A 70,061-nucleotide genomic window follows, 5' to 3' on the forward strand; every position below is an offset into this window, starting at 1 on the left:
TTTTTAGTAGAGATGGGGTTTTACCATGTTGGCCAGGCTGGTCTTGAACTCCTGACCTCAAGTGATGCCCCCGCCTCAGCCTCCTGAAGTGCTGGGATTACAGGCGTGAGCCACCGCACCTGGTGGTGGTGCCTATGTTTATCTTTCAATACTATATAGTATAGATGGGATTTTGTTGTTGTCGTTGTTGTTGCTGTGAATGGTATCTCAGTTTATATTATATTTTCTACTTGGTAATATCTGATGTAGAGGAATGCTAGTTATTTTCAAATATTTTAAAAGATTGCAACTGTGCTTATTTTTTTTAAATGACGTTCTGTTGAGTTTTCTATGCATATGATCACAGCTGTCACCTGAACATAATGACAGCTTTGTCTCTTCTTTTCAAATCTTCAATCTTCTTCGTTTCTTATTGTCTTACTTCAGTGTCCACATTGACTAGGGGTGGGGATATTGTCCATCCTTGCCTCACCTGTAACTTTCAAGGCTTTGTGCCTTCATCAAGCATGGCATTTTTTATTGAGGTATAAGTTCCATGCAGTGAAATTCATAGATCTTCAGTAAACCCTGTACTCAGTTTTGGTGGACACAGAGCATCTCCTTTACCTCAGAAAGTCCCCAGCACTCCTTTACAGTTAATCTTTTACCCTCCAGAAGCAACCACCACCCTCATTTCTATCATTATTACGTTAGTTTTGCCTTTCTAGAGTTTCATGTAAATGGAATTATAGCAGAATGTACTTTGATGTGCCTGGTTGTTTTCCATCAGCATAGTATTTTTGAGACCCATCCCTGTTGTTACTTGCATCAGCAGTTTGTTCCTTTTCATTGCTTAGTAGTATTTCATTGTATGAATACACCACTGTTTGTTCCTTCTCCTTTGGATGAGCATCTGGATTGTTTCCACTTCAGGACTATTATGAATAAAGCTGCTATGAACATTATTATACAAAGCTTTTTTGTGGACATATGCTCTTATCTCTCTAGGAATGGAAATGTTGGTTCATAGTGTAGATGAATATTTAACTTTTTTTCTTTCTTTCTTTTTGTTTTTTTTTTTGAGATGGACTCTTGCAATGTCACCAGGCTGGAGAGCAGTGGTGCAGTCTTGGCTTGCTGCAAACTCCGCCTCCAGGGTTCAAACAATTCTCCTGCCTCAGGTTCCCAAGTAGCTGGAATTACAGGCACATGCCACCATGCCCAGCTAATTTTCATGTTTTTAGTACAGAAGGGGTTTCACCATATTGGCCAGGTTGGTCTCAGACTCCTGACCCCAGGTGATCCGCCTGCCTCGGCCTTCCAAAGCGCTGGGATTACAGGCATGAGCCACCACAGCCTGGCCAACTTTTTAAGAAACCATTAGTTTTGATGTAGTGTGGGCAAGGCCTCAAATTGGGGCTTAGCCCAGGAGGGTTTGAGGCTTCGTCCAGGAAAGAATTCAAGGGCGAGCTGGTGGTATTCGCAACTTTTATTGAAGCAGCAATGCATAGCAGCAGCAGAGGTACTGCTTCTTGCAGATCAGGGCTACCCCACAGGCAGTGTGCCCAGAGTAGCAGCTCAGAGGCAGTTCTGCAGTCATATTTAGACCCACTTTTAATTACATGCAAATTAAGGGGCAGAGTATGCAGAAATTTCTAGAAAAAGGGTGGTAACTTCTGGGTTGTTGGGTAGTTGTCATGGCAATGGTAAGCTGACACAGCACACTGGTGGGCATGTCTTATGGAAAGCTGCTTCCATTCTCTTTTAGCTACTCCTCAATTTGGTCTGGTGTCTGAGCCCTGCCTTCGGAGTTGAGTCCCACCTCCTACCTCAGTTTTCCAAAGCAATTATTTCATCTCACACTCCTACCAGCAATGTATGAGAGTTCTAATTGCTCTACATCTTCTCCAGCATTTAGTGTTATAAATCTTTTTCATTTTAACCATTCTATCAAGTATGTAGTGGTGCCTAATTGTTGTTTTATTTGCATTTCCTTGATGAATAATGATTTTGAGCACTTTTTTCATCTACCTATTGGCCATTTGTATATCTTCTTTTATAAAATGTCTGAGTTTTTTGCCCATTTAAAAATTGTGGTTTTATTTTTAATTATTGAGTTGCAAGAATTCTTTATATTTTATGGATGCAAGAATCTTCATTAGATATATGTGTTGTGAGTATTTTCTCTTGGCAGCTTTCCTGTTTATTTTCTTGATGGTGGTTTCTGATGAAGAGAAGTTTTTAATTTTGATGGAGTCTAACTTATTAATCTTTTCTTTTATGATTTATGCTTTCTGGATCCTCCTTAAGAAAACTTTGCTTACTCTGAGATCACAAAGATATTCTTCCAGCAGTTCTAGTAGCTTCATTATTATCTTAGCTCTTATGTTTAGGTCTGTGATCCATCAAGTTGGGTTTTGTGTATAGTGTGAGACAATGGTTGATGTCCTTTATTTCCTATATGGACATTCAATTCTTTAAGCACCATTGGTTGAGGATATTTTCCTTTCCCCATTGAATTGTTTTGATACTTTTATTAAAAATCATTTGATTTTATGTGTATAAGTCTGTTTCTGGGACTCTCTATTTGATTCCAGTAGTTTATTTGACTATCCTTTCACTAATAGCCCATTATCTTTGTTGCAGTTTTATTTGTCTGAAAATATCTTCATTTTGCCCTCATATTTTGAAGGGCATTTTTGCTAGATATAGAATATTTGCAAGTTTTTTCTTTGAGCATCTTAAAGATGTCATTCAATATCCTTCCAGCTTCTAAAGTTTTTGATGCAAAATCATCATATCTTACTTTCTCTCCTTTGAAAGTCATGAGTCTTTATTCTCTAGTTGCTTTTAACATTTGCCTTTTAGCTTTGGTGTTTGGCTTTTTGACAAGGAAGTGCTTAGGTGTGGTTTTTCTTTGTAATTATCTTGCTTGGGTTTGACCCAGCATCTTGAATCTGTACATTGATGTCTTCGATCTGTTTGGGAGTGTTCTTGATCATTAGCTCTTCCACTTTTGCTGCTGTCTTATTCTTTCTCTCCTCTGTTTGGGACTCCATTTACATATAAATTCAAACTTTTGATTGTTTCTTGTATGTCTGATGTGCTCTGTTATTTCCATCCTTTTTTTCTCTGCGGGCTTCAGTTTGCATAATTTATATTCAAGTGTGAACTTTTGAGTTCACTAATCCTGTCTGATGTTAAATCCATCCAAAGAATTTTTATTTTCAGATACTGTATTTTGCAGTTCCAGAAAGTCCATTTGCTATATTTATAGATTACAATTCTCTGTCAAAGTTTTCTTTTTAACTATTTTGTTGCATTTTCCATTATCATCTTTAAACATATCTGTAATAGTTATTTAAAATGTTTTGTCTGCCCTACAATATCTGAGTCATCTGTGGGTCTTCATCTATTATCTTTTCATCTCCTGAGAAAGTGAGGTTATATTTTTCTGCCTTTTCACACAACTTATAAATTTTTTTTTTTTTTTTTTTGAGACAGAGTCTCGCTCTGTTGCCCAGGCTGGAGTGCAGTGACACGATCTCAGCTCACTGCAACCTCCGCCTCCTGGGTTCAAGCGATTCTCCTGCCTCAGCCTCCCAAGTAGCTAGGGGTTACAGGCACATGCCACCATGCCTGGCTAATTTTTTGTATTTTTGGTTGAGACGGGGTTTCACTGTGTTAGCCAGGATGGTCTCGATCTCCTGACCTGATGATCTACCCACCTCGGCCTCCCAAAGTGCTGGGATTACAGGCATAAGCCACTGTGCCCAGCGCGTTTTACCCTTTTCTTATTAGGCAGGTAAGGTAAGAGACCAATTACAACAATATGATCAGAAAATAAACTAGATTGAGGTTGAATTGTAGTTCTGCTAGACTCAGTCTCTGGTTTGATGGAGAGCTTGTCAAGTCTCTACCTCCTCAGACATATCACACGATGGGAAATTCATTTATGCCTCTTAGAGGTTTGAGCTTGGCTCTTTAGCTTCCCACTTAACACGGCTTCAATTTTGGCAAATAGGAGAGTGGGACCAGCTGTGCGTTTGACACAAGTCCCCCTTCCTCTACAGATTGTTGTCTCCTAATTACTGTGAGGGTGGAAAGTTTCACTTTGTTATTCTGTGTCCCTCCCATAGCCTCCCATGCCCCTCAGGCACTTGGCAAATGTTCCATGGGAAAAGCTGGCCATGCTTCAAGGGCTCTGTTCAATCTGAGACCCTACATCTTTAATTATGAGAAATAATTGGACATTGTGTCTTAAAATATTTTTCTGGTTATTTCTTTTTCTGAGACTCCTGTTAAATGGATGTAGGCCCTTATACTTTTGTCATCCATATAACTTTTTTTTTTTGAGACAGAGTCGTGCTCTGTCACCCAGGCTGGACTGCAGTGGTACAGTCTCAGCTCACTGCAGCCTCTGCCTCCCAGGTTCAAGTTCCCCTGAGTAGCTGGGACTACAGGTGCATGCCACCATGCCCAGCTAGTTTTTATATTTTTAGTAGAGATGGGGTTTTACCATGTTGGCCAGGCTGGTCTTGAACTCCTGACCTCAGGTGATCCACCCGCCTCAGCCTCCCAAAGTGCTGGGATTACAGGTGTGAGCCACCACAACACCTGGCCCACTTTTCTTTATATTTTCTATTTTTAGACCTTTTCCGTTTTTTGTTTTGTTTTGTTTTGTTTTGTTTTATTTTTGAGATGGAGTCTTGCTCTGTTGCCAGGCTGGAGTGTAGTGGCACAATCTTGGCTCACTTCAAACTCCGTTTCCCGGGTTCAAGTGATTCCCCTGCCTCCGCAGACTACCAAGTAGCTGGGACTACAGGCGCGTGCCACCACGCCTGGCTAATTTTTGTATTTTTAATAGATGGGGTTTCACCATGTTGGCCAGGATGGTCTCGATCTCCTGATCTCGTGATCCACCCGCCTCGGCCTCCCAAAGTGCTGGGATTACAGGCATGAGTCACTGCACCTGGCCCTGATATTTTTGATTTTGGTGATTGTCTTCTGCCTGATCTTCCAACTCTCTAATTTATTTTTTGGCCGAATACATTCTGCTATTTACTCCATCTACTGAGTTATTTGTTGCAACGGTTATTAAATGTTGTCATTGCCAACATTTCTACTTATTTTTAAATCATTGCTTATCTTGCTTGATATTTACAGTGTCCTCCCTTATGTCTTGGAGGATGTATATTGTCCTTATTGTAAATCCCTCTTCTGCCTAGTCTGTTCATATGACATTTTTTTATTTTTTTATTTTTTTGAGACTCAGTCTTGCTTTGTCACCCAGGCTGGAGTGCAGTAGTGCTATCTCGGCTCACTGCAAGCTCCGCCTCCCAGGTTCATGCCATTCTCCTGCCTCAGCCTCCCAAGTAGCTGGGACTACAGGTGCCCGCCACCACGCCCGACTAATTTTTTGTATTTTTTGAGTAGAGACGGGGTTTCACCGTGTTAGCCAGGATGGTCTCAATCTCCTGACCTCATGATCCGCCTGCCTTGGCCTCCCAAAGTGCTGGAATTACAGGCATGAACCACCACGCCCAGCCCATACTACCCCTTTTGCTAGTCATTCATTTGGTGGTTGTTTTGGCTCTGAGCTCATCTTCCCTTAGAAGTGTCAGCTATCTTGGTGAATAATGTATACTCTGTGGGAAGGAGTGAGGTTAAAGACGGGGCTCCGGCTTTGGCTCCTCTAGGCAAAGGTATGAGAGGAGTGCCTCAGGGTGCAGAGCCTCTAGCAGCTATTCCCCATTTGCCACCTGTCCATAGACAAGCCAGAGTGAAGTGCCTCGCCTTCCAGAGAACCTCTGCCCTAGTCACTGCTCTTTTCCAAGAGCTGCCTCGCTCTGCTTTGTCTTTTATCCCAACGAAGGGTACAAGAGGAAGGAGAGGCTGCTCCATGGCTCCTGGCCAGCCTTCATCTATTGAATCTGTTTTCCACCAGCCAGTTCAGCTGGCCCCAGAATTGCCTTGAGGTTGGTTACCTTGCAATTTTCGGCTGGTGCTGTGTTGATGTTTTCTGCCCACAGAGGTGAAAGGGCAGGCTACCCTCCACCCGGAGAAGTATGGGGGACAGAAAAGCAACAAGAAAGCCCTCTCCCAGATTTATATCGACCCATGACCTCTGGCTGTCACCACTCTAGGCTGCAGTGCTCAGCCGACTGGGACCCACCCATCTACCTTTTGTTTCTCAGAGTCAGATTCTGGATACATCATCCCTCTCTCCCTTATACAGTGTCTCTAGGGCCGAGTCTCGGGGAGGGAATCTGCAGTCCACTCCATCCAGCACCAAGATAAAAATCTGAAGCCCCATCTACTTTCCGTCTTCTAAAAATTCTCCAATATTTCTGGTTTGCTAATGGTTCTTCATTTTGTTTTCTAGCCCTGTTATGTTTTGATTGTTTTTAAAAACTATTTGTTTCTTTTCTGCCATTTTCAAATGTGAGAGCATGTTCTGAGACCCTCCCTTTTCTTCTTAAGAAGAATCTCCTTGGCCGGGCGTGGTTGCTCACGCCTGTAATCCCAGCACTTTGGGAGGCCAAGATGGGTGGATCACCTGAGGTCAGGAGTTTGAGACCAGCCTGGCCAACATGGTGAAACCCCGTCTCTACTAAAAATACAAAAAATTAGGTGGGCATGGTGGCGGGCAACTGTAATCCCAGCTACTCGGGAGGCTGAGGCAGGAAAATCTCTTGAACCTGGGAGGCAGAGGTTGCAGTGAGCCGAGATCGTGCCATTGCACTCCAGCCTGGGCAACAAGAGAAAAACTCTGTCTCAAAAAAAAAAAAAAAAAAAAAAAGAAGAGGAAGAAGAAGAAGAATCTCCTACTTAGTAGAGGCTGCGATTCTTGTGCAACTTTGTAACTTTCATTCATCCCATTCACTCTTTCCTGTTTTCTTGTCTGTAAAAAGGGAATAGAGGAGTAGGTGATGTTTGAGGGCCTTTCACCCTCCCCGTGCTGTGGCTCCAAGGATCAGGCCCAGCTGTTGTTTGCTCATTTTCTGCTGTACATTCTGCATTAGTTCAGAAACGCGAGTGGTGGCACCGCTTTCTTTCTAATTTCATTCTGGTCATTGGTATTCAGAGAGCAAAATGTAGAGCTGAAAAATGAAGATTGTTTCTTCTTAGAAAAACAAAAAGCACAAACCATCTACAGAAACCTGTTCCTATAATGAACAACTGAGGCAGGTGAACAGAGGATTGTCCTGAGAAATGTGAATGAACCTGCCTCCACGGAATGGGTTATCTAGAGTGGGGGATGGTGCGAGGGTTTTTTATTCCGTCCCAAAGCAAAAGCAGACTTTTAATCATTTTTATCTTGCACTCTGGCCTCTTTCAAATCCCCCGAAGCCCCCCAAAGTTGCCAATGAGTAACGTGAGACTGTAACTCTCTAGGAAATAGGGATATCTCTGCCTCTGATGCCAGAAACAAGGCAATAGACAGAATGACCTCCAAGAACCTTGCCTATCAAATACAGCATCCAGTCATGTCTGTTTGTAGAGGCAGAAACCATTCATGCTTCTGGGAAGAGCTAAAAACCATTTTGAGAAAGGTTGGAGGAGTTGAAAGGAACACTGGGATGCTGGCTTCCTCTTCACCTTCCACCACGATTGTAAGTTTCTTGAGGCCTCCTCAGAAGCTGAGCAGATGCCAGCTTCATGCTTCCTGTATAGCCTGCTGAACGCTGAACCAATTAAACCTCTTTTCTTGATAAATTACCCAGTCTCAGATATTTCTTTATAGCAATTTGAGAGCAGCCCAATATGCCATCCATGATTTTAGGTACTATAAAGCCATAGACTATTGGGCAAGGACTTCAGCTCGACCCTCATAAACAGATAGGGAAATAGCCTGAAAGAGCTCAGAGACTTCCCTGATATCACCATAGTGAGTCAGTAGCTGAACTAGGAGTAGAACCCAAGGCCTCTCACTGCTGTGTAGGAGTCTGATACCTGTACCTGGATGCCTCAAGTAAGTTCCTGAAGCTTCTAAGCCCCCCACTGCTTTTGAAGGAAACGCTAGGTCAGGCATAAAATAAGGGCTAATTAAATGTGCAGTACTGTGGCAGATGCTGTCGATCCCCATTGTGGTTGAAGGACCTAGCCCTCCAGGTGCTAGGAGGATGCAGGAAGACGGCTCTCGGCTGTAAATCCTCTTTGGGAATTGCCTCTGCTGAAGAAAGCAACCTGGATCAAAATAACTTCCCCCTTTCCAGAAGATCCACATCCAATGACTGATTTGTGCTTGAGTATTAAAGGCCAGCTCTGTCCTGACACAGGACAACTCGAAAGAGGTTGTTCCAGCTTCAGAGTGCCCTATGCGGTTGGCCAAGGTCTTTGCTGAGTCTGTACTGTGGCCTAACTTCTCCCCTGCCCAATTCTATTTTTCTTCCTTTTCTTCCCCAGGTGTTGAGCCGCAGAGCACTCCCTATTCTAATCTCAGAGTCTGCTTCCTGAAGAACCCATCCTGCCACACTTGGATTGAATTACAGTCATGAGGAAGCCTGAACTTGGGAAGGAGCCAGGGTCTGGTGGCTTCAGTCGTGGTGGGGGAGCAGCTGAAGAGAGATGGGTCATAGACCCTGGACCTGGAGGCCTGGATTCCTGCCTCTCCATGGCAGCTCACCTGCCCAATTATGATTTTGCCTGCAACCCTCTAAGCAGAGCCGGGAGAGGCTGTGTGATTATTGCTGTTCCAATCACTGCTTAAAATCAATGCTATGTGTCCCAGAAGATCAACCTCCCCCATTTCTTAGAGCCATTCCCCTAAATCTTCACCCCTCTTCTCGGGCTCTGCTCACTCTCACCTCCCTCACTCTCAGTAGATGATCTTGCCTCGTACTGTCCTTTACAGAAAAAACGAAAATGAAGCCATTGGGAAGCTTTCGTCAGTTTCACATCTCATATCCTTGTTACCCTATCCTCACCTCCTCCCATCCAGCCCAAGGAAGGGTGGTCCTCCCTAGGCTCTGGGCCCTGCCCCTTTCTGCTTCCTTAGAGATCTCTGCATGTCAATTATCATACCCCTTCTCCCTCATGCGACTTACCTGTTTCCTCTCTCCTGGTACCTTCCCATGGGTACATAAATATGTTTAGGTCTCTCATATCTGGAAAAAAGCACCAACCACAGATAGAAGAAAATATTTGCAAATTATATGTTTGACAAAGGACTTGTATCCAAAAATATACAAAGAAGTCTTAAAACTCAACAAGAAAACAAACAACCTTATTAAAAAATGGGCCAAAGACCTTAACAAACACCTCACCAAGGAAGACATTTAGGTGGCAAGTAAGCATATGAAAATATGTTCCACATCAAATGTCACTGGAGAATACAAATTAAAACAATAAGACGTGACTACACACCTATTGAAATGGCCAAAATCCAGAACACTAACAACACTAAAAGCTGGTGAAGATGCAGAGGCACAGGAACTCTCATTCATTGATGGTGGGAATGCAAAATGGTACAGCCTCTTTAAAAGACTGTTTTTGGCAGTTTCTTACAAAACTAAACATACCTTTACCGTAGAATCCAACTTCCTTTGTTAAATACCGAGGAGAAATCACGCTTCTCGGTATTTAACAAAGGAAGTTGAAAAGTTACACCCAAACAAAAAACTCTGCACATGAATGTTTATAGCAACTTCATTCACAATTGCCAAGGACATCCTCTTGTCCTTCAGTAGGCGAACAGATAAATAAACTGTGATACATCCAGACCACAGAATATTATTCAGTGCTAAAAAGGAATGAGCTAGCAAACCATGGAAGGATTCGAGGAGACTTTAAATGCCTATCACTAAGTGAAAGAAGTTAATCAGAAAAGCCTAGATACTGTATGATTCTAGCTATGTGACATTCTGGAAAAGGCAAAACTACGAAACAGTAAAAAGGTCAGTGGTTTTCAGGAGTTGAGGGGAAGAGAGGAATGAATAAGTAGAACACAGGATGTTTAGGGCAGTGAAACTACCCTATATGATACTATAATGGTGGAAACATGTCATTATATATTTGTCAAAACCCACAATTTGTATAAAACCGAGAATGAACCTTCACGTAAACTACAGACTTTGGGTGATGATGATGTGTCAAGGTAGGTTCATTGATGGTCACAAACGTACCCCACAAATTGATTATTGGGGGAGGCTGTACCTGTGTGGGACCGGGGGGTATAGGGGAAATCTCTGTATCTTCTGCTCAATTTTGCTGTGAACTAAAACTGCTCTAACAAATGAAATCTATTTTTTAAAACAACACCACACTACTGGTCTTTTCATTTAGCCACACTCATGCCACAAGCAGTTATTAAGCAATATTCTAGGTGCAGGAATACAGCAGTGGACAACAAAGTCATGACTCAAATTCTATGGAGGGAGATAGACAATAAATGCATAACCAAGTAATATATAATATTGTCAGAGGGTAAATAAGTGCTAAGGAAAAAAAAATCAAGCAGAGTGAAGAAGTTGGGGATGACCAAGGCTGGGGATAGTGGGCACCACTTTATATAGGGTGGTCAGGCCTTCCTGGAAAGGTAACACTTGAACAGAGACCTGGAGAAAGTAGGGAGTGAACTCTATGGACATCTGGGGAAAGAGTGTCCCAGTGAGAAGGAAGGGCAAGAGCAAAGGCCCAAAGGCAAGTATGACTGGTGTATTTAAGGAGCAGTAAAGGAAGCGAACGCAGAGTAGAGGAAGCAAGTGGGGGAGAGATGAGATCAGAAGGAAAGCACAGAGCCAGATCATGTAGGATCATACAGAACAACTGAAGGACTTAACTTTTACTCTAGAGAATTCTGAGCAGAGGAATGACTTGATTTGCTTGCATTTAAAGAGGTCACTGTAGCTGCTGTGTAGAAAGTAAACTATAGAGAGAAGTGGAAGGAAAGAGACTAATCAGAAAGCCACTGCAATACAGGTAAATGAGGGTGGCTTGGATTAGGGTGGTAGCAGTGGAGACCAGAAAGATGGTTCTGCTTCTGGATATATTTCGAAGGTAGGAGCCAGTAGGACTGTTGGTGTGGGTTTTGCAAGAAACAGAAAAATCAGCTAGGTGTTGTGGCTCATGCCTGTAATGCCAGCACTTTGGGAGGCCAAGGCGGGTGGATCACCTGAGGTCAGGAGTTCAAGACCAGCCTGGCCAACCTGGTGAAACCCCATCTCTACTAAAATACGAAAAATTAGCTGGGCCTGGTGGCAGGCGCCTGTAGCCCCAGGTACTCAGGAGGCTGAGGCATGAGAATCCCTTGAGCCCTGGAGGTGGAGGTTGCAGTGAGCTGAGATTGCTCCACTGCACTCCAGTTTGGGCTACAGAGTGAGACCCCCATCTCGAAAAGAAAAAAAGAAACAGAAAAATCAAGGTTGACCGCAAGGTTTTTGGCCTGAGCCAAAAGAAGAATGAAGTTGCCATCGCCTGAGATGGGGCAGACTGCAGGATAAATGGTTTGTTGTTTGTTTTAGTGGCAGTGGGTAGGCAGGAGAATGAAAATCATGAGTTTGATTCAAGACAAGTTAGTGAAGATGTTGAGTAGGCAGTCGGGTATACAGAATTAAAAGATACAGTCCAAGCTGGAAGCTTGAATTAGAGCGTTCTCAGCACACAGATAGTATTAAAGCCGTCAGACTGGATGAGATGACCGAGGGAATGGGTGTAGACCCAGAAGAAAAGAGTGTGAGTACTAAGTCCTGGAGTTCCTGTACATTAAGGGGTTGGGGAGAGGAGAAGGATCCAGCATAAGAGACTAGAAGGAACAACCAGCAAGGTGAGAGGAAAAGCAACAACTTTCTGTTCTAGAGGCAGAAAGTGTTTCAAGAAAGGTGGTGAATGATTTGGAGACAGTGAAAAGATTGATGATGCAGGAGAGGAGAATTGCTGGCGTGACATCCTTGAGTAGGCAAGTTGCGCAAAAGGAGGGCTGACCTGAACTGTAGGACAAGGAGGGAAGGCAGAAGGTGTGGCCCAGGTACTCTTTTCTCTGCTCCCAGATCTGCTCTTCTCAAGGTGGCCTTCCCCTTCTGCCCCCTGCACTTGACCCATTTCCTGGTGCCAGACCTAGCAAGCAGCACTACCAGGGTAATTAGATCGATGTCTTCCCGAGCGTGTGTTGTCTTAGAGAAGGTCAGACCTGGGCAGGTCCCTGACGTCTTTCACTTATTGAGTTCTTCCCATCCTTCAAGGTCAGCTATAAGCCCAGCTCCTCTGCGAACCCTTCCCTGACCTCCACAGCCTCAGTCCACACAGCTTTCCCCTCTCCTTCCCTCCCATTTCCTCCTTCAAGCTGGGCATTGAGGAGCATCCTTGGAGACCTAGGACAGGTGAGGACAGGAGCCCATTTCAGCTGCATTTCCACTTATCACCAGGAGGGGGCTCAGAGTAGCAAGTGCCTATGTCAACCATGATGGAAAGAACTTGAAAAGGAGTAGGGAAGTTGGAGACTATTAGTTCCTTTCTGGCTTTGCAGGCCGCTTGTCCATGGTGCTAGCCTGCTTCATTAGTCCTGTCTGCTGCAGGGCCGAGGAGGAAATTCTGATGCTCTCAGTGAGAAATGGTGGCTCAGGGCTGCAGAGGAGCTTTAGGAGGACTCTGAGAGGAAAAGGCCCAGAACGGTTAAGCTACCTCCTCCAGCCACATGGTTAGTTCGTGGCAGGGATGAGAGGTGAGCCCTGGTGTCCTGGTTTTCAGCCTGCTGTACTGTCAATGCCCCTTCCCGCCAGCCAGGGTCAAGGCATTCACTCCAGAGTTCAAGCCCTCATTCAGCTATAGCATCCCAGGTGGGAGTGGGGGAGCATGAGTGAGGAGCCTGGAGGAGAATGAGCCAGAGTTCCTGCCCTAAGGGAGCCCTCAAAGTGCCTGGGGAGATACGACACGTGGCTCGGGCCAAGTGGAGAACACTGTGGGCAGCACACATCAGAACAGACCAAGGTTGGAGCTGGCACCTGCTCCTTGGAGGAGGCTTAGGGAAGTAAGTGGATTGGTCCAGTTTGAGAGGACAACCTCTGATAGACTCCCTCCTCCTAAGCTGGGAGGAACTGGACTGTGTGAATATTTATGGAGGGGTGGAGGGTGATGGAGACGGGCCACATTTTGACAGCAATGCTGACCCTAAAGAATAATGAAGGGCTGGTCAAGGAACTACTAGGGTAAGGGGAGAAACTCTGGCTGGAGTGACTCCTCAGAAGCCACACATCTGGCTGCACATCTCCCTGAGTGCACGACGTCAGTGCTGCTGCTCAAGTTCCTGTTTGGAAACCCAGAGCCCATCCCTGTTTGCCTGTGAAGGTGCCAGGTTCCTGCAGAAGTCCGCTTATAAAGGATTTCGTTTGAAGTTATGTTTGTGATGGTCTAATCATGAGAACTGAGGAAGGAAGAGAAGCCACATATGTCATTTTGCTGTTTAAAATGTTGTTTTAAAACAAGTCCTGTTTTAAGAAAACAGATGCAAGGTTGTATTCATGAGCAACTGCTAACCACAATAATGGAATAAGCAGTTAAGCTAATAAGATATAATACCCCATACTTCATGCAGTAACCTTGGGTGAGGTAGGCCAGTGGGCAGGAAGCCTCATGTCTGGTGGCAGAAGCAGGGTGGGAAAGAAACTGCAAGAGAACTGAGCCTTGGTCACTGACTGAGGATGCTGCAACTCACACATCCTGCTTCGTGGCCTGGCTTGTCTCGAACTGGGTTCTTCCCTAGCACCAGTAACCCAAGTGGAGACCTAGCAGCAGCCAAGACATGGTCCCAAGTAGGGTCACTTTCACTGCAAAATGCCTATCTCCAGGAGAGAGGGGGAGTGGACTGAGAGAAGCCAGCGAGAGAAAAAGGGCAGGGATTTGCACTCAGTTGTCCTGCCTCAGGGATTAGGGTTGACATGAAGAACTGCAGGTTAAGAGTGCTCCATTAAGGAAGACTGGATAAACTTTTCTCACCATTGGGGCAGTTAAACCTTCCCTTGAGTCCATTTGGTAAGGTGCCCTGAAGATGCCTAGGCATAATGTCACAAGCCCAGCTGAAAACAAATACCACAAAGAGACCCCGTGACTTGAAAACAGCAATATTTGCACTTAAGATTCAGCACCTGGCTTACTCCTGTAGTCCCAGCTACTAGGGAGGCCGAGGAAGGAGGATTTCTTGTGCCCAGGGGTGAATTCAAGGCTGCAGTGAGCTACAATTGCACTACGGCACTCTAGCCTGAGTGACAGAACAAGATCCCGTCTCTTAAAAAAAAAAAAATAAAAAAGGATTAAACTCCTGGATTGAAATTCGGATTTCTGGATTCCATGTGGTTTATCCACCATCTTTCTTAAGAGGGCCATCACCACTGGCTTGTGAGGTTGGGCCCCTTGTTCTCCAAGCCAAGGGCACTCGATCTTATTCATCTAGCAGGAACCCTTAGTTGTTCTGGTCAGTGCCTGCTTCTCTGAGCCTGTCTTGGGGCAAGCCTAGGAGCAGGGCCAGGACAAGCATGAGGTACCTGCACCTATGATGCAAAACTGAAGGAGGTGCTCACTTTCAGGTCAGCACAAGGGTGGAGCCTGTTCAATTATTTGCATGTGAGAGCTATTAGAAGAAAACAACTCCCAATGAGATAGAGGAGTTCCCCTGGTAGCATGGTGCTGTTTTTAGTTTGTTCTGCTGTTTTGTTGTTTTGTTTTTTAAACTCTGTCCAACCCTCCTATGTGGAGGACCTCCCACCTTCCTTCCGACTCACCAGCAGCAGGACACAAACTCTGAAATGGCTTCCTGGTATTGGGAGTGTTGTCAGCCAAGGTTATAGTAAAGAAATTGGAAAGAGAAAGGGGATTGAATGGTTCAGTTTCACCGGGGATGGGGAGGAAGACAGATAATGGAAAGGGTGAACAGGGAAGAAGAACAGAGGCTGGTGAGTCAGATAGAAGCGGCTAGTTAGAAAAGACTGCTTAGAAGCTCTTTCGTTATGTTGTTGTGTGTGTATTAGGGCCTTAGGGTTGCGGAGTGTTCCCAGGTGATCCTCCCTGGAGGACCCGTTCCTCTTTCATTAGGCTGCTCCTGTTATTTTGCTTGCCAGATGCTTCCAGCTGGCAGTAGTTGGTTCTAGACATTTGAAGCCTATTCCAAGACTCAACTCCCAGGACTAAGAAACTAGGAAGCCGGAACCTGCAGTGGTTGCCATGCACCATATTCAGTTTTACACCGGATTCAGTCATTTGAGAGAAATGTGGTTGCCTTAAGTCTAGGCTGGATGGATTGGTTCCTGATGGCACCCTATGAGTCCTAAGTGAGTGGGCAGAGTGGAGTGCGGGTGGGTGGCTTTTGCCAAGACATCAAGGATTTGAGACCTAAAAATGCAAACAACTTGGGAAGTAATATGCACCAACCAGCCTGAGGGAAGGGAGGCCAGTGCCAAGATGTTGGCTTAGTGTCACAGGGATCCTCGATAAAATCCCTAATCCCCACTTGGGCCTTAAATCCCTGACACTGCCAAGAATTGATTTTTGTTTCTTATGGAAGCAGTCAAAATGAATACATTTTCAGTATCATTCTTAGGAGAGGCATCTCAATGTTTCTGGGCTGCTTTCTATGAGATAGACTGCTTAGCTGCTCTAAAAAGACAGAAATATCTCCCTAGCTTACACTGTACAGTTTGCTTTATCTAAGTGTATTTAAATAGATGAGAGAGACACTTTCCCTTTTGCATGTCAAAGGAGGCAAAAGGAAGTTGTCTCCTAATTTCAGGCATAATTTCTGCCCTGAGGAAAGTTATAATGTTCTGTCGTATGGATACACCACATTTTGCCTATCCATTCATCTGGAGATGTAAACACTTGGGTTGCTTCCACATTTTGCCTATTGTGAGTAGTGCCACTAAGAATATGAGTGTACAAATATCTCTTTGAGACCCTGCTTTCAATTCTTTGGGGGTATGCCCATAAGTGGAATTGCTGAATCATATAGTAGTTCTATTTTTATTTTTATTTTTATTTTTTGAGACACAGTCTCACTCTGTCACCCATGCTGAAGTGCAGTGGCATGATCTCAGTTCACTGCAACCTCCGCCTCCTGGATTCAAGTGATTCTTCTACCTCAGCCTCCTGAGTAGCTGGGACTACAGGCAAGCGCCACCAGGCCTGGCTAATTTTTGTATTATTATTTGTTTTTTAGTAGAGATGGGGTTTCACCATATTGGCCAGGCTGGTCTTGAACTCCTGACCTCAGATGATCCACCCACCTTGGCCTCCCAGAGTGTTGGGATTACAGGTGTGAGCCACCTTGCCTGGCCTATTTTTAATTTTTTGAGGAACTACCAGACAGCTTTCCATAGCTCAAGGCTGCTCCTTTAACAAGCTTTCCTCAAAGCCTCAATCGGTGAGTTTCATTTCCATCTCATTTGCCACACTGGGTCACGTGACTGCCTCTAGCTGCAAGGGTGTCTGAGAACCCATGTATTTTCAACCAGGCATAGAACTTCTTAGAACAAATGATACACTCTGTTGGTAAGGAAGAAGAAGAGAATTAATTTTAGTAGACAACTAGCAGCCTAAGGGCAAATGAGAACACTGGAGGGCTTCAGGTAGGCAAGAGACATTGTGGGAGGATTTGTGCTTTAGAAGGCTCTCTCTGGCAGCTATGGACTGAAGAGTCATAGTCAGCAGAATTAGTTAAGAGGCTTCAACAACAATCCAGTGAGGGGTGATGGGGGCTCAGATGAGGATGGTGTGGCAGTAGGGTATTCAGGAAAGGGATGGATTCCTAACATATTCTGGGGCACCCCTTCATGCCTGCCTGGATATTGGCAGTGGGAAGTGGGGAGAAGTAGGAAGGAAGGAGGGATGAGTCCAGGTTTTGAGCATAGTCCTTCCTGTATATCTAGAAGGGGAAACAGGTTTTGGGGACAGGTGATAATTCAATTTTGCACGTGTTGAATTTGAGGAACCTATAGGATGGTAGGTAGATAAAAAGTGGGATAAGGCTTGTCCCAGTCTGGGTCTTTTGGGATTGGTTTGTGACCTCCTTGGGGAACTTGAAGCAAAACTGGAGATAGCACATTCTGAGTCATCTACTACTGTGCTGGCCCAGGAAGCAGGTTGTGGGGAGGTAGCGGGTGGGAGGGATAGAGGTTAGAGGCGTAAGGCTGCTGTCCAGAAAGAATGCATGAAGACAACCTTCCATCCTGAGTTTTTCTGGTTCTGACGGGAATCTCTGTGTAGCATCTCCATTCCTGAGTTCTCAGGGACAATCAGGCAAACATTCTCTAAACCAAGGAGACCCCTGCATGAATGGGATGGTCATTCTAGCTATCTGTGGCCAGATCCAAGTGTCTGAGTCTCAGATGAGCTGGTGCTACACACGTGCTATCTGTGCCCTGCCCAAGCTGTTTCCCCTTCCCAGGGGATCAAAGCCCTCTCAATCTGCTGCTTCCAGGGATGAGAGCCAATACACATTTCCTTCCCTCCTGACCTCTGCTCTTGAATGATTATTTTAAAATCTCCCCCCATAGACACACTATAAACTGCTCTGTGATGTTCCTTCACTGTCCACCATGGCTGAGTCATGCCAGATTATAAATCCCCTAGGACAGGACCAGCGTCACCACCGCAGGGCACAAGGCACAGGACTGACTCTTTGTAAAGGGAAGGAAAGTAAGTTTCTCTAGATCTGTTCAATGCCACCTCCAGGGTCCTGCAGCAGGGCTCCTAGCTCCCTCAGCCCAAGGACACCTCTCCATGTGATGCTTCTTCCCCAGGTTGCTGGGCCAAGTGGAGGCTACTCATCCTGAGACCTGTAAGGCCAGACCCAGGCTGGATGAGGCTGGACAGGGCCTGGCAGGGCAGTGGGGAGCAGCGTGGATTGGTCCAGAGTTCCTGGAGGTCGTCAGGGACAAGACAGCTGGGCCTCTCTGCTGTCATCCCTAGGAGCAGTCGGCAATTACACAGACACAGCTGCTGTGTGATTCAAAAACACATATGCACGTAGACTCAGATACAGAGTTGCTTGAATGTGTTCACAAATATACACACCCGGCCGGGTGCGGTGGCTCACACTTGTAATCCCAGCCCTTTGGGAGGCCAAGGTGGGTGGATCACAAGGTCAAGAGATCGAGACCATCCTGGCCAAAATGGTGGTGTGCACCTGTAATCCCAGCTACTCAGGAGGCTGAGGCAGGAGAATTGCTTGAACTCAGGAGGCGGAGGTTGCAGTGAGCCGAGATCGAGCCACTGCACTCCAGAGCCAGACTCTGTCTCAAAAAAAAAAGACAAAAAACTCCCACGAATACACACACCCATGCACCACCACCCCTACCCATACACCATACGCACACTTACATTCAGAGGACAAATCCTGGTTCCTCCCTTCATAGCTATGTGTCCCCAAGTTACTTAATCTCTTTGTATCTTAATTTCCCTATTTCCGATCTGTAAAAATGAGAATAATGGTGTTCACCTCAATGAGTTGTTTTGAAGATTAAATGAGATAAAATGGTAAAGAGCTTACAACAGTGGCAACACATGCAGAGAGACGCACATGTTTTCATACTCATTTCCCAAGCCTTGCCCAGTACTGCCACTGGCACTGGTGGTGAGCCTGGCAGCAGTACAAGGTTGGAGTCCCTTCATCCCTTTGAGCCTTGGTTTTCTCATCTGTGAAATGGGAATAATAATATCTACCCGGCGGGGCTGTTCGGAGGAACTAAAGAGGCCCAGCATGGAAAGCTCCTAACCTAACTCTGGCCCACAAAAGTCTCCCTACGTTTTAGCTGTCACTGTCCCTATGAGGAAGAACAGATCTAAGAACAGGTGCAGGGATGAGCTGCACCACAGCAAAATCTGGACAGGCCCGACCCCCATCTCCTCCCAGGCTGGAGCGGGGCCCTGTAAGGACAGAGCCCAAGGCCACTAGGTGTCAGGCCTGTTGGAGCCAAGTCCGGGCAGCAGTCTGAGGTGGGGCTGGGGGCAGGGCTGGTCGGATGGCCGTGGGTGGAAGGAAAAGAGGAAAATCAGCTCAGTGGAAATTGTCCTGCGGTTGGCTCAGGCGCCCACGACACTGTATTTATAGAGAGCTCCTTGCAGCTCTTAATTCCTCGCAGTCGAGTTAACCCTTTCTGGGCTGTGGTGCCAGCATGGTGTGGAGGAAGAACCCAGGACTGGGGTCGGACAGCAGGATTCCAGCCCTGTTCCGTCGCCAGTCGATGACCAGTCAGTCACCTGTCCCCTCTCGCAGAAAGGAAGATTCGGCTCTTGGAAGTGTGGGAACGGGGTGGGGGATGGGCAGCGCCCCGCTCCGGGAGCCGAGGGTTTTCCCCGCCAGGGTCAGGCCTGGGGGCGGGGCGGGGGCGGGGGCGGGGGCGCGGGCCCGGCAGTGTGCTCTGCCCGGCGGGCTGGCTCAGGCCTCCGTCCTTAGCCGCCGCCGCGGGGCCAATCCGGCCTCAGGGACGCACGGGAGCCGCCTTTCCGGGCCCCAGGCGGATTCTCTGGCCCGGCCCACCCCGCCCCTCGGACTCCCCGGGCCTCCCCCGGCCCCCATTCGGGCCGGGCCTCGCTGCGGCGGCGACTGAGCCAGGCTGGGCCGCGTCCCCGAGTCCCAGAGTCGGCGCGGCGCGGTGAGTGCTGGCGTGGCGCGGGCGGCGCGGGGTGGGGCGGCCTTTGTCTGCTGCGGGCCGGGCCCGGATCCCGCGGAGGTCCGCACGTTCCCGCGCAGGGCTGCAGGAGCTGAGCAGGGGCGCATTCTCTCCGGGCTCCTGCTCCCCTGCCCTCCCCTGGATCCGAGCGGCCCCCAGCGCACAGGAGCCCCGGGAACCGCGGGCGCCCCTCCTGCCCTGGGCTGTGGGGTCCACGGAGAGCTGGGGGCTCCCGGATCTTAGCCCGCCCCCCTTTCCTCGGGTTGAGAGGGGCCCGGGCGCCGTCGGACCTGCAGACCCCGGAAGCTGCGGACCGGGCCGGGTGGGTGAATGCGCTTTTGCATTGCAGGCCCCGGGTCTGGAGCGGGCATGGGGGCAGATCTGTCCGGTGTTGAAGCTTAACGAAGCCACCGGCCGGCGCTGGGAGGTTAGCGGGGTCTCGGGTCCTGCAGAGGAAAACGCCCAGCTCCGGGAGAGGAGCGGCGGGGAGGGAGGACGAGTGGTTAGGCGTGTCCACTCTGCGGGGCCCAGCAGGGCGAAGGTGTGGGCGACTGGTGCACTTCACAGGCAGCCGTGAGCAGCATGAGGGGCCAGATTCCGGGAAGGACAGGTAGAGACGGCTGGCAGGGGCCACGGGGTGAATAGGTGTTGGGGGTGGGGAGGGAATTGGGATGGGCAGTTTGGGCTTGGGAAGCCTCAGGGAGGTGGGGGGTGAGGTGGGATGGAGAGGAGATTCGGGAGAAGGTGGAGGGAGGTGGGGACCCCGAGTGGGGGCACACTAGAAGGGAGGGGATTGAATTCCAGCGCCCAGGGCCCTCCCTGCGACCGTTTAGCTAGCGAATTGGCGGGTTTGGCAGCCTAAGGCAGGGGATTTATTTCTAAGCCAAACCTGCTCTAATGAGAAAAGCGTGATAGATGACTCAGATATGGAATCTATCACTGAGGGAAAACATTAAGCAAATAGTAAAGCAAAAAAGATTTGTGTGTGTGTGTGTGTGTGTGTGTGTGTGTGTGTGGCGGGTGGGGGGTGGTGTTATTTGTCTTAATTTAGGAAAACGATTTGCCTTCAAATTGGATGTGGATAATTGTAAATGAGTCTGATCTCTTCATTAAAGCCCGGGGTCCTTTTCTTATAAGCATGTCTTCAGCAGTTAGTTTCTATATTAGAAAGTAATGAAGCTGCTTTGTCTTTAAGAGAGTTCTTTATTCAGTGCGGCCTCCTCTGATTCCCTCTGGCCTCCCAGAAGTCCCTAGGAAATCTGATGCTGTGCAGCCTTCCTTGTAGTGTGGGGGCCTGCAAATAGGTGGGACAGTTTGAGGCAGAGGGGAATTGAAGTCCAAACTTGAAGTCTAAACCTGTCCGATGGGTTGAGCTGATCTGAGTGCAGGGCGGGGTGGAGGGCTATGGGGCTGTAGGGTATGAAGTGGCTCATTTCAAGGGAGTATTTTGGGTGAATGCATTTTCCTGATATCTGGAGTTCTTGAGCTTAAGCACTAACACTTAGGGTAACTGTCGACCGTGGAAATTTACATACATCACCGTCAGCTTACTGGAGTATCCTGATGTGAGTGAAATTTTCCTTCATGACTTTGGGTCAGCCCTGTGGCCCTCGGTGTTTGTACTGAGGGGTTGTATGGCAAGGGGACGCTGGCGGGAGAGAGCTTCATTCCTGCGTTAAGTGGCCTCAGCGATGCAGTCTGGGTCCCATGACTGACCTTTGGAGTTCTTCCATGTCCTCATGGCGTTACTGGTGGTTTCTCCTGCCTGCAGTAAGCTTTCCAGCTTACTCTAGGCTCCTGTGCTGTGAGACATGAGCTTGTCAGAGGTGAGGAGCCTGTGTTAATGCAAGTCTCAGGTGAGAAGGGGTGTTGGAATCTGAGGACCCTGTTTTCCTTCCTGTCCCCTCTTCAGCTCTGTCCAGGCACCACCCGATGGAAGGTCGGCTGAATGTCTCATATTCAGATACCCGACAGCTGGGTTGGGTGCTTTAATATTTATGGAAAGGACAGTTATAGAAGTATGGTCCCTTCAAAGTAGTCCTCTGGAGTGTCTGTGTCCTTATTAGGTTGACTTCTGAACCTTCCTGTGGGAATTCCTCTATCCTTAAACTTTGGCCTTCTCTGGAGGGGTAAATCTTTGTTCTTTGGAGTAGGATTTGAGTTTGACAAGGAGCTGGACAATGCTGTTTGGAGTCAGAGATGCATCGTGATAAGAGAGCTGTGAGTTGGAATTCCACAGCACCCGAAGAGACTCCTAGAAAGTGTTGTAGGACAAGTGGCTGGATGGTACTTGGTTGCACATATGGGGTTTGGGGTCTGTGCAGAAAAATGACCAAATCCGAGCAGCCTCTGAGATTATGACCACATGGGGGCTGTTAAGCTGTGGATCTGAGTCATAGGGTCAGGGAAAGAGGAAAAATGGCAAGGAGGATGACGTTACTGCCCATGAGCTTATCCTCTGAGTGGGTGGCGACTTCTCATTGTCCTTTTCCCACATCCCCAGGGCAGGAGTGGTAGGGAAGTCCACCAGCAAAAGGGGGAGGGCACACCCAGGGCCTAGGGGAGAGGGAGAAGGGTGAGGACTGGTCCACGTGATTTTTGAGAAATTGCCTTTGGTCTTGTTGGCTCAGAATGGACCCTACACCTGGAAGGGGGCCACGTGTACAGTTATACAACCCTTGCCTGCCACCCCCAGTTCTACCGCCCTTGCAGTGTGCCAGATAGGAGCATTGGGTTTTCAGGTTTGGGAGTGGGTAGGGTTGTGCTGGAGGCTAAATAGACATTATCTCATGTAATCCTCATAGTAATCCTATGAGGTAGGGTATCATTAACACCATTGTACAGTTGGGGAAACTGAGGCCCAGAAAGGGTAAGTCACATGCCCAAAGACACATAGCCGGTAAAGAGTGGAGCTGGGCTGTTGTCTGCTTCCAGAACTGGCTTTTTCTGCTGCTCTGGAGGTAGGCACAGGTTTTACCCCTCTTTCTGGAGCCCGGCAAGATGCGCCAAGGGTCTCCGTAGTAAGTCAGGGAAGACTCATCTGGGGAACCAGAGAAAGGGCAGGCCTGACCTGGGTGACCCCGCAACCAGTGGCCTTCACAGCATAGTCAGGGCCTTTGCTGAGAGTTCTTCTCTCCCAGAGCCCTGGCCTTCATCATTCTGGGGCTTCCAGGAGTCCCTCCTCCACCCTCCAGTTCTGACCAGTGCTCCCAGCCAGCTGCCCCCTTTCTCCCTTTCTTTCTCTTTGTGGTCCAGAGAAAGAATGCCTGCTCCACACACCTTACGCCATTGGGAATTTGACCTTCGCTAGGCATAGGGAGCTTAATCTGCAGGAAGTGGAGTGAGAAGCATTTCTTGCTGGGAGCCTTGGAGCAGGGAGAGATACTGTCTCTGGGAGGCAGGGGTCCCAGGTTACCCTAGAGGCAATGCAGGCTCCTAGGAACTGGGGCTCCCTTGTGGGAGACATTGGAATGTATCCTTGTGGGAATGCTCTGTGCTAGGGGATATGGCAGCAGGAGGGTGGAAGCCTATGGTACTTGGAACTGTGACCGAGCATCTGTGAAGAGGAAGGGGCCCAGGCCCACTAGAATTGAGTCAGAGCCAGAGGTGGAGTCGAGTTGTGCATTTGCTACTTTGGAGCTGGGGCAGTGATAGGGCTCTAGGTGAAAAGTGGGGACACAGAAGGAGTAATGGTCCCAGAGACCCAGATGTGTGGCCTGACAGAGGAGGTCTTGGCCAGGGAGAGTGGGGGAGGGGCAAAGTGTTCGCTCAGTGCAGAGGCCCCATTTAGGAGGCCTTGTCCCCATGCTTGCGGCAATAATAACAGCAATAATAATAATTATTACTGCAGTTTTGGTACTGGGCACTTTCCTAAGTCCTCTCTCTCTGTTGTCTTATTTTATTCTCACAGCAGCCCTGTGGGGTAGGGATTGTTACCCCCATTTTAGAGATTTGGAATTGGGTCTCAAATAGGTTAAGTCATTTAAACTTGGTCATGTGTTCAGCAAGGCATCGGTGTCAGGATTTAAACCCAAGGCTGCCTGCTTCTGAGCTCATGCTGTACCCTGGGCAGGCAAGGCAGCCTGATGATTCCATTCAACAAGTGAGGAAGAGAGATAGGAGCATCAGCTGGCTCCTAGTCGCCTCTGCTGGTGGCTGATAATTGAGTGTGGGCCTTTGGGCAGCCGGCCGCCACTCTCTGGGTTCAGATTTCCATCTGTACAATGGGCCTGGAGCTAGGCACTGGACCAGGTGTACCATAAGAGGCCTTTTAGCTCTGAGGACTGGTGGAGACTGCTACACTCCCAGAGGGGTCTGGTGCTTAGATGGAGAGGGGTCGGCAGAGTTGTTCCGCTAAGCTGAGCCTCTTTCAGGGTAGAAACCAAAGGAATTTGGAGGCAAGGAGGCATTTAGGCAGATCACATCTGGAGAAAATGCACCCTTCCTTGAGTGCAGTCTGGAAAGGCTTCTGGAAAGGATAGGATTTCCAGATATGTTTAGGTGGGCACCTAGCAGGACTCAGCAGATATTGAGTGAATGCAGATGTGTGTGCCCTGGGCCTGCCAGTGTCTGACCCGAGATCTGCCCTCTGATGTGGTCTTGTGTGCTCTTATCCCTTTCCTTCCTCTCCCTATTCTCCTTGTTGCCATCCCTTCTTTTGGCTGGACCTTCTCTGGGCCCAATGTAGCTTTCACTTTTTTCAGGGCTCTGTGCCTCCAGTGTGTGTGTGTGTGTGTGTGTGTGTGTGTGTGTTTGTGTGTGTGTACACATTTCCACATGCATGTATGGGTCAGTTTTGCAGCCCCTGCACATACCTCTAGTTCCAGGGAGACCTTAGCCCTGCTTTGCTGACCAGCCCTGATGACATACTACTGTCCTGACTCACACAGAAATCACTTGGAGAGGAAGAACTGATTCCTGCTCTTGGGTGGGATCACGGGACTGGGGAATGGTGCCCAGTGGACAGCCTTGAACACAAAAGGCCCAAACTGACTCAGATTATCAGGAAAAAGGAAGGCAAACAGGGAGGCTATTCCCAGGGAACTCTAGGGACCCTCCCATCTCTTTTCTGAGGCTGCTGCCCATTTATAGAGCACCTAGTATTAACTAGGTCAGTTTTGATAATTTTACTCTTTGAGTCCTATAATCATCCTATGAGGGTAAGGTTTATAATCCCCATTTTACAAATGAGCAAACTGAGGCTCAGAGAGGATATTTTCATAAAGTTTCATTACTAGGAAGTGACAGAGTCTGGATTTGAACCTGTCTCTCCAACTCCAAAGTCATCTTCTTAAACACTAGTGCTAACTTCTTCCATGAAGCTTCTTGTGATTACACCAGCCCAACATGCGATATGGTCACAGCATGGGATGGTGGTCAGGACCCTTTGATGGTTGAGGAGATGAAGACCCAGAAAGGCAAGGGGTTTGCCCTAGGGAACCTGGCAAGTGAGTGACAGAGCCTGGTCTAAAGTCCAGGATATCTCTGTTGCTGTTTTCCTTTTTTCGTTAATTGCAAAAGAATTTACAGGTTCATAGTTAAAAACAGAGAAGTGTATCAAGTAGAAACAGTAGCAAACTCTCACCCTTATTCCCACACTTCAGAGTTGCATTCACTCTCAGGCATCCAGATCCTTTCCCCATATACAAACATCCATCCATCCATGTATCTATCCATCTCTCTATCTAAACCCACATGCATTCATTCATTCACTCATTGAATCGTGCATTGAGAACCCATTATGTGCCAAGCCATTGCTAGAATTAAGGATGCAATAGTTAAATAAAGCAGATGTGGTTCCTTCTCAGGGAGGTTCCCATATATCATGAAGAAAACAGACTGGGTGCAATGAATAACAGGGTCCTTCTTAGAGTGGCATATCTCTTACCTGGCTTTTCTGTTAAGGTGACCCTCAGAATATGGAGGTGTTACCTTTTATCTTAGTCCATGTTTTACAGCTATAACAGAATACTACAGCCTGGGTAATATATAAAGAAAAAACTTTATTTGGCTTGTAGTTCTGGAGACTGGGAAGTCCAAGGGCATGGTGCTGGCATCTGGCGAGGGTCTTCTTGCTGCATTATCCTATTGTGGAAGGGCATGTGAGTGTGCAGGACAGACAGTATGGGGGCAGCACTTACTCTTTTATCAGGAACCCACTTTTCCTGTGATAACAGCATTATCTCTTCACTTCTTACAGGCCCCACCTCTTAGTACTGTTACAGTGGCAATTAAATGTCAACATGAGTCTTAAAGCACCCATGTCATCTAGGAAGAAGAAACTGTATTTGCAGCAACCCTGTGAGGCAGGAAAGGGAGCCCTATGTTGTAGGAACTGGAAGCAGCCCACTGTGGTGAGGGGCAAGTAGGAAGAGGTGAGGCTGGGCAGGTGGGCAGGGCCAGGGAAGATGGGGCTCTGTAGGCTATGGAAGAGCTGCGATCTTATCACAAGGAAAGTGAACAGCGCTATGATTAACTATTGAAGGCAGTGATATAATATAATTTATGCTTTTATATTAATAGCAATTATTCTGGCTGTTGTATAGAGTATAGACTGGAGAACAGAATTGGGTGGGGGAACTAGAGAAGGTGAACAGACTGGTGAAGAGGCTTTTATAGTTATCCAGGCAAGAGATGATGGTGACTTAGAAGACCAGGAAGAGAAGCAGGGGTAGAGAGAAATGGAGATAGTGAAGATATAGCAGACATATTTGAGGAGTCCTTCAGTTACAGATAATAGAAAACTAGCTCAAGCATATTTAAGAAAAAAAAAAGACTGGTTCAAGTACCTAGGCGGTCTATATGTGCAGCTTGCTTCAGGGATAGGGGCTTAAATGATGGTTTTAGGGCTCTGTATCCTTCTAGCTTCCATCTCTGCCTCTGTTTATTTGTTTGGATCAATTCTTTAGATTGTTGGTAGCAGACAGATTTATTGCTAACAGTCCCAGACCATATCCTTCTTAGTAATCTCAGCAAGAAAGGGTCTTTTTTGATGGCTGCAGCAGCAACAAGGCTCTGGGGAAGTCTCTGATTGGGTGTGGCTTGGCTTAAAGCTCATTCTGGAACTAATCACTGAGTGGGGGCAGGGCAGGGTTTCTCCATGAGCCAGGTCTTGTAACATGCCCAGGCCCTAGGCTGGGAGGACAGCTCCACCAGTACAGCATGGACTGGGCTCCCTGCAGGAGTGTGGAGCCTTGCTACCAGAAGGGGCCAGCACAGACCAAGAGAAGGGCACTGTAGAATAAAGGACATGGAGCAAAATAACTGTGTTAAGACTAGCTACCAAAGACAGAGACAATCTGCTCGGCATTGAATTTGCCTCTTTGTCAAGGAAAGAAGGAGCAGAAGATGTTAAGAAGGAATTGAAGTTTAGGCCAAATGGGGAGGTGCTCATCTGTTTTAACTGGATTTGTCTTCTGGCCCCTGGGATTGCCTGTCCTGGTGTGGGGTGAACTTGGAGACAGAATCTCTGAGAAGCTGTCAGGGATATTTCAGGCCAGTCTAGGGTAGAAGAGGGTTGGACACGTGGGTCACAATATTCCACAGTTTCCTGCTGTGCCCAGATTCAATCCAAGTCCTCATCTACCTCCCTCACTACCTCCCTTGCCTCCTCTCCTGAGTCTCAACCTCTCCTGGAGTCCCATCTTCCCAGAATATGCTGTGGACATCTCCTCTTCTGTGACTGCTCATGCTGTCCCCTCTGCCAGATAGCCGAGATGTCTCCTCCTCTGTGCAGTCCTTACTGAGCCTCCCTAGCCCCCAATAAATGGCTTGACCCTTTCATCCAGGTTTAACCCTACTCCCTCGTCCATTCCCACAATACCTTGTATAAATGTGTACCAAAAAACTGGTCATATTCTATTTTAATGATATATTTGTTTCCCATACCTTTTTTCTATTTTTAATATGAAAATGTGGGATTTTAAATATGCCATTTAGCAGCTCTGTAATCTTGAGCAAGTTATTAAATCTCTCCATCCCTGAATTTACTCCTCGGTGAAATAGGATAATAATAGTACCTACTTCACAGAATTGTTGGGAAGCTTAAATGAGTTAATATGTGTAAAAGCACTTAGAACAGAGCCTGGTGCTTAGCTTTCAACAAAACTGGCCTATGTTATTATTATTTGATAAAAGCAAAATAATATATGTAACATGGGTAACTTTCGAAGCACAATAATAAACATACCTCCCAACTTGAGAATGAGAACCCCTGTAGTTGAATATTTATATATACGATTCTTCGTCTCCATTCGTATTGCATGCATGGCCAATGCCTGGCATGTCGATCATGAATAAGCATTTGTTGAATGAATAAATGAACAAATGCTGGAAGACTTGAGATAGGGAAATAACCAGTTTTATGAGGAAGATGGTAGATTATGGGAACAACAGATCAATAATCTTGTTCTTAATCCCTGACAAAGTCCTAGAACCAATGAACACTTGAAGAAGAGCCCACTAGTAGGAACTTGCATGGCTTCCCTGGGGTTTTGCAAATGCACTTCTTTTCTTTTTCTTCTCCAGTTGATTGGTCCCCAGCCAGAAGCAGTGAAGCTTCTCATGACAGCCCTGGGGATGAGATGGGTAGATGGGAGCTGGGTAGCAGCACAGGTAGGAACACTCCTAACCCCAGTGTAGATGGACATTGATCCAGGGATAGATGGTGCTGTGGGCTTTCCTATTCCTGTCCTCTCCCTGAGGACCTTGATGACACCCAAACACAAGCAGAGAGAGGAGATTAACCTTTTCAGATGATATTCATTCATTCTTTTTTAATCCACCAACAAATTATCGAGCATTGTCTATGCACCAGGAACAGTCAAAAGAGTACTTCAAAAGATCACGACAGGGTTACACAGCATTGTAAATATAGTTAATGCTGCCGACTTATACACTTAAACCTGGATAAAATGGCCAACTTCATGTTATATATATTTTACGACAATGAAAAAAATGTGGCAGTTGGAGGAATGGACTCAGTTTAACTGGGTGAAATGGAATAGTAACAAATGAAATACCCTATAAAGCTCCACCCCATTCTCAACTCCATCAGAAGAGGATGGCAGAGGTGTGGATTAGCAGCAATGGGTGTGAGTGACTTCTGATGGTTGGCTACAGATTTGATAGTCTGTTATTTTGGGTTATTTTGGTGAATAGTGTGACATGGCTGCTCAATGGTGACTTTGTCAAGGAAGATCAAATACTTGCAGGGCTTTGATAAGGAAGGGGGCAGACTTGTTCTGTGTGGTCCAAGGGGTCAGATGAGGACTGTTGTGGGCTGTATTGGGAGACAAATTTGGGCTAAGTGTAAGGTAGAGCTTCTCACCGATGAACGCTGTCCAAAAGCAAGTGGATAGCCCATGGAGGCCATGGGTGCCCATCACAGGGGAGGGCAAACAGAGATTGTGTGTATGCCAGGGGGCGGGGGGCAGAGAAAGTTTCCCTGTTCTGATACTTGACCATTAATTTCTGCAGTTCCCCAGAATTTGTTCTCATGGCATCATCTCCCTCAGTGACCCCACCTTTGGCTCTGTCACCACCATTGCACGAATGACTGCCCTGTCCCTCTGTTCTGAGCTGTAGCTCAGTGTGTCTGGGAGTCCATAGGACATTTTGGTGAGGATGATCCATAGCTCGAGCTCAGTAGGAACTGATCTTCCCCCTCCACATGCTTCATCTCCAGGTCTCCCCATCTTGTTATGTGTGTCCATGTTTGCCCGTTGCTCAAGCCTTCAGTGCCCTCTTGACACCTTCAGCCCCTCCCTCAATACAAACAGTCCCCAAGCCTGGTCACCTCTACCCTTGACATTTGTCCAAAGCTGGGCTCAGGCATCACTCGGTGACTCTGATGAGATAGTCTCCTGTTCATATTTTGAGATACCTATTTTAGATGTGGTTTCCTTTTGTGGCTCTCAGCAGTGGCGATGCTCATGGGGTAGGGAGAGGGGGAAGAGAAGGAGGGAAAGTAAGGGTGGGATGGCTCCTTAGTTAGTTCAGATGCTGTAAGAAAGGCCCAAAATAGCAATGACTTATGCTGGAAGAGATGTTTATTTCTCACCCATGTGACCATCTGGGTATATCTAGGGCTGATACTACAGTCCCTCAGGGTTCTTCTGCCTGCTGCTCTGCCGTCCTCAGGGTGTTGCCTTTGGCAGTATGGTCGCCACACACACCACATCTGTGTTCTAGCCAGTGGGAAGGGGGAGGGGAAAGGGAGGGGAGGGCGTGCTTCTCTCTTTAAGGGCGTGACCCAGAAGTTGTACACATAAGTGTACACATTGCATGGCCACACTCAGCTGCAAGTAAGGCTGGGATCTGCAGTCATTAGCTGAGTGGCCGTGTGCCTAACTAAAAATGCTATGGAAGAAGGGGAGAGCCGGGTGTGGTGGCAGCACCTGTAGTCCCTGCTACTAGGGAGGCTGAGGCAGGAGGATCACTTGAGCCCAGGAGTTCAAGGGTGCAGTGGGTTCTGATTGTACCACTGAACTATGATGGTACCACTCCAGCCTGGGTGACAGAGCGGGACCCTGTCTCTTAAAAAGAAAAGGGAGAAAATGGGTGTAAGTGGACAACAACTAGCAGTTTCTGCCACAATCACTTTGTGCATTTCAGTGTGAACTGCGTGGCTGTGAATTGGCTAAACCTTAAGGATATAGTCCCTGAAAGCTTCAAGTACTGATAAAGTTCCACTAGCATCCACAAAGCTTTTCTTTTACAGGTAGGAACACTGAGCTCAGAGAAGGGAAGTGGCCTAGTTAAGATTGCATAACAAAGTGTCAGAGCTGGGACCAGAACCCCACACTTTGGGCTTATTTTCTAGAATTCCAGGGAGATCTGGCTGCGAGGCGGACAGGCAGTGTCAGGAAGATGGGTCTCTGGAGTTCAGGAAAGGGCTACTTTTCCCAGCGCGGCTACCTGGGGAGCTGCTCATGACTTTTCAGGGATCACCTTTGGGGTTATCATGCCTCTGAGGTACCTTCAAGTCACCCTGACTATATGATAAATAGTATACTATACTAAACTGCAGTGATCTACCCGCATGTCCCCCTTCCCTATTAGAATCTGCTCCTTGAGGACAGACACGTAGCTTAGTCATCTCCCTGCCCCTAGTACGTCCCTACCAGGAACTCCGTAAGTAGTGAAATGAATTACTAAAGACATGAATGCATGTGGATTCAAGGACTCCTTCAGTTGCAGACAATAGAAACTTAGCTCAAACTGATTTAAGGGAAAAAAATGATTGGCTCAAATATCTGGGCAGTCTAGGTCTGCAGCTTGCTTCAGGCATAGCTGGATCCAGGGACTTGTCTGACATTTTCAGAACTTTGTGTCTCTCTGACCCTTTTTGTCCCTTTGTGGGAAGTGTTGCCCAAGGAGCCCTTGCGGGGATTGGGAGGAAGTAGGGGGTTAGGAGGAAGTGGAGTAATGTGGGTGATTATGGTGGAGGGCAAGGAGACCCTCTTGGGCATCCCCAGGCCCAGGGCATTTTGGCCCTGAGCCCAGGTGCAGTCTGGATTTGTTGTAGCTTTCTGAGGGCACATCTTGGGTCATCTCTTGGGAGCCTCCCTGTGGCCCTGCTTCTGCAGGGTTGGATGCCCTTGCTGTACCTTAGGCTGAGGACAGCCTGACCCCTCTCTCCTGCTGCTCTGTGAAAGCCCAAGGTGCTCTGTGGTTTTGGGATAGAGCAGGAAGGAGAAGGAGGAGGAGTGGGCACTGGCAGGTGACTCACTGGGAGGGGTGGCACATACTGATTCCAGGGCAGGTCCCGGCTGGGGATGAGATTCCCCTTTGTGGAAAACATGGGTAGAGGGGGTGGTACGCAGGCAGCATGAGGCCTGCATGGCTCCATGTGGCTCTGGGTCCCGGGCTGACAAGCTCTGTGTTCACAGGACACTCTCCCATTCTCCAGGGAGCACTTCCTTTCTGAGCTCTGTCTCTTTCTCCTGTCCTCAGCTCCTCTAGGCCCAGCTGTCAGTGTAGGGGTCTCTGGGTGCCGTGGGCTCTTCTGGTCTCTTTGCTTCTGGGCTGTCAGACTCCTTCTCTCCAGGGCAGGTTTCCAGGATCCAGAGTCTAGGAAAGGAATGAAAGGGAGCAAGTCCAGGGTGCAGCCCTGGAAGTCCCTCATCTTCCCTCTGGAGGGAAGCACAGCTCGGCCCTGGGAGAGCCTGGGTAGGTCTGATCAGGGGAGGTGCCCTCTGCTCCCCGCACCTGCCCAGAGTGGCAGGAATTAGCCTGATATATGAAGGAGACAATTATATGAAGAGTCTTGAGTGCCAGGCAGAGGAATGGGGTCTGATTTCTATAGTGAATGGGAAGCCATGGGAAGTTCTTGAGCAGGGGAGGGACATGAGCAGATTCCTGTCTTAGGTCCTAAGAGAAGGCACCTTAGAGAATGGGGCTGGCAGGGAAAGAGAGGAGCAAGCAGGGCCAGGGAGGAGGGTGATGGGTCCGGGTGGGAGATGGAAGCTTGAGAAGCAGTGTGGAGAGTGAGGGAGGCGGCCCAGGAAGAACCCACAGGCCTTGGTTCTGTCTCGGGGTAAAGAGAGGAAGGGAAACATGGAATCTGGGCATTCGTTCATCCTTAGCCCTGGTGCTTCCCGAGGGGGGTGGGCAGGTCCTGCAGGCAGCTGCCTGCTGGATCTTCCTGTGGACCTCAGGGTGGCCCTGGTGGGGCAGGATGTGGTGCCTGCCAAAGGTGCTTTATGAATGGAGTCTGGGAAGGCTGCTGACTCAGCAGGCAGTAAGGCTTTGAGGCCGGAAGCGTCTGGAAAGGAAGTGGCTGCTCAGGGCTTCCCCACTGTAGACAGCTGAGAGAGAAGGGGGGCTGGCCAGGATGCACATGGTTTGGCTGAGGGACTCCCTTGGCCCAGCTGCTGGGGGTGTGTGTGTGTAGGAGTGGAGGGTGGTGGGGGGCGGGTGTGCTTGGCTGGGATTGGAAGGATTGAGGCTGGGCGCCTGGAATGGAATTGAGGCTAGCAGCTGTTGATGAGGTTTGCTCCGTGGAAGGGCGGAAAGGTGTAGCAGAATTGGACTCTTTTTGGCTGTGCTGACTGGCAAATTACTTGACATTAACAAAGTCACTTATCTGGGCTTTAATTTTTTTTTTTTTTTTGAGACAGAGTCTTGCTCTATTGCCCAGGCTGGAGTACAGTGGCGCGATTTCCACTCACTACAACCTCCGCCTCCTGGGTTCAAGCAATTCTCCTGCCTCGGCCTCCTGAGTAGCTGGGATTACAGGCCTGAGCCACCACGCCCAGCTAATTTTTATATTTTTAGTAGACATGGGGTTTCACCATGTTGGTCAGGCTGGTCTCAAACTCCTGACCTCATGATCCGCCCACCTCGGCCTCCCAAAGTGCTGGGATTACAGGCGTGAGCCACCATACCCGGCCATGGGCTTTAATTTTTTAAAGTCCTGCAAAAATAGGACCAAGTGTTACAGCCTATCTCCCAGGGTATTAGGAGGACATGAAATCATTTCTATTCTTGTTGATCAGTGTTGGTTGGCATAGATGTGGCTTGATCAGGACATGGCACAAATGTTTAGGCAGCAGCTGTGGGACTCATGGAAGACGTGTGTGCAGCCTGGAGGGTGGCTGGGATTGGGAGCAGAGCTGGATTTAGGGATGTCTGCCCTTCCCATCCCCAGCTCAGGCCTGACCTGCAGGCACAGACCTGCCTCTTACTCAGTCCTGACTCCAGCCTTAAGGTCATCCCCAGTCCTTGCCTCTTCCACTTCTGATCTGTCTTGGTCACTCAATACAGATGTGTTAAGCTAGCACATGTTCTCTCTCTGCATTCCCACACTCATACACCTAGTCGCCTCCTAAAACTCTGTCCTAGAAGCTTCTTTGCAAATACTGCTAACTTCACACAAGCTACACTGAACCCTTCCATTTTCTCTGCCTCAGTGAATGCTCCACCCTGTCACTGAGGCTCAAAACCACGGCCAACCTGACTGCTCTTTCTCTCTACTCAAGTCCTCAAATACTGTCACTTTTACCCAGACATGCTTTGTCTCCTGTCTGGCCCTTCATTTATTCCACCACTATACCTTCCTACAGGGATGGCTATATTAGCCTCTTTTTTTATTTTTATTTTTTGAGATCGAGTCTTGCTCTGTCACCCAGTCTGGAGTGCAGTGGCACAATCTTGGCTTACTGCAACCTCTGCCTCCTGGGTTTTAGCAATTCTCCTGCCTCACCCTCCCACGTAGCTGGGATTACAGGTGTCCACCACCATGCCCAGCTAATTATTTGTATTTTTAGTAGAGATGGGGTTTCACCATGTTGTTCAAACTGGTCACAAACTCCTGACTTCAAGTGATCCGCCTGCCTCAGTCTCCCAAAGTGCTGGGATTACAGGCATGAGCCACTGCACTCTGCCTGAAATAGCCTCTTAACTGGCCTCTCCCTTGCCCTGATACAATCCAGTCCATGCCGAGGAGCTAGAGTGAGTTTTAAACATTGTTACCTAGATTATGTGTGATTAAAACGCTCCCCAATGATTCCCATTACTCACAGAAAAACCTAAATTCCTCACTGGTCTCTCAAAGCCCTGCTTGATCTGGCTGAAACATACCCTCCCATCAGATAGCAGGTGGAGGTGCTGTCAGCTTAATCTTCATGAAGCTCAGCTCTGACCATGTATTTCCCTTATTCAGGAAGCTTCAGTGGCTCGCAACTGCCTTTAGGATACAGTTCACACCTGTCAGCCCATCTCTAAGTCTGGCCCCCACAGGAGCTCCTGCTCTGCCCTACGAGCTACTGTCTGCCAAATCGATCTGCCCACATCCTAGCCCCAGAGCAAGCCAACCTTGCCTTCACTTGCCGCCTTGCCTCCTCTTCCTTATATTTGGATACTAACATCTTAGCTGAAAGCGTGGATCCCAGCTGCCCCCTACCCCATCTTCCCTGTCAGGCCTCCCCAGGGACTCCCTGCCAAGCATCTGTCACCAAGATCCCTCAGCAGGCGGCCCTGTGGGATATGGGAATGAGGACCTCCCAGTGGGCAGTTGCAGCCTTCCCCACTCTGGTCCAGGAGAGATGAGGCGAGGGATGGTCTGGGGAGAACCTTTGGAGACAAAGGCCTTGGATCCTCTTCCTCCCAGGCAGCGGCAGCCTTCCACCACGGGGAGCCCAGCTGTCAGCCGCCTCACGGGAAGATGCTGCGTCGGCAGAGCAGCCCTGGCATGGGTGTGCATGTGGGTGCAGCCCTGGGAGCACTGTGGTTCTGCCTCACAGGTGAGGGTAGCAGCATGGGGACGGGAGGGGAGGGACAGTGATTGTGGCAGTTGGGGAGGGGGTGCCCACGTCTGTCAGGGGTCCTGCCAAGCCAGCTCTGGCTAGCAGGGCCATACCTTACTTCCACCTGTGGGATCCAGTAGGCAACTCACGTTACTGTTCTTAGCCTCCATTTCCTTGTCTGTAAAATGGGAACATGAGTGCTAAATGAGATCGTGCTATTTCTTGAATACACTGTGTGTGCCCCTTCCCAGGACCTTTCCACTCGCTCTTTCCTCTGCCTGGAACTTTCTGCCCCTAAACTTAGTCTGCGTGACTGGATCCCATATTTTGTTGAGGTCTTTTCTCAATGTCACCTCCTCGCAAGGCTCTCCTGGCTTCCTTGTATAAAATAGCACACCTCCGCTCCTCCCTCCCTATCCCTGGCCTCCCTGCGTTATTCTGCCTAGATTCGACCCAACTGGCCTTTGCTTGCTTCCTCCCTGTTCAAAGAGCAGGGTCCATCTCAGGGCCAGGGCGGCTGCTGCATAGTAGGTGCCCAGTAACTGTGTAGAATAGACGATGTGACTCTCTCCACACGGTGCTTGGCACATAGGAAGCACTCAATAATAATAGCTACTTTAATAACAATATCCTCATCATTGAGGATTTTGTTGAGATCAAAATTCTCATCAGCATCTCTACTCTGAGACGGCGTCCTCCGTGGGGAAGACAAAGCTGAGTGTCTGGCGCCATCTTGTGGCCATAAAGAAGTGGTGCCTGTCTCTACCCACGGCTGCTCTGATTTCTCTAGAGCAAGAAAGGGTTTTGTCTGGGTGACTTATCAGGTTTCATTCCCCCAAATGCCCCCTCCAAGGGGCACCCTGGTTCGACTGACAGGGCATGAGAACTGGCCTGGGGCACCAGGAGTTTCAGCAAGAGATCCAAGGCTAGCTTAAGAACTTTAGAGATCTCTAGGTACTGCAAAGATTATGATACTGAGTATGATTCACAATAAAAATAATAATCATAAAGTCAATGTTATTTTTCTAAATGCAGAAAACCTTTAATGAGTGCTGTATTCAATTAGCGTTGTTTCAAGGCTGATCTTCCCACATTTTGATTGTGCCTGCTTTGCTAGTGCTCGAAGCACACAATCTAACCATTAGCGGAGAATGGTAGTGCCAGGGTGGGGGGCTCGCTTCCCCAAAAGAAAGGCTATCAGGACCCCTGCCTAACTATCCAGGGCTCTAGAAGAAGAGCTAGTATGAAGACAGAGGTGACTGGGTGGGGAGGCTGCGGGGTAACTCCACAGGATAGAGGGCAGCGATGGGATCAGGGGACCCTGCCCAGGGGCTTTTCGCTGGAGGCTCTGGCTCTGGACATGACCTGGCCCTGTCTCTGGGAGTGGAGTTGACTCTGGACAGCTGGCATGCCTGTTCCAGCTTTCTTCCTCCTTCCCCTTCCTCCTCCGCCCTCCTCCCCCTCCTATCCCTCCTCCCCCTCCTCCCCCTCCTCCCCCCTCCTCCCCCTCCCCCCTCCTCCCCCTCCTCTCCCTCCTCCCCCCTCCTCCTCCTCCCCCCTCCTGCCCCTCCTCCCCCCTCCCCCTCCTCCTCCCCCCTCCTGCCCCACCTCTCCCTCCTCCCCCTCCCCCTCCCCCCTCCTGCCCCTCCTCCCCTTCCTCCTCCTCCTTCTTCCTTTTTTCATTTTTTTTTTGAGATGGGGTCTTGCCCTGTTGCCAAGGATGGAGTGCAGTGGTGCCACCTCGGCTCACTGCAACCTCCGTCTCCCAGGCTGAAGCGATTCTCCCACCTCAGCCTCCCGAGTAGCTGGGATTACAGGTGTGCGCCACCACCCCTGGCTATTTTTTTGTATTTTTTAGTAGAGATGGGGTTTCACCATATTTGCCAGGCTGGTCTCGAACTCCTGACCTCAGGTGATCCACCTGCCTTGGCCTCCCGCGCTGGGCCTTTTCCCCTCACTTCTGACTCATCAGCAAGTCCTGTTGATTCTTCCTCCTAAATAAACCTTGAATCTGACCCCTCTCTCCCTCTCTACTGCCACCCTTTGAAGCCACACCACCCTCACCTCTTACAGGGACGGCTGAAACAGCCCCTAACTGGCCTCCCCCTTGCCCTGCCACAGTCCAGTCTCCACAGAGGAGCTAGAGTGAGTTTTAAGCATTGCTACTCAGATTATGCATGATTAAAACACTCCCCAATGATTCCCATTACTCATAGAAAAACTTAGATTCCTCACTGGTCTCTTCAAGTCATCTTTGGTCTGGGTGGGACATGCCCTCCCATCAGATGTGTCTGCCACACTGGAGGCTCCCTGATATTTTCACACAGCAAGGCCAGTCTTGCCTCAGGGCCTTCCACCTGCTGTTTTCTCTATGGGTTCTCTGTATGTTAGCTCTTTTTCATTCCCTGTAAATTTCAGCTTAATTACTTTAAAGAGCATGTGCCTCACCACCATATTTAAAGGTACGGGTATTCTTTTTTGTATAAAAACAAATCGTGTTTCTTTAGGAAAAGGAAAAAAAAGAAAAAAGAAAAAGCACTTGTGATTCTCTCCCCTCCAAAGAAAACCACTATTGACATTTTTGGTGGATACTTTTTTGGACTCCCCAATTTATAAAATTACTTACGCTCAAGGGGAAATACACATGGCGCAGGCAGGTGTAAAGTACGTGCCAGATTTTTGAAAAGCTGTTGCTTTACTTACTCACCTGCTGGCTCCTTTTCTTCACATACCTTAGTCACATGCTGACGAGAATCTGTGTGCTCGTTTGTCCCTTTCTCCCATGAAAATGTAAGTTCTGTGGGGATGTGACCTCAGTATTGCTCTCTGTTGCATTTCTGACTCTTATGCTTGGCACCTGTAGGTGCTGACTATATTCTTGACTGAATGAGGTCCTAAGACAATAAATTACTTTGGGTCTCAGGCCTGAAAGGAGGGGTGGACAGGGCCTGGGGTTAGCAGGGGCAGGGAGCGGGACTAGGGAGGCCCAGAGAGTTCCCACCCCTCCTCAGTCCCCCTTATATGTTCCCCACTCCCCCTGCCCCCAGGAGCCCTGGAGGTCCAGGTCCCTGAAGACCCAGTGGTGGCACTGGTGGGCACTGATGCCACCCTGCGCTGCTCCTTCTCCCCCGAGCCTGGCTTCAGCCTGGCACAGCTCAACCTCATCTGGCAGCTGACAGATACCAAACAGCTGGTGCATAGCTTTGCCGAGGGCCAGGACCAGGGCAGCGCCTATGCCAACCGCACGGCCCTCTTCCCGGACCTGCTGGCACAGGGCAACGCATCCCTGAGGCTGCAGCGCGTGCGTGTGGCGGACGAGGGCAGCTTCACCTGCTTCGTGAGCATCCAGGATTTCGGCAGCGCTGCGGTCAGCCTGCAGGTGGCTGGTGAGCACCGGGAGGGGGACGCCTTTCCCTCAGTTCACCCTCCATTCCCCCTGCAGCCCACCCCCTGCTGCACCAGTGCTCCCAGAATCCCAGTGCTGATTCCTGTACTCAGCCCCATGCATCCTTTTCGTCCTCTGCCATTGCCCTGCCCTTGACCCCTGCCCTCTGTCACCTCCAGCTCCCTACTCGAAGCCCAGCATGACCCTGGAGCCCAACAAGGACCTGCGGCCCAGGGACACAGTGACCATCACGTGCTCCAGCTACCGGGGCTACCCTGAGGCTGAGGTGTTCTGGCAGGATGGGCAGGGTGCGCCCCTGACTGGCAACGTGACCACGTCGCAGATGGCCAATGAGCAGGGCTTGTTTGACGTGCACAGTGTGCTGCGGGTGGTGCTGGGTGCGAATGGCACCTACAGCTGCCTGGTGCGCAATCCCGTGCTGCAGCAGGACGCACACGGCTCCATCACCATCACACCCCAGAGAAGCCCCACAGGTTTCTTTGCTTAAATGTCCCCTTGGGGGAGGGGGGTTCTGCTTCTGTCAGCAGGGGTTGGGAGCTCCGAATCTGGCCCCACCTTCAATCTCCCAGAACAGCAAGTTGCCTCCTAATGATAGGGAGAAAGATAACGGGGAGGTGGGGTGTTCATTGGAGGGGTTGGGGGCGGAGCAATCACAGGCCTTCTTAAGGCTCTCCTGACTTCAAGGTTCTGGAAGCCTCTGGGAAGAGTGGAGCCACATCTGGGTCAGCAGAGGGATGGGAGAAGGAAAGGAGTCCTGATGGCAGGATTCGCCAGGGCTGGGGCTGGTGAGAGTCACCTGCCCCAGACCTGGCCCTGGGATTGGTCTGGTCAGGCCAAGACCGACCTGCTGTGATTGTTCTCAGAGGATTGGGGAGACTCCATATCTGAGAGTCCTCAGGCTTAATCTGCTTTTGCATCTAAGAAGAAAATAGGAAGATGGAACAGGGTCTGGGAGTTGATGGGGGAAGAGGTTGGGGGACTCAGATGGTAGCCTGGAGAGTCCCACTTCTCCTCACCACCCTGCCCCTCTGCCCCCACCCCCAGGAGCCGTGGAGGTCCAGGTCCCTGAGGACCCGGTGGTGGCCCTGGTGGGCACCGATGCCACCCTGCGCTGCTCCTTCTCCCCCGAGCCTGGCTTTAGCCTGGCACAGCTCAACCTCATCTGGCAGCTGACAGATACCAAACAGCTGGTGCACAGTTTCACCGAGGGCCGGGACCAGGGCAGCGCCTATGCCAACCGCACGGCCCTCTTCCCGGACCTGCTGGCACAGGGCAACGCATCCCTGAGGCTGCAGCGCGTGCGTGTGGCAGACGAGGGCAGCTTCACCTGCTTCGTGAGCATCCGAGATTTCGGCAGTGCTGCGGTCAGCCTGCAGGTGGCCGGTGAGCACTAGGAGGGGGACACCTTCCCCTTGGTTCACCCTCCATTCCCTTTGCAGCCCACCCCCTGCTGCACCACTGCTCCTAGAATCCCAGTGCTGATTCCTGTACTCAGCCCCATGCATCCTTTTCCTCCCCTGCCATTGCCCTGCCCTTGACCCCTGCCCTCTGTCACCTCCAGCTCCCTACTCGAAGCCCAGCATGACCCTGGAGCCCAACAAGGACCTGCGGCCCGGGGACACGGTGACCATCACGTGCTCCAGCTACCGGGGCTACCCTGAGGCTGAGGTGTTCTGGCAGGATGGGCAGGGTGCGCCCCTGACTGGCAACGTGACCACGTCGCAGATGGCCAATGAGCAGGGCTTGTTTGATGTGCACAGCGTCCTGCGGGTGGTGCTGGGTGCGAATGGCACCTACAGCTGCCTGGTGCGCAACCCCGTGCTGCAGCAGGATGCGCACGGCTCTGTCACCATCACAGGTAGGGGCAGATCAACAGCTGGGGAAGGATGGAGCGAGTAATTCCCTCTTTACTGGACCCTAAGGTGGGATTTCCATAGGTTTGGGTGGCCAGAAAACTTTTTCAAAATCCCTTTCATAGACTTCAGGTGCTCACACTCTTCCCCACAAGTCCTTAAGGGACTCGAGCTGATAAGAACCATTTATAATGTTTGACTTCCTAAGAGTGCTTTTCGTGGCACTTACGCTTCTTATGCAGAGGACAAGGTACCTGCCCGAAATTTGGAGGCATGGGCAGGAATTCTGGGGCAGCCATAAGGCATGGCCCAGGGGACTTGGTGTGGGTGTGCTTTCCAACAGGAACTCCTCTGAGTGGTAGGAAGGTATTCTGGGTCAGTGGGCGCCATCTGATTCTGAAGCCCTGAGTGACAGCTGGACCTCCCCAGTTAGTCCCCAACACCTGAGTCAACGTCAGCTCTTCTTCCTGCAGACTTGAGCTCCACCCAGGCAGCCGTTGGATGGGCAGGGGGCTGTCTCTGCTGCCCCCGTGTGGTCAAACACCAGATAGAGGCCACCCCTTTAGTGATTCTTAGTCTCTGGTTTCCAGGTCCTAGCCTGGTGGGCACCTCTTGTGCCTGAGGGTGTGAAGAGGGTTGAGGTCAAAAGCCGCAGTCTCCATCTGTGTTTGGCCCTGAGAGGCCTCTGGTCAGTCACTTCCTGGGATGATATGCTCAGTCTGGCTCTTCAGTGTCCCTCCCTGGGCCAACTGAGCTTTCCCAGGGACCTCGTCCTGGTGCACAGTGAGGTCAAGACCGCAGGTTTTGTCTGTCTGGTTCTCCTCTTGTCTTCTGACAACTTCCACCTGCCTCCCAGCCCATCCAAGTTCTGATCTCACCCCCAGTTTCCAGGTCTGCACGTACCTCAGGACTCACTGGCTTATTCATGTCCTCTCCCTCTTGAGCCCTATGTGGTCCCCACTTCTGATAAGCTCGGAGCCAGGGCCTGTCACATCGTCTGCTTGGAGTTCAGGCTCACTCTCCTTCTCTCTTAGGTGTTTCCTTCTGGCAAGGTTGTGCTCCTTCTGCCCACCCCTTCCCCAAGATGGAAAACACTCCCTTCCTGTGCTCTGCAGGAGAGAGTAGCCGCCCTGAGCTCTTGAATGTTCTGAGACATGTCCTTGACCTTTTAGAGAATAGCATATGGTCTGGTGGTGAAAATGCTGTTCACAGGAGAAAAGAAGAAATAGAAGATAGAGTGATCTTGGCAGAGGATATGAAGCTTTCAGAGGAGGGAGGGTGGTAGTGAGGACACCTCCAGGGGCAAGTGGGTGCTGAGAAAGCCTTGAAGGATAAGGGGTCTTTGTGGTCATTTGCACCCTGGGCTGAGCTGGATATTTGCGATGCTGTGCAGAAAGGACTTATGAGTATAAATGTGATTGCAAAGAGAATGTTTATCTCACCTAAGAGAAAATCCTCTATTTTAAACTTGAGTAGCTAACATTTAAAGTGATTTCCAAAAAATTTAGGGCCGGGCATGGTGGCTCACACCTGTAATCCCAGCACTTTGGGAGGCCAAGGTGGGTGGATCACTTGAGGGCAGGAGTTTGAGACCAGCCTGGTCAGCATGGTGAAACCCCATCTTTACTAAAAACACAAAAATTAACTGGGCGTGGTGGCACGCACCTGTAATCCCAGCTACTAGGGAGGCTGGGGCAAGAGAATTGCTTGAATGTGGGAGGCGGAGGTTGCAGTGAGCCGAGATAGTGTCACTGCACTCCAGCCTGGGTGACAGAGCAAGACACTGTCTCAAAAAATAAATAAAGTGATTTCATTGAGGCCATTGTTGCCAAGCACATTTCACAGATGAAGGAACTGAGGTCCACAGAGAAGGGGGAACTTCCCCAAGGTCACAGACTGGCACAGTGGTTCTCAATCTTTGGGAGTCAGACCCTTCTTTGAAAATTGGATAAATGATCAATGCAGCAGTTTGCATATAACTCTGGAGGGTTCGCTGCCTCTCTAAACTCCTCCGTGGGTCTGTAGACCTGGGCTCCAGCACCCTGCAGTGAGGAGATGAGCCACGATCAGAATCCAACTTTGGCCTCTCAGCCTAATTTCCTCTCCTCCCCACCAGCCAGCCTCCTGTTTTTGTTAGAGCAGGTCTGGCCTACTTTGGAGCCCTTGGCCTGTATTTTGCTTCGGGCAGCTTTGTGTCATGTCGAACATTCTGGGATTCAGACTTTCAGTCCTCCAGCTGGTCTCTCCCTTACCTGACGAAGTTAGTGAAGTTGAGTGTGCTGTGCAGAGCCTCTCGGAGGGGGATTTATGGAGCAAGTCCTAGAGACGTGGCCTGAGCTTGTCCTTTCTTGGGTGAACAGGGCAAATCTAATTTGTGTTCCAGGGACAACACCAGTTAAGGGGGAACATAGAGACCCTCTGCTTGAGTATTTCTATGGCTCTGCTCCCTCCTCTGCTGTCAGAGCCCCATGATGGGATTTCCAGGGTGGTTATTGTTGTTTTTTTTAATGTGTGCTCTGTGGACGGGCCCTCTTGGCCACCACATCAGCTGCTGCCCTCCTTTTCTGCATACCTCTCTTCATCACTGGGGCGATGGATCCCTCTGCTTCCAATGGCCAGAGCAGCAGTTTTGCCAGCGGTGCCTGTTGAAGGTGACATCTGCAGATCCATGCATGAGGTGCATCTATGCTGGGGTCTCTGCTGCCAAAGGGTCCATAGCACCATGTACTGCACTGACAGGGCCTCCTGCAGAAGCTGCTGAGGCCCTGGGCATGCATCGTCTGCAGAGAGCAAAGGAAAGCAGCACTGTCTTTTGTTAGACTTTTCCTCTCAAGACCTCTGCCTAGGACCCAGCTGGGTGCAGGGGCTGGGCTAGAGGATGGTGTGTAAGATGGAGCCACACAGGCTGTGCTCAGAACAGCTCCTGGCCCTACCCGGCTTTGGGTTCTCAACTTCATCCCTCTTGACGTGAGAGCTCTAAGAGGAGGGGCCTCAGTGTTTCATGTAAATATCCCCCTAGCAAGGCCCCTGCAGACCTACCTGACTCCTTGGGGAAACTCTGAGCCCTCACTCCAGCCCCCTCAGTGACCTCATCTGTATGTAGGACTCAGCAAACATTTTCTGTAAATGGCCAGGGAGTAAATGTTTTTAGGCATCGTGGGCCACACACCATCTCTGTTGCTGCTGCTTCTCCTTCTGTTCCTCCTCCGCCTTCCCCCATCTTTTTTTGGTAACCCTTTACAAATGTAAAAACCATCACTAGTTTGTGGACTGTACAAAAACAGGCCACAAGCCAGCTTTGGCCCATGGGCTGTAGTTTGCTGCCTTCTGATCCAAAGAATGGGAGATGTCACCAGGTGGGGCTGGAGCAGTCAAAAGAGGGCCTCTGGAGGAGGTGAATATTGAGCTAGGTAGAGAATTTGGGAAACTGATAGCAATAGTGCAGAGGTTGGAAGGAGCCAGTTACTTCTGGAGAGAATGGTTAGGACACCAGTGTGGCTGGAGCTGAGGCTCCTACAGTAGAATTAGAAAAGTCAGGGGAGGGTAAGCAGCAGCCAGCTTATAGAGGTCCTTGAATCATGCTTGAAGCTTGAAGCATTATTCTAAAGTCACTAGGGAGCCATAGAAGGTACTTGAGCATCATTCAACCACAGACTCTTCAACCCATCCTGGTTGAGGCATGCCCACATCAGCCAGGGTTGTATCAGGGTTTGGGGAGTGTATGGCGAAGGGACTGTGGGAACTTAAGTGAGCTTTATTCATAGTGTTAGGGCCCAGTGAGGGTGGGAGCCCCTGTTCACACCTGCAGCCAATGGTGCTGTCCTCCGGGACATGGGGCCAGGCATGACAGTCTCACTGTTCCTACTTTTCCTCTCAGGGCAGCCTATGACATTCCCCCCAGAGGCCCTGTGGGTGACCGTGGGGCTCTCTGTCTGTCTCGTTGCACTGCTGGTGGCCCTGGCTTTCGTGTGCTGGAGAAAGATCAAACAGAGCTGTGAGGAGGAGAATGCAGGTGAGTGTGTATGTGTGTGCACACGTGCACACTTATGTGTCTTGGGGGTATGTTGCTGTGTCTTTGATGTCAATAGTGTCACTTTCTAGTGACAGAATCAGTGTGTGTGTGCAGATGGGGCTGGATTTGTCTGTGTGTGACCTTGAGTCTATGTCTTGTGTGTGTGAACAAGCGTGAGCCTGTCTGTCCATGTGCAGATACCACAAGATGAATGTGGATGAGTGTGACTGGAAGGTGGTGGGAGTGTAAGGCCAAGTGCTACAAAGGGATGAGTGTGTGCAAACAAGTGTGCCTGTGAAAGTGTAAGTCAGTCACGTGTGTGTGAGAGAGCAGGCCAGAGCATGGAAGCTGTGCGGCACAAATGTAGGCACGCCACGGGCGTGCATGGCACTGGGGGGGAACGTGCCTGCCTCAGAGTGAGCGAGTCTGAAGCAGCTGCCATTTGCGGGGCTGAGGGTCAGCCCGAGCTGGCATTGGTGACTGGTAAGTGGGTGAGAGGACCCTGGTGGGTAAACAGATGCATGAGTAGATGGGTAGTCAGAGGCTGGGGGTGGCTGGAGGTCAGGAAACGAGAGGGAAGAAGAGAGTGGTCAGTTGGCAGATAGGTGAGTACTTGTGAGGTGACAGGTGGAAGGATGAGCAGGTAGACGGCTGGTTGGTTACATCTGTTGGAGGTTGATGGTTGGCAGGGCTACTGAGCGAGTGGATGGGTGAGGTGATGGGTGGGTGGGCTGGTGGAGGGTAGGTGGTTGGTCTTTGGCTGGGTGAGTGGTGGGGGCTCCAGGCTGAGTGGATGGTCTTTGGCTGGGTGAGTGGTGGGCTCCAGGCTGAGTGGATGGTCTTTGGCTGGGTGAGTGGTGGGCTGCAGGCTGGGTGGATGGTCCTTGACTGCGTGAGCGGTGCGCTCCAGGCTGGGTGGATGGTCTTTGGCTGGGTGAGTGGTGGGGGCTCCAGGCTGGGTAGTTTTTGGCTGGGTGAGTGGTGGGCTCCAGGCTGGGTAGTTTTTGGTTGGGTGAGTGGTGGGCTTCAGGCTGGGAGCCCCTTCATGTTGTCACAGGCTCGGCTCTGCTATGCTCTGCTCTTGGGCTCTAACCTGTGTCTAGCATTTGGACCACAGGTCAGGCCAACTCAGGCCCTGTTCACCAGCTTCCTGCACTCTCAGGTGGGAAAGTGCTGGCATGAAAATGGGCTTGCGAAAGATTTTTGTTTATTCTGAGTTCTTGCCTTTGCAGGAGCTGAGGACCAGGATGGGGAGGGAGAAGGATCCAAGACAGGTGAGTCTGAACTTGGAGCTGGCCCTCTTGGCTGGGAGAGGGACATATGGGAAAGGAGAGAGGACTCTAGGATCTGGAGGGGCCAGATTTGCTGTAAGGTTTGAATGAAATGTGTTCTCTGGACTCAGGCCTCCCCACCCCGGTGAGTCTGCTCTTTGCCCAGAGTTAGGCAGGAGGTGGATCACCCAGTTCCCTCCCAGGTGTGGCTTCATTTCTCCTGCCAACCTTTACCCATCTGCCAGGGCCGATTCTACCTGATTGACCCCACAGTGTGGAGTCTGGTGGCTTCCTAGGGGTGGGAGCAGGGGCTCCGGAGATAGGGCAGTCTGGGTTTAAGTTCCTGCTCCATCTCAGGTAAACAGAGTGGCCTTGAGCAAGATGCTTTGCCCCTCTGGCTTCAGTTTCCTCTTATGTAAAATGAGGATAATCACAGATTCATAGGTTGTTTGAATTACTAATTTAATTAATTGAGATAATGTATATAAAGGACCTAGTATCATATCTAGTGCCAAGTGCTTAATATTCTGGAGTCCTACTACTATTAGGCAAACAGCTTAAGACAATACTGTTCTAGTTACAGACTGTGTAGCTTTGGGCAAGGTGCCTTGCTCCTCTGGGCATCAGTTTCCCATCTGTAAAATGTCATCCTGACCCTGCCCTGATGGCACCAGAGGGCTGTTTTGAAGCTCTCTCAGGTGACTGGAGAGGGACATACTTGCAAAGGACATAGGAGCATGGCACAGTAAGCCGGGGGCCCAGCTTGGGTGGGTGCCAAGGCACTGGTGCCCATGGCCAATTCCCAGGGGATTCTGGGCTGGGAGACGCAGGTTTCCGCTGAGCCATTTGGGATGGTTCCAGTTAATGCCAGTTCCCTCCCCACCCCCGCAGAAGGAAGGGCAGGAGATTGACACTTGGGGACTGCTATAAATTATGCCAATTAATTCTTTGCCTGTTGGTGCCCAGCGTGGCAGGCATAGAGACAGCTCTGGGATCAGACCTCATTTTTCATGCTCAGAGGCAGATGTAGTTGGCAGAAGGGAGGGAGTGGGGAGAAGAGTGTGGGTGACGGAGTTGGTCAGTCTCATTCCACTTGTCCCAGGCCCACCTACAAATCTGCCAGCCTCCTTTAGCTTCTCACATCACCCTGTGTGTACAGTGGGCTCAGGGCACTTCTGCGTCTCCAGCTGGAGGTGGAGGGCTCAAGGGTTGTCCCATTCTATAGATGCAGAAAACTAAGGCCCAGAGAGGAGAATGACAAGCCACAGAGTGGAACTGGGACCTGGGACTGGGGCTTGGGACAGCAGCCTAGGGCCCCTTCCCTTGTGCTATGAAGTGGTCCCACTCTGCTGACTTCTCCCGCCCTTTCCAGCCCTCACTCCTCCCTCTGCCTGACTCCTTACCCCACCACTTCCCACAGTTCCTCCCTCACCATGTGCACCTTCCTTTTTTTACAGCCCTGCAGCCTCTGAAACACTCTGACAGCAAAGAAGGTAAAGACACCTGGGCTTGAGATTGTGTCTGTGTATGCACACATCTGTGTGTGAGAGGCTGAGAGGGTGGGTAGGCATCATCCTTTCACTAGTGATCTAAGGCCCCCTCTGCAGAAGAGCAGCCTCAACTTCCCCCTGGTGAGATGGCAGAGGGCTGAGTAACCAAGGTCCCAGCTGCTCTAATGGGACCCAAATACGACAGAGGCTTAACCAGGACAGGAGTTTATTCCTCCTTCCTGTGATAGTGTGAGCATAGGTAATCGTAAAACCACTGATGACCTGGAGCCAGGTTCCACTTACCTGGATTCTGCTCTCTTCAACTTTAAGCTTTCACTCCTAGGTCTAAGAGGCTGTTTGAGCTCCCACGCCCCCTCCAGAGCCAAGAGGGAGAGAAAGGAAGGATGTGTTTCCTTCTAGAGCTTGACTGGAAGTAGCCTGCATCACCTCCGCTTACATTCCATTGGTCAGAACCCAGGCATATGAGCCCTAACTCAGGGGAGGCTAGAAAAGTGTTCAGCTGGGTAGCCATGTCCCTGGCGCACAGTGGGTGGTTAGTAAATGTCCATAGTCATTATTAGGCCTATTGTTATAATGTCAGTGATGACATTTGGAAATGTAGGAGATAAGTCATTTCCTTCCTGTTGTTCAGAATCAAATAACCATAGAAGAGCTGGGCAGATGGAGATAAAAAGTGTCAGCTTAGGCCAGGCGTGGTACTTCACACCTGTAATCTCAGCACTTTGGGAGGCCGAGGTGGCTGGATCACTTGAGGTCAGGAGTTTGAGACCAGCCTGGCCAACATGGTGAAACCCCCGTCTCTACTAAAAATACAAAAATTAGCCGGGCGTGGTGGTGCATGCCTGTAATCCCAGCTACTTGGGAGGCTGAGGCGAGAGAATCACTTGAACCTGGGAGGCGGAGGTTGCAGTGAACCGAGATTGCACCTGTGCACTCCAGCCTGGGCGACAGAGCGAGATTCCATCTCAAAAAAAAAAAAAAAAAAAAAAGTCAGCTTGGTTTTGAAGAGTTGCTGGAGAATGTGGCCTGGATAGGCAAACCAGTTTGCTTCCTAATCCTGCTCCTTGGTGAGGCAGCCTGCCCCCTCAGTCTCTGGCCATCTGGACAACCACAGGCAGTGCCCAGATCAGGGAGCTCTTCTCCTCTCCCCAGGGACATACAGAGCCCCAAGAATGGGTGAGGGCGAGGGCAGGGGAAGGGCCCAAGCCCTTCTTCCCAAGTCTCCATTCAGCTTCAGATGCAGAGTGGGGTCTGAAAGATGAGTCTTGGGGATGGCCCTCCACATGGAGACAGGAAGCCCGAGGGAAGGAGGAGGGCCCCTGCCGTGTCACTCTCAGGGAAACCAGTGTGGAGGGGACACTGGGAAGGCTGCCTGCTGGACGAGGGAGTTGGGCCAGGCCTTGGAGGGTGGATAGGATGGACAAACAGGAGATGAGAAGGGAAAAGCGTTGCACATAGAGGGAGAGTGGAGGGAAGTGTATAGGGCTGTGGGCCTGTGGGTACTGAGAGCGGGCTGCATGAGGTGGTCCCCCTCAGGTGCCCCGGCGTGCCTGGCACCTGCATCTGTGTCTGGGCCTCCAGGGCCGTGGTCAGCACGGGGGCTGTCCGTTGGGCTGCTGTCTCACACACACTCCCCACTTGAAGTGTGACCAGGTGCCTGGGCTTCTGGCATAATCCCAAAAATAGAACTTCTGGCATCTAATGCTTTTCCCCTCCCTTTTTTTTCTTCCCATCGTGAAATGAAGATGATGGACAAGAAATAGCCTGACCATGAGGACCAGGGAGCTGCTGCCCCTCCCTACAGCTCCTACCCTCTGGCTGCAATGGGGCTGCACTGTGAGCCCTGCCCCCAACAGATGCATCCTGCTCTGACAGGTGGGCTCCTTCTCCAAAGGATGCGATACACAGACCACTGTGCAGCCTTATTTCTCCAATGGACATGATTCCCAAGTCATCCTGCTGCCTTATTTCTTATAGACACAATACACAGACCACCCACAACCTTATTTCTCTAAGTTATCCTGCCTGCTGCCTTATTTCACAGTACATACGTTTCTTAGGGACACAGTACACTGACCACATCACCACCCTCTTCTTCCAGTGCTGCGTGGACCATCTGGCTGCCTTTTTTCTCCAAAAGATGCAATATTCAGACTGACTGACCCCCTGCCCTATTTCACCAAAGACACGATGCATAATCACCCCGGCCTTGTTTCTCCAATGGCCGTGATACACTAATGATCATGTTCAGCCCTGCTTCCACCTGCGTAGAATCTTGTCTTCTCAGACAGGGACAGTGTGGCCTCAGCATCTCCTGGAGTCTAGAAGCTGCTTCCTCTCCCCTCCTTCCTCCTCTTGCTCTAGCCCCAATACTGGCCTTTTCCCTCCCTGCCCCAAGTGAAGACAGGGCACTCTGCGCCCACCACATGCACAGCTGTGCAGAGACACCTGCAGGTGCACGTGCTGGAACACGTGTGACTCCCCCCTGGCCCAGCCTCCTCTGCAGTGCCCCTCTCCCCTACCCGTCCTCTCCACGGAAGCATGTGCTGGTCACACTGGTTCTCCGGGGGTCTGTGATGGGGCCGCTGGGGGTCAGCTTCTGTCCCTCTACCTTCCCATCTCTTTGTTCTTTTCATGTATCCATTCAGTTGATGTTTATTGAGCAACTACAGATGTCAGCACTGGTGTTAGGTGTTGGGGGCCCTGCGTGGGAAGATAAAGTTCTTCCCTCAAGGACTCCCCATCCAGCTGGGAGACAGACAACTAACTACACTGCACCCTGCGGTTTGCAGGGGGCTCCTGCCTGGCTCCCTGATCCACACCTCCTCTGTGCTCAAGGCTTCCTGGATACCTCACCCCCATCCCACCCCTAATTCTTACCCAGAGCATGGGGTTGGGGCAGAGACCTGGAGAGAGGGACATAGCCCCTCACCATGGCTAGAGAATCTGGTGGTGTCCAAAGTGTCTGTCCAGGTGTGGGCAGGTGGGCAGGCACCAAGGCCCTCTGGACCTTTCATAGCAGCAGAAGAGGCAGAGCCTGGGGCAGGGCAGGGCCAGGAGTGCTTTGGGGACACCGAGGGGACTGCCCCCCACCCCCACCATGGTGCTATTCTGGGGCTGGGGCAGTCTTTTCCTGGCTTGCCTCTGGCCAGCTTCTGGCCTCTGGTAGAGTGAGACTTCAGACGTTCTGATGCCTTCCGGATGTCATCTCTCCCTGCCCCAGGAATGGAAGATGTGAGGACTTCTAATTTAAATGTGGGACTCGGAGGGATTTTGTAAACTGGGGGTATATTTTGGGGAAAATAAATGTCTTTGTAAAAAGCTTTTTCTCTGTGAAGTGTTTGGAAGCAGGATGGTCCCCAGGACTCAACCAGGATTCTCTCCTGGATGTTGCAGGCTGGGGTAGGGAAGCCTGGCCCTCGTTATCTCACCGTCCTTAAATCACTGGATCTCCAAGGCCATTTGGCTCCCTCCTTGGCTTCAGTTTCCCTCTGGGTAAAGTGAAGTTGGTTGTCCAGAAAGCCAGGCCCTTTGGTCACTGTATGGGGCTCCTCCTACTGGAAGCATCACCCAATTTCTTTGCCTCAGAAAACTCAAACCTAGGCTTGTTTAGGGCCTCTGCTAATGTACCCATTTTAGAGATTGCGAAGCTGAGACCCAGTAAGAAGCTGGCACCAGGATAAGAGTTCTGAATGCTGTTTCTGGCTGACTCAATTGGATGGGCACCAGGCCAGGGATCAGAGGTCCATTCCCAGGACATAGTTCTGCCCTATGACCCTGAGCAGGACATTTACCTTCTCTGAACCTTGGCTTTCTTGTACGAAAAATAGCCACCTGTGCACAGTGGCTCATGCCTGTAATCCCAACACTTTGGGAGGCTGAGGTGGGAGGATCACTTAAGGCCAGGATTTCAAGACTAGCCCGGGCAACTTAGCAAGACCCTGTCTCTGCACAGAAATAAAAAATTAGCGACGTGCGGTGGCACACACCTGTAGTCCTAGTTACTCAGGAGGCTGAGGTGGGAGGATCGCTTAAGGCCAGGATTTCAAGACTAGTCCGGGCAACATAACAAGACCCTGTCTCTGCACAGAAATAAAAAATTAACTACAGGCACACACCTGTAGTCAGTCCTATTACTCAAGAGGCTGAGGTGGGAGAATCACTTGATCTTCAGCCCAGGAGGTCGAAGTTGCAATGAGCTGTAATTGTACCACTGCACTCCAGCCTGGGCAACATAGCAAGACTGTCTCTAAAGAAAAAAAAAAAAAAAAGAAAAGAAAAATAGGACTGAGGTTTTAACCACCTTCCACTTTGAAAGACTGAGAGGAGGCACACAGGCTTCCAGAGAGCCAGATTCAGGGCTATGGGAACCTGCCTAGGATACTACATTCGTTTGCCTCTGGATGACAGTGTCCTGGCACTGGGACAGCCTGGAGCTTTGCAGACCCTGGGCAGCAGGAGGAGCCTGTGCTGGGGGTCAGGACACTTGACTTTCAGTCCTGGCTCTGCTACTAACCTGTGTCCATGTCCTTCATACCTCTGAGCCTTAATTTCCTCATCTATTAAATAGGGGTGACAAGTCATCTCCCAAAAAGTATGTGGCATTCTTTATAAACTGGAGGATTTGTTATAAAGTTGATGGCTCTAGGGGTGAGATCAGTCATGTTGCTTGAGGTCCTGTCATCGGTGCTCTAGGTGGGTATTAGGATTGAAAGACTTATGCCTTTGCCCCTCCAACCCACTGTGTGCCCTTGAGCTTGCTGCTTCACCACACTGGGCTTCAGTCCCTACCTGTAAGGTAGACAGTAATAGTTCCTGTTTCAAAGCATTGTTGAGAGGGCTGGATAAAGCAGTGGGTGAGAAGACACTGCAATTAGGCCAGGTGCGGTGGCTCACGCCTGTAAGCCCAGCATTTTGGGAGGCTGAGGCGGGCAGATCACCTGAGGTCAGGAGTTCGAGACCAGCCTGACCAACATGGTAAAATCCTGTCTCTACTAAGAATACAAAAAAATTAGCCGGGTGTGGTGGCACGTGCCTGTAGTCCCACCTACTCAGGGGGCTGAGACAGGAGAATCATTTGAGCCCAGGAGGTGGAAGTTGCAGTGAGCCGAGATCATGCCACTGCATTCCAGCTTGGGTGACAGACTGAGACTCCATCTCAAAAATAAATAAAAATAAAAAGACACTGCAAACCATTAGGTACTGGGCACATGTGAGGGGCTATTCTTTCTCTCCCTGCAGTCAGGCTCATGCACTGTTGCTCCTTAGGTGATTTTGTAGCTTGAGCACAGTAACTTGGAACAAACTGTCTGAAGCCCAGTTTGTTCATCTGTAAAACAGGCACAGGAACCCATGCTTTTTCTTTGCGACAGGGCTGGATAAGTCTCAGACATGACACTGTATCAAGTGTTCCGGGCACGGACCCAGCAGGTGTGGGACTTGCCTGGAGGCTTAGGGGTAAAGACAGTGGCAACTAAGTCCTCTGGTGACAAGTGCCCTGGACAGCAGTATTTTTAGCTGTCCTTCCTGGGCAAAGCTCCAACTCCTGCATTTTAATGGAGAAATAATTCTCACAGTGCGACAAGCTGTAGCCTGCAGGTGTCACATCCATATTAAAGAGGGGACAGAGCGAGGTTCATTTGCCTGGCTCAAGGTGTGACCGGAATTCGCCTCCAGGACCATTTGTAACCAGGGCTTGAAGACCAATTAGTGGATCTGACCACTCACCACCCAGAAGGAGGAGGCTGGGAGGAGGGGTGAAAATGGTGTGGCCAGGGCACCTGGATCATCCTGCCTCTTCTACTTGTGTGTTTGGAGCATTCTGCTTACGCTCGCAGACCCTGGGCAGCAGGAGGAGCCTGGGCTGGGGGTCAGGACACTTGACTTTGAATCCTCGCTCTGCTATTAGACTGGCCACCTTCTAGGCTGTTGTATCAGTCTTACACATTTACTAAAATATCATAATCAAACATTATGCAACCCTTTTTTCTGTTTTTCTTTACTCTTTACCCAAGTCACTTCTAGAGTGTCCTCATCCTCTTTACTTTCTATATTGATGTGTAACATACCTCTAGTATTTACAAGATGCGAATCCTCAGTGTATGACTCCAGGAATTTTTACACAAATCTCTACTCATATAACCACTATCCAGATCAAGATATAGAGCAGTTCCTGGATTCCAGAAAGTTCCCTAGTGTCCCTACCCAAGCAACAGCCCCGCCCACTTAGCTGCTTTCACCAATTAGTTTTACTTATTCTTGAACTTCATATAAATGGAATCCTGCAGTACATGCTATTTTGTATCTAGCTTCTTGCAAAGACCTCCCTCGTTCTTTTTAAATGGCTACATAGTATCTCATAGTACTGCTGTTCTAGCCTATATTTTGCTAGTTCCTACAGTTTAGACACAAATAATGCAGGCTTGTGCTCGAGTTTCTACAGTATGGAGCCCTAGAAGTGGGATCTCTGGATACATTTTAAGTGTTGGGAGAGTTGCCAATTGTTTCAGCTGCCTTTTTAGCCAGTCCCTGTGGCAGTAAGAATGTGCAAGTGAAAAAAACTTAGGGTGGCTGGAAAAACTGATTCTAGACAGGGCAGAGATGGTGCTTGCAATTCACATCCAGCTGGGCTCTCAAGAGACTTCAGAGTGGAGCCTGATTTGGTAGTGTACAGGGCCTGCAGTCATCCCTTCCACCTGCTCTGGACCACCTTGCCCTTCAGCATCTATCACTGCTGCTGCCTCAGTTCCCAGGAGCTATCTGCTTCCCCAGGACCCCAGTCCTGGGGGAGTGCGTCTGCCTCCTAGTGGATTATGTGGGCCCAGCACTGTGTTCTGAGTGAGTGTGTGCCAGGGTTGAGCTCTGCACCTGGAGCACCATAATTGATGGGGAGAGGTTCTCAGTATCTTTGGGGTTTTTCTTTTTTCTTTCTTTTAAAGAAGGTCTCACTCTGTTGCCCAGGCTGGAGTGCAGTGGTATGGTCATAGCTCATTGCAGTCTCCACCTCCGGAGCTCGTGATCTTCCTCAGTCTCCTGAGTAGCTGGGACTGCAGGTGCCTGCCACTACACCTAATTAAAAAATATATATATATATATGTGGTTTTTTTTTTTCCCCCCCCCGAGACGGGATCTTGCTATGTTGCCTGGGCTGGTCTCAAACTCCTGGGTTCAATCAATCCTCCTGCCTCGGCCTCCCTAAGTGCTGGGATTACAGGCAAGAGCCACTGTGCCTGGTCAGCATCCTGTTGGATGCAGGTGGCTCAGGTTAGGTTAAACCTCTTGCACTTGTGTCAGAGAGTATTCATAACCTTTGGCACTGCCAGCTCCAGGTAATTATGGTGACACTACTTCATTACTAATGAGGCAGCTCTTTGTTAGAACAGAGAAACACCTGGGTCTCATAGAGGAGGCATAACCCGGCCCTCAGACAGAGGGTCTGTGACCTTTGCCTCCAGCCTTTCTCCAGCATCTGAGCAGCAAAATATCTCCTGCACCTCAGCTTCCTTAGCTAATACGATTTCTCCACCCCAATGCCCTCCTCTGGATGTGTTTCATCAGCGTCCCTTGCAGATTGAGGCTCTGGCATGGATCATGATGCTTCAGCTCATGATAGATCAGCTCTCACCTCCCGCATCCAGGGCACTATGTTCCTAGTGATACAGCTCCAGATCCCATTAGTCCAGCGGTTCTCAACCCTGGCTGCCCATTAGAATCACTTTGGGAGTTGTAAATGGTGCCTGGGCTCCATCCCCAGAAGTTCTGATGCAATTGGTTGAGTTTATTGCTAAATATTTGATGTGCATATGCCAGTGGCTCTAGTCTGGCTTATAAATTAATGTAAAATAGGATTCAGAAGACAGCCCTGAGTAGAGACCTTTGAGACCCCACCTCTTAGATAAGCTAGCTATTCTCAGTGATCACCATATTGGACTGTGGGGTTTTTGTTTTTAATTAAGGGAAGCACACAAAATACAGGAGCAAGGAAGGTTGAGGGAAGTGATAATGTTTAGTTCGGAAAGGAGGGGGCCCTGTTCCCTGTCTTGTGGGGCTGGGCAGAGAGCAGGCATCCTGAGTTCCTGCATTCAGACCAGACACGCAGGCTCTGGGAGAATGATGAAGGATGGGGTGCCGCTGGTGATGGCTCAGTCCTTTTTAGCTCTAGGAAATAGTGTCCCCTCCCCCTCCCTCCTCCTTTCACAGCCTCCCTTTTGCCTCTGTGTCTCTCCCGTCGCCCCCAGGCCTCCAGATGTGCACGGCCACGTGGCTGCTTCTGACTCCCTCTTCCCTCCAGCACCATGTCCTCCGCGGAGGGAAGGACCATCCGTCCTGCTCCCTGTAGCCATCAGTCTACGTGCATGTGCCAGGCTCAGGGAAATAATAGCCTTTGTGCTTTTCCTGCTCCCCCCCACCTCCCATCTCACATGTGCTTCAGAATCAGGGTATCCTGGGGTCTCTACCACACTGCAGCCCTGTAGTATCCAGAGTGACTGAAGCACAGCAGCTCTCCTCTACCACCCCCACCCTCCTTCTTGCAGCTCTCTGGCCTCTAGTTCTTCCTCAGTCTCAAAACTCACCTATCTGAAGTCCACCTGCCTACCTACCTACCCTAATTTACAGGCCAGCATGCTCCCTGGGTGCTGCTCTTCATGTTGCAATATCCTCTCCTAAAAAGTCCCTGCGGAGTGTGGCACCATTGTTGGAGGTGGGGAAGAGGGACTGATGTGTCTGCAGAGCCTGCCAGCCACTGAACTGACATTTTGCCTTATTTGCTAAGATAATTTAGTGTAATTTGCTACTAATGAATGAATGCACTTCTTGTTCTTATAGCTTTTGTAATTGCATTGAAGTCCATGTGCTTGCTGACAGCAGTTTCAGCAAATGTTCCAGGAACTGAAGCTGGCCAGGTTGCAGAGGGCTCAGCCTCCTTGGGTGACCATGCTGAGGGCCTTGGTGACCTATGAGGCATGGCCAGGGTGCTGCTTTTCTCAGCGTCCTCCCGTCCACTGCAGCCAGGAGGATCTGGGTCAGCCCAACAGGAGAATATGCTGGCAGCCAGGGGTTCTGGGCCTAGGACGTTTTTGGAATGGGCTCTGCAGTGCTAGGAGAAGAGAGTGCATTCTGTTCTGTCTGCAGGATGGGTGATGAGGGAGTCAGGGGAAGTATAAGGGAGAAGGGGACAGAGATGACTGGCGAGTGGCAGAAGTTGCATGTTTCATATTCAGTCGTGTTTATAAGCATTTGCTCCAGCTCCCCCCATCCTTGGGTATGCCCTCTCTCTCCTCTGCCTATGCAGATCCTATACACCCCCTCCTATGTATCCCCCCAGATCTCTGCAACTCCATGTTTCATAGCTACGATGAAGCACTTGCTCATTCATTGCACTCTGGGAACTCATCTCCCCAGAGCAGGTCTGGCTTGCCCCCAAGCCCAGAGCCGGGCACAGAGCAGCTCCTGTCCTCTGGTCTGCTGCAAGCAGGAGGTACCCAAACCACGTTAATTCAGGTCTCTGAATGGAAGTAACTAAGGCTGAAGTTTACTTCTACACTATCCATGAAAAAAGGATTTCCCAGCAAATGAACAATGTAAATGAGGCTGCCAAATGGTGCTTCACCTATTTAAAGGAATAATCTATTTTAAAAATCTTTTAGAAGCTTTTAGTTACCCAGAAACAATTGATACGGTAATTGCAAGCCATTTTTTAAATTTACTTATTAGAGAAGACTCCCTAAGCTCTGTTCACCCACTCCCATGCTCTGCTAACCCTTAGGGAGCTGGGTATTAAATGCTCGGTGTCCTTGTAGGCCCCATCTGTAAAATGGGGTCAAGAGTAGTACTTTCCTCTCCCTAGTTGACCAAAATGGACAGAGAATGCCCAAAGGACAGAGCCTTCACAGGGCCACCTCACCTGCACTTACACAGTATGAATGGACAGATCTGGGCAGATGGCACTGGACTCAACCAGGACAAAAGAGAGCTTTGACCTGAGACCAATAGGGAGGGGCTGGATGGTCAGACAGGATTTGTGTGGGGAGGATGGGGGTGGCAGCAGAGGCGATGTCTCATTGCTCAGCCCAAGATGGTAGCTGAAGGAGCCCCAGGCACAAGGAGAAGCAGCCATGGCCCCCTGAGCACTGGCACCGCAGATCCCTGGCCTGCAAATCGATTCTGCTTTCTCAGTTTGATGGGCTTGTTGGCTTCAGCTTGGGGAGGAAAAACAAGCTTTCTCAAGGACAGGAGCCGTGTCAGAGGTGGCTGTGGTGCCTCCATCCCTGCCGCACACCCCACCCCCACCCGGCCCTGCGAGAGATGCTGGGTCACTGGGCAGGACACCATTCTTAGCCTCTCCCCTGGCCCTAGCCAGGCCTCTGTCTGCCTGGTGCTGTGGGGTGAGGCAGGCCAAGATGCCTGGGCTGAGGGGCTCCTGTGGGCAGTTGTCTGGCCCTGTGCACCTGCTCGCCGCGGCTGCTCCTGGTCCAATGTGTGTGGCCCTGGATGGATGTGTGCATTTGGTGGGGTGAGAGGGTAGATAAGAGTGAAGACAGGAAAGCAAAGGGCAGCATCCACAAACTTGGAAACATCAGCCTGCTGAGAAAGGGACCCTCAAGCCCCTTTTCCACAGTATTGCTGAGCTCTAGAAAGGGAGGAATTGGGAGCAGCTGGGAGCAAAGCTCAGCATATGACCCAGAATAGGACAGGCTCAGCGCCGTGTCCACAGGACTCTGTGATACACCTCTGTGGGTTTCAATATGAGGACAAGAGGATGGGTATCTGAGCAGCCACTTCCTGCATGCGGTGACGCAGCCCAACACAGTGGGCTTTTCCATTTTGCAGCCCCCACAGAGCCAGCCCCTCCAAGGGAGCACATGTTTCATTGGCAGCAGTGGTGGCAGTGGCAGCTAAGCCCTCATGGGGCACCACTTCTCCCAACCTCAGCAACCTTCTCTCTCCTCCTGTGGTTTTCCTAATAAACACCTTTAAAATATTTATGAAGGCAGCTTCAATGAAGTTAACACGAGATTGCTTCAAAATGATTTTCTTCTAACAGCTTGAGCATGGGCTCCATTTCCCAAGCTCCTAAGGGCAGGCCCATCAGGGTGAAACCCCAGGGTGGGCATTCAAGGCTCTCCATGAATGAGCTGAGCAGTGGGGATCCCTTCCCTCTCTCAGGGCCTCCACTGGGGGCCAGGTCTGGTGGCAAGTGTGGTGTGACAGTGTCATAGGGCTCTGGGACTGGACTCTGGCAGAAGGGGTCTAGGGGATCAGGCAGGCCAATTAGGGCTCTGGAAGAACTCCTGACATGGGAAGAAGCTGAAAACTGGAAGTTTCTCTAGAACCATGGATAGCACCTCCAACCTGTGCCCCTGGGGCACTGAGAAGCCCAGAAGCTGGGAGCTAGGACTCCTCGGTCTCTGTCCCACTTTATTGATAGGAATGGAGAAAGGCTGTACTCCAGAAGGAAGTGATGAGTGCCATGGGTTTCTAGGGAGAACCCTGGACTGGGATGCTGTGGCCACTGAACAGTTGGTAGCTGAGCTTAGCTGCTCCCCAGCCGCCCTGGGTAGAAAGGACACGATGGCAATGCCTTGTGTGCACATGTGTGGGGGTGGGTCGGGAGTAAGTCAGGATCTGCAGTTGGCCCTCAGATTTGTCTGTCTGGCCTTTGAAACTCCAAGAAGCCACCACCTACCCTCGTTCTTACACAAATCCCTGAGCTGCCCGCTTTTGGACAGGTAGGATTGTACCTTGTCCAATCTCTTCCCGGCACAGATGGGGAAACTGAGGTTCCTCCCCATCTCCCAGCCTCTCCCCAGGCTAGAAGGAAAATCCCATCCGTATCTATCTGGCATGCAGACAGAGAGGAGGCCCTGATGGATAAATTTTGGGAGGAAGGTTCTATTCTCAATTCTCACCCCACTCATCCCCAGAAAAGTCTCTAACAAGAGCTGTTTTCATCACCATTGCCTAAAGCCTGGAGCTGCTCTAATTACGTGTCAGGCTGGAATTTGACAGGAAGCATTTTAATTATTAATTTGAAGTGTGCTGAGCATGGGGTGGAGGAGGGCCGGCTCTCCAAGCTCAGGCCCAGCCCTGTCTTTTGGGACCTCATTAATGATACCTCAGACCTCCCAGCCTTTCTTCTCCAGATGGAGCCTCTTCCCTGCCATGGCCCAGGATCTGCACCTCCCACTCTTCTGACCTTCTAGCCTCTCACTTTGCACCATGCTTTCTTGTTTTCCTTATTTTCCTAAGCTGTTTGGCACAGAGTCTACTGTTCTCATTACACGGGACAGAGGAGACTGAGGTGCAGGTAGAGCAGGGAGTCCAGCGGATGTCACAACATGCGTTAGCCATAGGCAGGGCAGGGCCTTTTGGGGTTCTTTAGTTGTTGCCTGACAGCACAGGTGGCCTTCTGCAGAGCTGTCTCTCACCTGTTGTGTGCCATCTTTATATCCATATCATCTAAGATGGCATGCAAAGTTTTTTCAGTTTGTTGCCTGCATCTAATTTTTTTTTTTTTTTTTTAATGCAGAGTCTCGCTCTGTTGCCCAGGCTGGAGTGCAGTGGTGCGATCTTGGCTCACTGCAACCTCTGCCTCCCGGGTTCAAGCGATTCTCCTGCCTCAGTCTCCTGAATAGCTGGCATTCCAGGCACCTGCCACCATGCCTGGCTAATTTTGTATTTTTAGTAGAGATGGGGTTTCACCATGTTGGCCAGGCTGGTCTGGAACTCCTGGCCTCCAGTGATCTGCCCGCCTTGGCCTCCCAAAGTGCTGGGATTACAGGTGTGAGCCACTGTACCCAGCCTGCATCTGATCCTTTTAAGGAGCAGTTTCTTTGCTTCATTTACACTCAGGCATGGGTGTGCCCTCTGGGCTCAGGGGCCAGACCACTTGTCCACTCCCAGCTGAAGTAGAGTCAGAGCCTGTCGTGGACTAAGGACATCATTTTGCCCATTTCCTCTCCTGCCCTCAATTAAGATTCATCCTCTGCTCATTGGTTGTTTTCTGGGTTTAACCCCTGGCACTGTCCTGTGTGTTGGGGCCTGTCTCTTCTGACACACGTCATTGTTTCTGCATTCTGGATTCAGGGCCACAAAGCTGCAGGCTAGGATGCAGCCCTGGGGCTGAAGATTCTGCTGTGTCACATGGGTCTAGCTGCTGCTGTGGTGTGTGAGACTGAGATTGCATTTCTGTCCCAGGCTTCCTTCCTTCTGTTGCTGGCCAATCCCCTTCCTCTCCAGGGCATCCCTGCTTCTGCCTGCATCCCAGGCTCAGTGCTCAGGAGCCCGTGCTCAGCCAATAGCCCCTACTTCATTTCTTGATGCAACCTTCCTTTGTGTTAGATTCAGCGCTATAGTTGGATGGGAAAGTCATGATCCACTAGGGGAGATAAGCATTTATGTGAATTTGATCTAGGCAGAACTGTGGGGTCCAGAGGAGGGATCAAGGAACCCTGGAAGAATTGGGGCAGATTTTCCAGACATGGTGATGTGAGAGCTGTGTCTTGAAGGACATTTGGTATGTTATTCATAGTTGGGTGCACTGAACAGAAGCAACTGTATTTTAAACAGAAAGGAATTTAGTACAGGGTATTGGGTGCTTGCAAAGACTGAAGGAGCCAGCTTGGGGCTGGGTCTCAGGAAATGATTTTTTTTTTTTTTTTTTTTGAGATGGAGTCTTGCTCTGTGGTCCAGGCTGGAGTGCAATGGTGTGATCTCAGCTCAATGCAACCTCCACCTCCTGGGTTCAAGCTGTTCTCCTGCCTCAGCCTCCCTAGTAGCTGGGATTACAGGTGTGCGCCACCACACCCAGCTGATTTTTCTTGTTTCTTTTATTTTTTTTGAGACAGAGTCTCGCTCTGTTGCCCAGACTGGAGTGCAGTGGCGCGATCTTGGCTCACTGCAGCCTCTGCCACCTGGGTTCAAGCGATTCTCATGTCTGAGCCTCGCGTGTAGCTGGGACTACAGGCACACACCACCATGCCTTGTTAATTTTTGTATTTTTAGTAGAGATGGGGTTTCACCATGTTGGCCAGGCTGGTCTTGAACTCCTGACCTCAAGTGATCCACCTGCCTCAGCCTCCCAAAGTGCTGGGATTACAGGCATAAGCCACAGTGCCTGGCTAGGAAATACTTCCAGAATACAGAATTGACCAACCAGGGGGCTGCTACTTTGTCATGCAGTAGGTTGAATAATGGTCCCCAGAGATGTCCATGTCCTAATTCCTGGAGCCTGTGAATATTACCTTACCTGGCAAAAAGGACTTCGCCGATGTAATTAGGTTAAGAATCTTGAGATGAGAAGATGATCCTGGATTATCTAGGTGGGCCCAATATAATAACAAGGGTCCTTATAAGGAGGAGGCAAGAAAGCAGAATCAGGAAAAAACAAAGGAGATGGATGACAGACCAGGAGCTGGCTTGAAGACGGAAGAAGGGGCTGTGGAGCCAAGGAAGGCAGGCGGCTTCTAGAAACTGGACAAGGCAAGGAAATGGCCTGTCCCCTGGAGCCTCCAGAAGGAACACAGAGCTGCTGACACCTTGACTTTAGCCCAGTGAAACCGATTTTGGACTTCTGACCTCCACAGCTGTAAGAGAATAAATGTGTGTTGTTACAAGCCTGAGTTTGTGGTATTTAGTTATAGCAGCAAAAAGAATATGGGGAATGGGGGAAGAATCGTTGGAACCATTGGGTTCAACAACATGCTTCAACAACCTGATCCAGGGTACAGAAAGAAACCCATCGCTGCTACCCTTCCACACCCCTGAATCTGAGGCCTCAGCACTGAAATGCTGCTGCAGTTCCACAGGCGGTCTTGCTGGCTGAAAGCAGCCAAAGATAGCCTCCAAATCTGCCTTCCAGGTCTTGCCAAAGGGCCTCTAATTGCTGGAACTTAATTCACACACAACTTCAGCTGCAAGGGAGCCCTGCATGTTTAGCTTCCCAGCCACTGCAGTCTAGCAAGGCCACGAGGAGATGACAGGAAAGGGATGCTGAGTGTTCACCACACATCTCAGACACAATGGGGAATAATTCATGATGAAAATGAGTAATATGCATTAGAACCTGCCCAAGGGCTCACCAGGAAAATCTCCCACCAGCCCATGCATGAGTATTGTACCTGGCCTCTGTGTAAAGATGAAGCTAAGCTATTTGCCCAAAAGTCCCACAGCAAGGAAGTGACGGAGGCAAGTTTGAATCCAGCTTTGGTTTACTTTAGCACTTGAGCTTCTAACCGCTACACAGTACTGAGGACGGGCAGGGTCACTGCCACGAGGGGAAATGGCCTTGAAGAACACAGAGGCATGAAGTAACCAGGCACTTCAGGGAACTGCAAGCAGCTCCTATGCCTTGAACAAAAGCTGCATGGAGAGGAGAAGCAAGGAGAGTAGAGAGCAGCAGAGGCTAGGCCACGAGGGTCTCCAGTGCTCTGCCAAATGGCCGCACTGCACTCCTAAAGACCACCAGGCACCATGGAAATCTTTTTTGCTTTTTTCCATAAAAGGTCTTAAGACAGGAGAGCAACAATTTGTTTTGCATTTTGTATGTGAAGAAAGGTTTACACTAGATCAGAGAACTGAGTCACGTAGGAAAGACAAAACCCTGACCCTGTGATGGGCTCAGGGTCATAGACTGAGCCCCAACCCTGGAGACACACTGAGCTCTAGCTGTGGTCATGCACTTAGCTCCAACCCTGGTCATAGATTGAGCTCCAATTCTGGTCATACACTAAGCCCTGATCTAGTCACACACTGAGCCCTTACCCCAGTCATGCAGAGCCTTGATCCTGGTCACACACTGAACCCTGACCCTGTGATGGGCTCAGGGTCACAGACTGAGCCCCAACGATGGAACACACGGAGCTCTGACTGTGGTCACACACTAAACTCCATCTGTGGTCACAGACTGAGCTGTAATTCTCGTCACAGAGCCCTGATCTGGTCACACTGAGCCCTGACCCCAGTGGTGCACTAAGTCCTGATCCTGGTCACACACTGAACCCTAATCCTGGTCATACACTGAACCCTGATCCTAGTTATAGACTGAGCCCCATCCTTGTTCTGAACTGAGTCCTATTTTTGGTCTCTCCCTGGGCCCTACCTCTGGTTGCAGACTGGCCTGTCTTGCAGTTGGGCTCTTATCCCATCCAGCCACACTAGGAAGGCCACTTATCAGTGGGGCAGTCAGGCAAAAGTGTGATTCATTCAATGCAGCCCTTCTCTATTGCTGTGTCCACAGCCCAGGATGCACATCTTTAAAAAGCAGGGAAGTCTGCTTCTGTGACGTGAAAGATGACTGGACATGCTTACTTAGTGCTTGATGAGTCAAGGAGTAGGAGAAGGTGGAAGAGGAGAGGGAGGTGAGTTCCTAGAACATTAAGCTCCCTTTTCTACAATGAAGGGAGCTCTCACTACAAGCCTAGAACTCCCTGCCAACCAGATAGGAATGCAGAGGGTGTAGCAACAACCTGGGACTAGCTGTGCTCTGGCCTGGGGCCTGCTGGGCTTCCGGGAGAGAGATCAGACTTCAGCCTCTCCCACGGCCACAGGCCAGCAGGATCTTACTTAGTGAGATCCTGCACGTCACAGTGGGCAGCAGGCAGAGTGGGCCCTTGGGGCTGGGCCCTGAGGAAACAACCCATTTGTCTGCCGGCAGGTAGGTCCAAGGTACTCACAGTATACTTGAGTCACCCCAAAGTGGCTGCAGATGGGGTAAATCTCTTCCTTGTGCTGGAGCCCTTGCATTACCCTCCACACCCCGCCCCTCCTACTTTCCCCTTCCAGCTCTAGAGGTCACTTGGGCCATTCCCTCTCCACACCCCCAAGCAAATTTCCACTAATTAAAACTGGAATTAAACCACTCTAGCAGCCTTCTGTCCTGTCCCTAAAGTCTCCAGGACTCAAGAATGGGGTCTACCCACTACCAGATGTGATCGTCTCTAGCGTGGAGGAGAGAAACCACTCTTAATGGGCAGCTTGTTAAAATCCCCAGGACATGACTGGTTCTGGTAGGCCCACTTCCAGCAAAGTGCAGCTGCCTGTGAGGCTCTGCTCCAGCCCCACCCTCCTGTCCTGCCTCTGCGATGACATATGGGGCAGGTACTATCCCTCTTGGGAACTTGCAAACTGACCCTGGGAGCAGCCACAAGAATGCCGCCCTGGACCCTTGTTCCTGAGCTCAGGACATTTCCTACGCCCAATATGACAGGGAGGCAGAGAGCCCTTGAGAGGGAAGGAAACAGACGGTGGCGGTGCATATTTTGGCAGGCCCTGGGGAAGGGGCTTCACACATATTTTTTTCATTGAGCCTTCACAGCAGAGCCATTGGTGGGTTTTATAACCTTAAGAAAATGAAGCTCCAAGAGGTGAAATAGCTGATGCAAGGTCACAAAGCTAGGAGGAGATGGAGCCCCAGTCTCGAACCAGGGCTTTCTGGCTCTAAAGCCAGAGTTAGGGTTAGGGACCTCACATTGCATCACTTGTAGGCCAGCCTTCTCCTGGCTGGCCCTGCCCACCATTTGGTCCAGGGTACAAAGCAGCTTCTGAATCTGGCCACGGTTGGGGCAGGGGTTGCTCAGCCATCTTGAGCCTCAAGACTCTGGGAGGGTGTCTGCCAGCCTTGGCCTGCCATGGATCCTGCCCTCTGCATCTGAAGTTTTGGGATGAGGTCTCTGCCAGGGGCAGAGGGTGGTGAGGTGGGGATTATGGATCCTGTTGGGACAAGCCTGGAACCAGGAAGACCCTTTCACTAGCCACACTCTGTCCCCTGCTGTTCCATGTAGGAATCTCTCTGGGCCCCAGTGTGTGCGGTGAGAGTACTGTGCGCAGCTAGAGCTCAAAAGCATGAGGTCTGAGGATCCGAACCTGGTCCAAAAGCCCTGGCAGCCTCAGCTTGGTGTCAGAGCCATGGGTCCTTGTGGCCCTGTGCAGGTGTCATGACCACCATGCTGCCACCCTCCAGGGCACACTGCTGTGGTGTCTCCAGGGGAGCTGTGCTGAGGGGGCCATTTACATAGGTGATAATGTGAGTGGTGGCCCTGGAATTGTGCAGTGGCCCTGGCAGGTGCCCCCAACACTCCCTAGGGAAGGAAGATCTGTTAAGAATGGGGCAGGGGCAGAGGACCAAAGGGAAGAGAGCTCGTCTGAAAGGTACATTGGAGGGCTTCTGGGACAGCCTCCCAAGGCCAGCAGTAGTAGGGAAACCAGGGGATCTGATGCTGATGCATTTAGCTATACCTTGCTTGTTGGGAGCACCGCTGGGCCTTCAGAATATGCAAGCCTATGGGGCAAAGACAATTAAGAAAAATTCCCTTACTGACATCTTGCTATGTCTCATTCAGTACTTGAACGACGGCGATTACTTGGTGAATGAGTTATCCCTATAGCTGGCACTACAGTGGATTGATGGAATAGCAACAAGGGCTATTTGATTTGAAGATTCCCTTATTAACAAGCATAAACTCATCCCTCAGCCCTGCAATGATGCTCTGAATTTAAAAGCAAACAAAGCAAAACAAAACCAAAACAAAACCAAAACAAAACAAAAAAACCACCAGACAAAACTGGGTGAGTGCTTCGGGAAGTCTAGCAGAGGCCGGCTGCCTCAAAGCACCAGAGGGTCAAAGTGGCCTGCACCTGCCTTCACTGCCCCACGACCCAGAATGAAACTTCCTCCCTTTCAAGAAGCCTTTGGGAGTCTTGACCCTCCAACTCTGAATCTGGAGAGGGAGTTAAGCCCCACGGACAAGGGTGGGCCAAGCAAAGGCAAGAGGTGTGTTTATTCAATGTACATTCACTGAGAATGTTATGGAAGCATTGTTCCTGCCCTCGGGCTTGCAATCAACCGGAAGAGACAGCTGTATGGGGGAAGATAAACCTTAGTGCAGTGATGAGGGTGGGTCAGAGATACTCTTAAGACACAGCAGGGCAGAAACGAAGAGACATGGTGAAAGATGAGTTTGGCGTAGGCTGAATTCGCAGGAGTCAGCCTCATATGCCTGCAAGTGCCAGTGTGAATAAATGAGAGTCCGTGGGCCAGTGTGGGGACCCTGGCGAGTGCCTGTCCCACCCAGAAGGGCCCTGCTGCTCAGTTCCTGCTGACTGGTTCTGCGTGGGAATGCCAGCCCAGTGTTGTCACAGCTACTGATTTTTTCAAAAAATCTGAAATCTAGAATTTTACGTAAAACTCTTTAAAAAAAAATGTAGGAAGCAAAACAGGGGCGCAGGCCACCAGTCTGCAACCTGTGGATGAGAGAAGAGAAACATCCAGGGAACTAAAGGGCGAGCAGGGTTAGCTTGACCTGAAAAAGGGTGTTCTCTGGGCTATAGTTCTCAGAACGTCCCCACCCACCCCGGGCAGGAGGACCATCTGCAGCTTCCTGACACTATCCCCAGCCTCCAGCCCAAACACAAGGGATCACATTTGTTTTAGAAAGCCAGAGGAAAGAGTTTTCCTTAAAGACTGGAACCCTCTGGGAGGCCCGCATGTTGCCTGGCAAGACTGAACTCCATGTCTGGGGCGCCCTCTTGAAAAACTTTTTCTTTACATCAGGCATTGGTGTTAAGGCTGTCTTGAGTCTTTACAGGGGCTGGCAGCTTTCTCATGTAGCAGGACACTGCAGCATGTGCCACTCAGTGAAGTGGTGTCAGACTCAGCATGCCTGGGAACATGTCCCAGACCTATATCTCCTTGCCCAGTGGGGCTCCGGCCTCCTGCTCCCAGCCCATATCCCAGCGACCTGCTGACGCTCCCCCTGGAGCCTTTGGGATCACAGATTTACCCCTAACCATCCTCACCGCAAGCAGGCCAGAAAAGCTCATTACCCGTGGTCCTCATCTGCTCTCATTGGGTGGTTTTCTGCCTTTAACCCGCTGCCCTCCCCCCTGGGTCGCAGAGGTATTAAGCCTCCTCTTAGTACTGTCCCTAAGGGAATGGTAGTATCCGGAGAGCAAAAGGGAGAGATGGTGCTGAGATTGTTAACTACAGGCAGGCATCAGAGTTCTGTCCCCTCCCCACCCTCCAAGATCACTACCTATTAGTGAGCCTCCTTCCCCACCTTACCAGGTGGGCTTGGGTCCGGAATGGGGGTTCCTGATCTCACTGACCTCAAGAATGAAGCTGCAGACCCTTGCCGTGAGTGTTACAGTTCTTAAACGCGCGTGTCTGTAGTTTGTTCCTTCCAATGTTCCAATGTGTTCGGAGTTTCTTCCTTCTGGTGGGTTCATGGTCTCACCGGCTCAGGAGTGAAGCTGCAGGTCTTCGCGATGAGTGTTACAGCTCTGAAGGTGGCGCGTCTGAAGTTGTTCGTTCCTCCTGGTGGATTCACGGTCTTGCTATAACTTCAAGAGCGAAACTACAGACATTCACAGTGAGTGTCACGGCTCTTAACGTAGCGCATCCGGAATTGTCGGTTCTCAGTGGGTTCGTGGTCTCTCTAACTTCAAGAATGAAACTTCAAACCTTCGTGGTCAGTATTAACAGCTCATAAAGGCAGTGTGGATCCAAAAAGCAAAACAACAAACACCCATACGATTAGGCAGTCCCCCCATCTAACTGCTACTGTCAGCTCGGGCAGCCTGCTTTTATTCTCTTATCTGGCTCCACCCACATCCTGCTGATTGGTCCATTTTACAAAGAGCTGATTGGTCTGTTTTACAGAGATCTGATTGGTCCGTTTTTGACAGGGTGCTGATTGGTGCGTTTACAATCCTTGAGCTAGACACAAAAGTTCTCCATGTCCCCACTAGATTAGCTAGATACAGAGTGTTGATTGGTGTATTTACAAACCTTGAGCTAGACACAGAGTGCTGATTGGTGCATTTACAAACCTTGAGCTAGATACAGAGTGCCAATTGGTGCATTCACAATCCCTTAGCTAGACATAAAGATTCTCCAAGTCCCCACCAGACTCAGGAGCCCAGCTGGCTTCACCCAGTGGATCCCGCACTGGCCGGCACTCCTCAGCCCTTGGGTGGTGGATGGAACTGGGTGCTGTGGAGCAGGGGGCTGCGTTCCTCGGGGAGGCTCGGGCCTCGCAGGAGGCCACGGGGGGTGGCGGGGGGGGGGAGCGGCAGGGGGCGGCTCAGGCATGGCGGGCTGCAGGTCCCGATCCCTGCCGCGCAGGGAGGCAGCTGAGGCCAGGTGCTAAGCCCCTCACTGCCTGGGGCTGGCCAGCCGGCCGCTCTGAGTGGGAGTGTGGGGCTCGCGGAGCCCACGCCCGCCCGGAACTCGCGCTGGCCCGCAAGCGCCGCGCGGTCCTGGTTCCCGCCCGTGCCTTTTCCTCCACACCTCTCCGCAAGCTGAGGGAGCCGGCTCCGGCCTTGGCCAGCCCAGAAAGGGGCTCCCACAGGGCAGCGGCGGGCTGAAGGGCCTCAAGCGCGGCCAGAATGGGCGCCGAGGCCGAGGAGGCACTGAGAGCGAGCGAGGGCTGCCGGCACTACCTCCTTTGGGAAGCTGCTCACACTCAGCCATTTAGCTAAGGAAAAATTCTCCATCTTACAGGGGTCTCCTGGGAAGGCCCCACCACTGGCCATGGTGCGTCAAGGAACCCCACAAAGATCAGGGCGCCTCAGGATCTTTCCACAGCTGCTCCACAGGCAGTGCCTTGCAGTGACACCTGCAACCCCCACCCCATCCTGCTTTCTTGGGGGTGGAGGACAGGTCGGGTGGTGCCTGGAGACTGGGTTTCTGTGGCTCTTCTAAGATGGTGGGGGAGGAGAGGACACCAGGGTGGGTCTGCACCATCAGATTTGTTGTCCACAGTGGGAAGTGCCTGACTTTACACATCCCAGCATAATAGGAAGGGAGCAGCCTGAACAGGAACTGAGAACCAAGAGCCTCAGGCAGGTGTGTGAGCTTGAGTGTTCCTGGCAGGGAGTCAGGTCTGATCAGCACAGTGCCTGGGCCCTGGATAGCATCAGCCTGAGGTCACCCGCCAAGACCCCTTGGTCCCCTAGTCTGGCATGGCTGGTACAGGTAAGGTGGGGGTGGGCAGGTGGTGATGGCAGCTGTGCTCGCCCCTGTAGTAGGGGTTCGGGGCAGGCCAATGGAGGAGTCAGGTTGCATCAGAATTCCAGCTAGCTCCCGTGTAACATGTTACAGGAAGATGCAGCTCCAGCATCCCACCCCTCTGCCCTGTGGGAGAAAGAAAAGGGCACTGCAAATGCATTGCAGGAGGGACGTTTAACCCACTTGCAAGATCCAACTATATTCACGGGCTTAGCATATCTATGTTACTTACCAATGTGCTAGTTGTGTGCTGTTCTTATCTATCCATGAGAGTGGGTCCCTGTCATGATGGTCTACTGGATAACTGTTGCTGAGCTATCATAAAGCTATTCTCCCAGTATCAGACTAGACAGGATACCCTGGCTTCCTCCCCCACAGTTAAGAGGATGGAGTGGCTCTGAGTGGGGCTCTGGGGACTCAAAAGTCCCTTGCAGAAGGTGTTCTTATCTTTTCCATTTTGCACCAATGTGCACCTCTGCTTTAACAAGGGCTCTCTCCACCGTCTTCTACATGGTTCCCCCAGCCATCTTTGTGAAGTTCCACCAGTATCTCATGTCCTTCATTCCCACTTCTAGGTGACCCAGCTCTATTCCATTTCAAGTGAAGTTCCATGTGAAATCCTCCTTCCTTCCAGAAGCCTTTTCCTTTTTTTTTTTTTTTTTTGTTTCGCTCTGTCACCAGGCTGGAGTGCAGTGGTGCAATCTCGGCTCACTGCAACCTCCACTTCCTGGGTTCAAGTGATTTTCCTGCCTCAGCCTCCCACCACAACACCCGGCTAATTTTTTGTATTTTTACAAATACAAAAAACCCTGTAGAGACAGGGTTTCACCATGTTGGTCAGGATGGTCTCCATCTCCTGACCTCATGATCCACCCACCTCAGCCTCCCAAAGTGGTGGGATTACAGGCGTGAGCCACTGTACCCGGCCCCCAGAAGCCTTTTCTAGATACTCCAGCCCCACCCATTGTCAGGTAAGCCTAGGCCAGAAAGGGCAGGGACATTTACTGGGCTTAGGGCAGGCTAGTCTTGGCTCTGCCAGAGAAATGGAAAGGGGGAAGGATGCTTTGGACTTGGAGCTGTTTTTCTGCTAGTCACCCAGTCAGTGCCCCAGACCCACCAGAAACTAGGGGGTGGTTCTGAAAGTCTGGCCTAAAGCGGAGTTGAAGTCAGGGCCCAA

At 50.3% G+C, this 70,061-nt stretch overlaps 1 protein-coding gene and 1 long non-coding RNA gene across 6 annotated transcripts; one reads left to right on the top strand and one right to left on the bottom strand.

The window, feature by feature from the left end:
- Nucleotides 1–19,040: 19,040 nt before the first annotated feature.
- On the top strand, nt 19,041–50,199 carry CD276 (CD276 molecule). Of its 5 annotated transcripts, none has more exons than XM_063716211.1 (11): nt 19,041–19,155; nt 19,927–20,004; nt 34,690–34,822; nt 37,873–38,211; nt 38,390–38,704; nt 39,276–39,614; nt 39,793–40,089; nt 43,962–44,096; nt 45,329–45,370; nt 46,825–46,860; nt 48,624–50,199. In XM_063716211.1, the coding sequence occupies exons 3-11, from the start codon at nt 34,744–34,746 to the stop codon at nt 48,644–48,646; spliced, it is 1,605 nt and encodes a 534-aa protein (XP_063572281.1). In that variant the 5' UTR covers nt 19,041–19,155; nt 19,927–20,004; nt 34,690–34,743; the 3' UTR covers nt 48,647–50,199. The 5 variants fall into 5 exon arrangements, with proteins under 5 accessions (XP_063572281.1, XP_002825692.3, XP_063572279.1 ...); XM_063716209.1 differs by lacking the exon at nt 19,041–19,155 and adding an exon at nt 19,330–19,559 and having other exon boundaries at nt 19,927–20,187; XM_063716210.1 differs by lacking the exon at nt 19,041–19,155 and adding an exon at nt 19,330–19,559.
- Nucleotides 50,200–57,894: 7,695 nt separating this feature from the next.
- On the bottom strand, nt 57,895–67,616 carry LOC129050156 (uncharacterized). The gene is made up of 2 exons (XR_008513684.2): nt 66,982–67,616; nt 57,895–61,463 (listed from the first exon to the last, which is right to left on the bottom strand). It is a non-coding gene; the product is annotated as an uncharacterized LOC129050156 (long non-coding RNA).
- Nucleotides 67,617–70,061: the final 2,445 nt, after the last annotated feature.

Source organism: Pongo abelii, chromosome 16, assembly GCF_028885655.2.
Source record: "Pongo abelii isolate AG06213 chromosome 16, NHGRI_mPonAbe1-v2.0_pri, whole genome shotgun sequence".
Taxonomy (NCBI): Eukaryota; Metazoa; Chordata; class Mammalia; order Primates; family Hominidae; genus Pongo; species Pongo abelii.

Coding starts and splice junctions, on each gene's coding strand:
- CD276 (XM_063716211.1), top strand. CDS start 34,744: ATGCTGCGTCGGCAGAGCAGCCCTGGCATGGGTGTGCATGTGGGTGCA. Junction 39,615..39,792: donor GGTCAGCCTGCAGGTGGCCG/GTGAGCACTAGG, acceptor TGTCACCTCCAG/CTCCCTACTCGAAGCCCAGC. Junction 46,861..48,623: donor ACACTCTGACAGCAAAGAAG/GTAAAGACACCT, acceptor CGTGAAATGAAG/ATGATGGACAAGAAATAGCC.